Source organism: Dermacentor albipictus, chromosome 8, assembly GCF_038994185.2.
Source record: "Dermacentor albipictus isolate Rhodes 1998 colony chromosome 8, USDA_Dalb.pri_finalv2, whole genome shotgun sequence".
NCBI classification, from domain to species: domain Eukaryota; kingdom Metazoa; phylum Arthropoda; class Arachnida; order Ixodida; family Ixodidae; genus Dermacentor; species Dermacentor albipictus.
In genome coordinates this window covers 36,503,575-36,575,663 of record NC_091828.1, presented here as the reverse complement: position 1 = coordinate 36,575,663, position 72,089 = coordinate 36,503,575, and the positions used below count along the sequence as shown (strand labels likewise).

At 45.8% G+C, this 72,089-nt stretch overlaps 1 protein-coding gene across 1 annotated transcript; it reads left to right on the top strand.

Annotated features, from left to right (window-relative positions):
• The first annotated feature begins 36,909 nt into the window (after positions 1-36,909).
• LOC135918110 (uncharacterized) lies at positions 36,910-37,875 on the top strand. The gene has a single exon (XM_065451769.1). It carries the CDS (start codon positions 36,910-36,912, stop codon positions 37,873-37,875), a length of 966 nt encoding a protein of 321 aa, XP_065307841.1.
• Positions 37,876-72,089: the final 34,214 nt, after the last annotated feature.

Genomic DNA, 72,089 nt, shown 5'->3' with positions numbered 1-72,089 from the left:
CTGATCCCTCGATAACGTATCCCCATAAAGGAACTTATTAGTGGGATATTATTAAGGACGCAGTGCCGCAGAAAATCAGGCGTCCGGTGTCGGCACTGGCGTTGACCTCCTGTGAGTGAAGATTGCCGTATAGGTATTCTTTACGCACTAAAGTTCTTCTTCTACCATTAAAGATGCTCATATCCTGTCTTAGATCTTTACAAAGTTATTCTTCGGTATTTTCATAATGACAGCCCACGAACAATGGGCATGAGAGAAAACACAGACAGAGCACGTCTTTTATGCTGAATGCCGTTTAATTATAGCAGAAGACTGGCCTATGCAAGATGCCGTGTTTTTACCGGAAAGCTCGCCTTGGTGCATAGCATTTGCCGTCACCGTTTCCCAGTAAACGACGCGCTTATATAAGCTGCAGTTACCGGGAAGCGTGAGGAGCAGTCAGTGATCTTTGAATGCTATCGCACCCCACCATCAAAGGTGAAGCTTCATCATCATCATCATCATCAGTAGCAGCAGCAGCACCAGCTTGGTTACGCCCAATGCAGGGCAAAGGCCTCTCCCATACTTCTCCAACAACCCCGATCATGTACTAATTGTGGCCATGTCATCCCTACAAACTTCTTAATCTCATCCGCCCACCTAACTTTCTGCCGCCCCTTGCTACGCTTCCCTTCCCTTGGAATCCACTCCATAACCCTTAATGACCATCGGTTATCTTCCCTCCTCATTACATGTACTGTCCATGCCCATTTCTTTTTCCTGATTTCAACTAAGATGTCATTAACTCGCGTTCGTTCCCTTACCCAATCTGCTCTTTTCTTATCCCTTAACGTTACACCCATCATTCTTCTTTTCATAGCTCATTGCGTCGTCCTCACTTTGACTAGAACCCTTTCCGTAAGCCTCCAGGTTCCTGCCCCGTACGTGAGTACTGGTAAGACACGGCTGTTATACACTTTTCTTTTAAGGGTTAATGGCAACCTGCTGTTCATGATCTGAGAATGTCTGCCAAACGCACCCCAGCCCATTCTTATTCTTCTTATTACTTCCGTCTCATGATCAGGACCCGCCGTCACTGCGTGCCCTAAGTAGAAGTATTCCCTTACCACTTCCAGTGCCTCGCTACCTGTTGTAAATTGCTGTTCTCTTCCGAGACTGTTAAACATTACTTTAGTTTTCAGGAGATTAATTTTTAGACCCACTCTTCTGCTTTGCCTGCCCAGGTCAGTGAGCATGCATTGCAATTGGTCCCCTGAGTTACTAAGCAAGGCAATATCATCAGCGAATCACAAGTTACTAAGGTATTCTCCATTAGCTTTTATCGCCAAATCTTCCCAATCCAGGTCTCTGAATACCTCCTGTAAACGCGCTGTGAATAGCATTGGAGAGATCGTATCTCCCTGTCTGAACCCTTTCTTTATTGGAAATGTGTTGCTTTCTTTATGGAGAACTACGGTGGATGTGGAGCCGCTATAGATATCTTTCAGTATTTTTTACATACGGCTCGTCTACACCCTGATTCCATAATGCCTCCATGACTGCTGAGGTTTCGACAGAATCAAACGCTTTTTCGTAATCAATAAAAGCTATATATTAGCGCCGAGAACGAACTACAGGGGCGCTGCGAGCGCCGCTTGCGTGACGTCAGGGCAAGGACTCGCGACAGTTCGGGACAGTTCGGGCGCTGTCCGGGTGCTTTCTGTGGTGTTTTCGTTTGTTCGCCCTCGTTCTCTCTGCTTGTATGCTTATGGAGGTCGCCTCAAATATATTTTTACGACGTCTTACTTTGCGAACATTCATTCAAAAAGCTAAATCCTTAGACAACAATGCATCTCTCAAAGGCAACAGTGCCAGCCGAAGGAGTGTAGACCAGCCCATTGCGGGTTTTTCATGCACGGATGGACAATCACGAAAACATAGCATATAAGAATCCAGTTATGATACCATACCTGCCGCGGTACAACAAATATGTCACAAACGCTGGCTATGTATGACTTCTACAACAGCTACGTTGATTTTATTCTGCTGAAACAGGTTTGCTCACGACGGGTAGTTCGTGATATAATATCGAATTTTTTCATTTCTTCACAGAAACGCTCGGCAGTAACACGGGCACTTAACTAATACTGCAGTTTAGATTCTACAAGCACCACTTCGTTCATTAAGTGCTTGTCAACATTAGGCGGTTCTTCACGTGTTTATTTTAAGCAGCGGAAATTTGAAGTAAAGTTAATGAGTCTTATAGCTATTTACAGACTGCAAATAGGAATGTAGCAATATATATTCCCTCAACTAACTTGAGAAATGTACTGGTGCTTATTGCTTGAGGAATATACATGAGGAATCTTTTTGGTGAACTGACACAGGTTGCTCAGTCCAAACTTTGGGGGGAAATATGCCTGTTGGACCGCATGGCCGCAGCTAGAAAGAAGTCGAAGCTTCAATCATTAGTAGTATGGGACATATTGAACACATCAAAATTCACCGGTGGAGGCTCAGAAATAAAATGAAAGTATATGCAAAGCTTGTAGTGCCTTCTCTATGAATGTTCGCGATTGGATTGGAGAAAACTTTATTTAGCCTGCAGTTGGGCAAGATTCTCTTTTATGTACCGACGAAGCGAATAGTTATCCGTTTGTATAATTAAACGCTGGATCGAGACATGGTGAGAGAGAAGGTGCTTGAATTTTCCTTTTCTAGGTAATCTAAACTGCGCTGTATAGTAGCTCGAGAATACTTTAGCCATTCTAGTTGGTGCTCTAAAAAATGCTTTATGGTTTGAATTCGAAGTTGTAGTAAACTGATGGGTTTCGCGAACATAGCGTGCCTCGAAATACCGACAGTTTGCTACCGTTACGTTATCAGGGATGTGCCATATTGTCGATAATGGCTACTGAGGGCTACTATGAAATATTTCATCACTTGCAATTGATTGGCTCTCGATCTTAACAACGATACTTTTCTCTCAGGTGATTGCTACTATGGTGTTTGTGAATTAACTATGTAAATAGTCTACATGACGCGCCATCGTGTGAGCAGCCATGAGCAATTCGTTTTTTGGAGGCCTGTTTCAGAGGGGATGAATGTAGCACCAAACTTTCTCATTAGAAATGCGTGCCTAACTATCTTTTACGCATTAATGAGTGGCCATATTTGAATAGAACAACACACCAAAGTAATAGGAATCATGATGACAGCTTCGCTGGGCAGTGTCTTTCGAGCACGGATAACATGCTGACGCCAATTACCAAGATTTTTCTTCCATGCAAAATTCAATGTCTCTCATAACTAAATGCTAAGAGAATGTTAAGTGTTTACCGAGGCATCATACACAACTTCGCGTGTTGAATTTGGAGATATTCTTTTTACGCAAAGTCTATGGGCAGGCACGGCTCATATATCCATTGCAATATCAGTAGACTCCTTCAACGCTACGTAGCTTGCGATATCCAGGCCACAAATTTTATTGACTCATGCGCTTTAGCAGAAGGAACTGTGGTTCAGTCATGGCAGCAGAAAGAAGCCGACATATCGTTCAATAAGCACGGCTCGAGCCACTCATACCCCAAGCATACATGAAGGAAACGAGCGCGCGCGGCAGCCGAGCGAGGCGAGCGAGTGGTGTCCTGGCCGTGACGTCACTCGCGAGAGGGTGCCACTCCTAATTTTTGCCGCTGATAGGGGTTGGTTATATTCTGCACATTTCTCTATCACCTGATTGATAGTGTGAATATGATCTAAGGTTTAGCAGCCTTTACGGAATCCTGCCTGGTCCTTTGCTTGAGAGAAGTCTAAGGTGTTCCTGATTCTATTTGCGAATACCTTAGTAAATAGTTTGTAGGCAACTAACAGTAAGCTAATCGGTCTATAATTTTTCAAGTCTTTGGCATCCTCTTTCTTATGGATTAGGATTATGTTAGCGTTCTTCCAAGATTCCGGTACGCTCGAGGTCATGAGGCATGGCGTATACAGGGTGACCAGTTTCTCTAGAACAATTTGCCCACCATCCTTCAACAAATCTGCTGTTATGCGATCCTCCCAGCAGCCTTCCCCCTTTGCATACCTCCCAAGACTCCCTTACTTCTTCCGGCGTTATCTGTGGAATTTCCAATTCCTCTAGACAATTCTCTCTTCCATTATCATCGTTGGTGCCACTGGTACTGTATAAATCCCTATAGAACTCCTCAGCCACTTGAACTATCTCATCCATATTAGTAATGACATTGCCGGCTTTGTCTCGTGACGCATACATCTGATTCTTGCCAATTCGTAGTTTCTTCTTCACTGCTTTTGTGCTTCCTCCGTTCCTGAGAGCATGTTCAATTCTATCCATATTATACTTCCTTATGTCAGCTGTCTTACGCTTGTTGATTTACTTCGAAAGTTCTGCCAGTTCTATGCTAGCTGTAGGGTTAGCGGCTTTCATACATTGGCATTTATTGATTAGATCTTTCGTGTTCTGCGATAGCTTATTGGTATCCTGCCTTACGGAGTTACCACTGACGTCTCTTGCACACTGCTTAATGATGCCCACAAGATTGCAGTTCTTTGCTTCAACATTAAGGCCCTCTTCCTGAGTTAAAGCGGAATACCTGTTCTCTAGCTTGATGTGGAATTCCTCTATTTTCCCTCTTGCCGCTAACTCATTGATCGGCTTCTTATGCACCAGTTTATTCCGTTCCCTCCTCAGGTCTAGGCTAATTCGAGTTCTTACCATCCCATGGTCAACGCAGCACACCTTGCTGAGCCCGTCCACATCTTGTATGGTGCCAGGGTGCCAGAACCGGTAACGCACTTCTTCACCAGATCAGGATTGGCCACCCTGGTGCAGTACTTCGCCATAGCCTTCTATATGAATACAACAATCAAACCCGGGCCCTCAGTCCCCAGCAGCTGCGAAGCAACTGACCACGGCGGCGGTCAGACCTGTGACGCTGCAGAGGGTGCTAAGAATCACTGGATCCGGACAGGCCGCCATTGGAATGTGAACCTGGCAACGTTTAACGCTAGAACGTTATCTAGTGAGGCGAGTGTAGCAGTGCTATTGGAGGAATTAGAGGGCAGTAAATGGGATATAATTGGGCTCAGCGAAGTTAGGAGGCCAAAAGAAGCATATACAGTGCTAAAAGGCGGGCACGTCCTGTGCTACCGGGGCTTAGCAGAGAGAAGGGAACTAGGCGTCGGATTCCTGATTAATAAGAATATAGCTGGTAACATACAGGAATTCTATAGCGTTAACGAGAGGGTGGCAGGTCTTGTTGTGAAACTTAATAAGAGGTACAAAATGAAGATTGTACAGGTCTACGCCCCTACATCCAGTCATGATGACCAGGAAGTCGAAAGCTTCTATGAAGACGTGGAATCGGCGATGGGTAGAGTGAAAACTAAATACACTATACTAATGGGTGACTTTAATGCCAAGGTAGGCAAAAAGCAGGCTGGAGACAAGGCACTGGGGGAATATGGCATAGGCACTAGGAATGTCATGGGGGAGTTATTGGTAGAGTTTGCGGAACAGAATAATATGAGGATAATGAATACCTTCTTCCGCAAACGGGATAGCCGAAAGTGGACGTGGAGGGGCCCGAACGGCGAGACTAGAAATGAAATAGACTTCATACTCTGGGCTAACCCTGGCATCATAAAAGATGTGGACGTGCTCGGCAAGGTGCGCTGCAGTGACCACAGGATGGTACGAACTCGAATTAGCCTAGTCCTGAGAAGGGAACGGAAGAAACTGGTACATAAGAAGCCGATCAATGAGTTAGCAGTAAGAGGGAAAATAGAGCAATTCCAGATCAAGCTACAGAACAGGTATTCGGCTTTAACTCAGGAAGAGGACCTTAGTGTTGAAGTAATGAACGACAATCTTGTGGACATCATTAAGGAGTGTGCAATGGAAGTCGGTGGTAACTCCGTTAGGCAGGATACCAGTAAACTATCGCAGGAGACGAAAGATCTGATCAAGAAACGCCAATGTATGAAAGCCTCTAACCCTACAGCTAGAATATAACTGGCAGAACTTTCGAAGTTAATCAACAAGCGTAAGACAGCTGACATAAGGAAGTATAATATGGATAGAATTTAACATGCCCTCAGGAACGGAGGAAGCCTAAAAACAGCGAAGAAGAAACTTGGAATTGGCAAGAATCAGATGTATGCGTTAAGAGACAAAGCCGGCAATATCATTACTAATATGGATGAGATAGTACAAGTGGCTGAGGAGTTCTATAGAGATTTGTACAGTACCAGTGCCACCCACGACAATAATGAAAGAGAAAATAGTCTAGAGGAATGCGAAATCCCACAGGTAACGCAGGAAGAAGTAAAGAAAGCCTTGGGAGATATGCAAAGGGGGAAGGCAGCTGGGGAGGATCAAGTAACAGCGGATTTGTTGAAGGATGGTGGGCAGATTGATCTAGAGAAACTGGCCACCCTGTATACGCAATGCCTCATAACGTCGAGCGTACCGGAATCTTGGAAAAATGCTAACATAATCCTAATCCATAAGAAAGGGAACGCCAAAGACTTGAAAAATTATAGACCAATCAGCTTACTGTCCGTTGCCTACAAACTATTTACTAAGATAATCGCAAATAGAATCAGGAACAACTTAGACTTCTGTCAAGCAAAGGACCAGGCAGGATTCCGTAAAGGCTACTCAACAATAGATCACATTCACACTATCAATCAGGTGATAGAGAAATGTGCGGAATATAACCAACCCTTATATATAGCTTTCATTGATTACGAGAAACCATTTGATTCTGTCGAAACCTCAGCAGTCATGGAGGCATTACGGAATCAGGGTGTAGACGAGCCATATGTAAAAATACTGAAAAATATCTATAGCGGCTCCACAGCCATCATAGTCCTCCATAAAGACAGCAACAAAATCCCAATAAAGAAAGGCGTCAGGCAGGGAGATACGATCTCTCCAATGCTATTCACAGCGTGTTTACAGGAGGTATTCAGAGACCTGAATTGGGAAGAAATGGGGATAAAAGGTAATGGAGAATACCTTAGTAACTTGCGATTCGCTGATGATATTGCCTTGCTTAGTAACTCAGGGGACCAACTGCAATGCATGCTCACTGACCTGGAGAGGCAAAGCAGAAGAGTGGGTCTCAAAATTAATCTGCAGAAAACTAAAGTAATGTTTAACAGTCTCGGAAGAGAACAGCAGTTTACAATAGGCAGCGAGGCACTGGAAGTCGTAAGGGAATACATCTACTTAGGGCAGGTAGTGACTGCAGATCCTGATCATGAGACGGAAGTAATCAGAAGAATAAGAATGGGCTGGGGTGCGTTTGGCAGGCATTCTCAGATCATGAACAGAAGGTTGCCATTATCCGTCAAGAGAAAAGTGTATGATAGCTGTGTCTTACCAGTACTCACCTACGGGGCAGAAACCTGGAGGCTTACGAAAAGGGTTTTACACAAATTGAGGACGACGCAACGAGCTATGGAAAGAAGAATGATAGGTGTAACGTGATGGGATAAGAAAAGAGCAGATTGGGTGAGGGAACAAACGCGAGTTAATGACATCTTAGTTGAAATCAAGAAAAAGAAATGGGCATGGGCAGGACATGTAATGAGGAGGGAAGATAACCGATGGTCATTAAGGGTTACGGACTGCATTCCAATGGAAGGGAAGCGTAGCAGGGGACGGCAGAAAGTTAGGTGGGCGGATGAGATTAAGAAGTTTGCAGGGATGGCATGGCCACAATTAGTACATGACCGGGGTTCTTGGAGAAATATGGGAGAGGCCTTTGCCCTGCAGTGGGCGTAACCAGGCTGATGATGAAGATGATGATGACGCCATCATCGCTGATGACTGTAAAGGGCGAGTTTAGGACGCTTTCTGTGCCACTCTGCCTTGGCTTAGGTCTCAACACGGCCAAGGTTATTAATTAGACATTTATCATGAGGCAACCCCACCCATTCATCAGCGCCTATCCAGCAGTTAACGCAACGTAGACACCGACAGTTGCGGGGTCCACAAAACGCCCCTACTCCTGCACCCAACCACCCGTACTAATGATTAAAAGGGCCAACGTTGAATGCTACCGTGGCGATGGCTTCGACCTCAGATTCACATATTACTGTGCGCTGGTTAAGTATACCGGGGTCTAATTAGCAAAATCGGAGGCGGAGTTCGGCGGAACGGTGCGATAACATGGGTGGTATATTGCGACCTACTCGACGATTGTGAATGGCCGCTGTACAGCCATCAGATTTTCTAGTCTAATTGCCTGGGGAAGACGACAGCATTAAAAGCGGAGATCTTTCGTTCGGTGAGAGGAAATGCTGACGTGTCCTGATCTGAAATCAGACGTTTATTATTCTGCTTGGAGTGGGCTTTCGTATTTAGAGCCAGTGTGACTAATGACTAATAAACCCATTTCCCTTTATTCTTACTGTTGTACGTACTCGTCAATGGGCTTGGTGAATTCCTGGCCCAAACGCCTCCTCGAGCCTCAACAGGCGTCTTACAAGAAGCTTCGCTTACAGTTTTTCTGAAAGCGCGCCCGATAGGTCGTATTTCTTATAATCATTGAAAGTTGTCCTATAAGCCCTTCCGGGCTGGTTAAAGATCCAAGATTAAATTGAGTAAATGCGATTTATTTCGATTGCACATATGTTTAGGAAGATTTTTGGAGATTCTAAATATTTATAATACGCGCCATAGCAAATTCACAACTTGTATCTTAAGATAGGTAAATTTTGTTCACTGCCCCACCATATTAAACTATCATCGTAGTCAATGATATCATAACTCGCCAGAACGTCAAAATGAATTGGAGTAACCAGGATTGCTACTGGCACTGAGCTTCCAACTCACGGGCGAGACAGACTGTTCCTTGCCACTAATTGCAAAAAAAAGAGAAATCTAAGCGAGTAAGTCTTATCGAAGGCATAAAGGGATAAAACGAGGAGTGAAATACGGCAGTGTCATTGCTGCAAGCGAAAAATGAGCTGTCCTTGCCTTATGACTTATAGGATTTGCGTTATTCTTCTGGGGATTATGATCAACTCCCAGCGCACGCTTGCAGTGTTTTTACCGGGCGTTATTTATTGCATGTGATATGTGCTTCTTTGTTGCATTTGTTAAAGCAGTCTCCCTTGATTCCTTTTCTGGCTCCATTTGTTTTGCTGATTCAGCTTCATTGAACATTCCGTATTCCGCACATGAGGCACTGGCTGTTTCATGCTTTGATGTGTGGGCGCTTGCATGAAGCACGTGCATTATGTATTCCTGCGAAGACTCTCGTGAATTGACGCTTATGTCCGGGCGCCAACTCTGCATGCTGCGAACAAAGTAATTTTCAAGTTCCTCCGTCAAGCGACCTAACCGGATCTCTGCTCCAATGAAGTGCTTGTTTGGGTGTTGCTGGTCTTTTTTTCATCACCCTCTCTTTAACTGTGACTGATTGGCTTCCTTATCTTCCAATCGTCCGTACCCCTTCCACTGTTCAGAATAGCAAACTGGATATCTATCTTCCGGATAACGTCCCCGCTTTCCAATTCAAACACACACACACACACACACACACACACACACACACACACACACACACACACACACACACACACACACACACACACACACACACACACACACACACACACACACACACACACACATATATATATATATATATAGAACGGTATAAATTGTGTAGATAACTGTTCACGATACTGCAATAACATGTGAAGAGGAATTGCGATGCTCAATATGTAAAACCTGATTTGTGGGCAAACACAAAACTTTGGCAATATGCAAGAACCAGGGCGTTTCCAATTCAAACTTCTCTTCAGTCCGTTTTATTTCTCAACACAGTGTGCCGTTTTATAACTGTTTGTGTATCATGTTAAATGTTAAAAGCAATAACGGCTGGCTAGCTGAAAAAAGGATTAGGTTTTATAGGCGCTAATGGTGATGAAAAAATTATTAGGTGGCCTTTTGAGCTGCCAAAGCCCTTCTATGAGTAGGTTTTTAGGCATATAAATCACTGCAGTGTGTAAGCCAAGAGACATATCTGCCTAAACCATAGTACACGTATTGCCAGACCATATATGTTTACAATCATAACCGGTGGACCCTTAGGGTTGCAGAATGGGTGCCAAAAGATGGGAACTGCGGTCGAGGACGACAGAACACTAGGTGGGGTGATGAAATTAAGAAATTCGCAGGCGTTAGATGGAAGCGGTTGGCGCAGTACAGGGGTAATTTGAGATCGCAGGGAGAGGCCTTCGTCCAGCAGTGGAAATAAAATAAGCTGATCGTGATGATGATGATTGAAAGCTTGTTTCTATGGGCATTATTCCTAAACCTACATTAATATAGGTAATGTACTCAGGCTACCTACTCCTGTGGACAGTGTCGCATGTGCGCGAGAACTGACAGAACATTTCGCCGAAACAGGCAACAAATTTTGTTGGTGTACTGCAAGGCCTTAGTTTGACTCAATTTATGTCAACTTGGGCTTTGTGACAACAACTGAGGGTTTTCAATTTTCCGTCGTAAAGGATGAAGAAAGAACAAGCAGAAGAAGGTGAGCCAGGACTTTTAAATAATTATTACTTATTCAACAGCACCTTCCTGATTTTATTTTAGCCGGTAATTCAACACTATTCAATGCTATTCCCATAGATATTAGGAAATTTATGCTCTATATTATTTTGGAATAATCCACCAATTTCATGGCCAATCCCCCAGCGTGGGTAGAAGCCACACGTGCCACAGGCTACAACAACAACAACAACAACAACAACAACAACAACAACAACGACTCCTTGTGCGCTTGGCAGCATCAAGGAATTTCCACAAGAGGAAAATGAAGAAGAGGCGGGTACCGAACGATAAGGCGAGGGCCTCGTGATCTGGAAGACGCAGGACCAGCTGTGCACTTATCCAGGAGGTCCTGCCGGGGTACTTGAGGTGACCCTGAGGACGCGCCTGCCTGTACCAATGGTGTAGACACCGAGTGGCGCCTAGTGGGAGCCTGTTCGGAGCAGGCCTGGCTGTTGGGTGTTCGTAACCACCTGTCGGAGTAGCGTAAGGCTGTGTCCGGGACGAGGCCTACTCGAGGCCAAGAGGCGGCCTTTGCTTTGAGGCTGCTCTCTTGCTCGCGGTGGCACGAGGAGTTGTGGCGGTGAAAACCACCCACCTGACACCGGTTCGAGTGCGCTGGCCGCGGTAATGCAGCCGGGGCCCGTCGCCTGCCTCATGCCTGCCTCATCTGATGACCAGGGCCGTCATGGTGCCTTGGCCCGTCTCCAACTGGAATCGTTGGGACAGTTTTACCCCCGATCGTCCCTATCCATCGCAACTGAATATGTCAGACGTTTTCATGGCTTTCTTGAATGCTGCGCGTAGGACTTAATCCAGACATCTGTTTCTTTTAATGGCATTCGTTTTGTATTCTGTGTTTACTGCTTGTTTTCTTTTAGTTCTACCATCTTCGATAAATATTGGTTTAGGTATGTGCGCGCGTCTCTGACGTGCATTACCGCTTGACTGCACACACACATACGTGACGAACAACCGTTTCGCTTAGAAAACGGTCCAACACATAACGAGCCCACCCTGTGCCGTTGCCCATTCATTACGAACTCTGCTTTCATGCAACCATATTACTGAATGTTCGAGTTCCAATGCGCGAACGTTCTTAGGCTACTTCACACATTTTTCAGGCGCTGTCTATGCATTTATGTCTTCAACCTTTATTGCGCCTACCTGGAACAAAGGATAGATTATGGTCAAATGGGCATAGTCGAATGGGAATGGGCACAATCGGCATCCAGGTTGATGGAACAGCGTTAAAAACCAACCGTGGGGACCACTTGGGTCACTGAGTTTGTGGCGATCTATACATATGTGCCGTTCTTCAGCGAATTTCTCTCACGCCGACATGTCCAACTGTAGGTGCAGCACTGGGTATGCCCTACTTTAAACGAACCTCTTTGATGCCAGCTTGGGTCACTCGGTATGTGCCAGTACGAGTGTGCAACTCTTTGATAAATGTCTTTGAGGCCAAATTGGTAAAGTAGGTACACACCGCTGGGAATGTGCCGCTCTACGATGACAGAAAGAGAGCATCACACATCTCGCGATTGGTATTGATGGTAATAGGTTTGGAATTTAATCGAGCTGGCCACACGACGTATTGCTACCGCCGACACGAGTTGCATGTATGAAGCGTATACTGCAGCAGGTCTCCTTTTTCACGCTTCTATATGAATATACAGAGCCATCAAGCACTGCCACCGCGAAGCTTGCGCATGGTCTCCGAAATGCATGGTTGGCCGGTGCGCACTAACGCTAAGAAACACGTGCTGAGGCAACCGGGCTTCCCTCTGTGGCTTTTTCCTGGACACGCTGCGCCATCTAGTTGTGCTGTCGAGAGGTGCACGCTTGGTCTTTAAAAAAAGCATGGGGTTTTACGTGCCAAAACCACTTTCTGATTATGAGGCACGCCGTAGTGGAGGACTCCGGAAATTTTGACCAGCTGGGGTTCTTTAACGTGCACCTAAATCTAGGTACACCGGTGTTTTCGCATTTCGCCCCCATCGAAATATGGCCGCCGTGGCCGGGATTCGATCCCGCGACCTCGTGCTCAGCAGCCCAACACCGCTTGGTCTCCGAGACGAAAAGTGTGGCGCGCTAGTGCCGGCTACCTCTAAGTGTTGTTCCCTCGTTTGTCGCATATGAAGTAGCACATATTCACTGATCAAAGTTTATGAGGGCTTCATCGAAAAGCTGCCCATATTCAGTGCAATCATGATGCACAACACCAATGCGTTGGCGTGAAATAAGTTTGTTTAAAAACAATACGAAACATGTGCATTTGTGGCGCGGCCTGCTAAAATTTCGCGTTGCGGTCCTAAAGGAACCGTTGGGACGTGAATGGCATTCCGCTCAGCATCCGCAAAATTGAATAACTTTTTTCCGACATTCTAATACGGTACGTTTCCCATGACACATACCTAGGGCGCCATAACGTAAAACTATTCCAAAATGTTTTTATGCCAATCTCCTGACGTCAAATTTGCGTAACCACCGACGCAAGCATCAGGCGGTCACAAGCAGGATTCTCTGAGCAGACCAATTAGAAGCTCTCCACATTCATTGGAGGTCACTTTTGCTTGCTTGAAAAACGAATAACGTTGCCTACAGGGAGCGGCTTATCTTATCTTATTGGCTGACAAGAGGCGAGGAGTACGCTCAAGTGCAGAGGGATTCGATGGGCCCGAGCCACTGCACTGAAAATCGATAACCGGATGAAGAGTGTGGTGCCGGCGTCTGCGATTGGTCTGCTTTGCCTTACGTGCCTTGCGGTGGCTGGTCAAAAATCGCAACGGCAGGCAAAGGAAGGTTAAGAATGCAGCTAAAACGAATCCTCATCAAAGAAGAATTGGCAGAACGAGGTCTTAAATGTGCCGAAAGTGTTCGAAAACGTTACATGGACACGCAAGAAGTTTTATTATAGGCAAATAAACCCATGCTGTCCAGCAGGTGCGAGAACCCAGTGCCTGAGCAATAATGGCAGCCATGTTTTATTCCTTTCAGAATGAGGCAGCCTGCTGCTATTCATAAGAAAATTGATTTTTTTTCTGCATAATAATGCATCTTCAACGCGTACACGTCAGTTTGACACGGTGTGCTTTTTCAGATTTGTGACGTCGCCTGACAGGCAGGTGAAGTGGGTGCATCCCAAAAACGTTTGACCAATAGCCGAAGGCTAATGGCAAAAAGCATCGAATTGGAAATTATTTTTTTTTTTGGTCAGATCATAGATATCAGCGTGTACATGTCATATCAGATGGGGAGCTTTCGCGGTTTCCGTTACTTCGCGTGACAGAGAGGTGAAGGGGGGGGGGGGTGGTCCAAAAAAGTTTTTGACAAATCGCGGAGGACTGACTGCGGAATTGGAATAGAAAAATTTGAAATAGTTCTACGTTATTGCGCCCCTAGTTATCCAAATCGGCCTCAAACACATTCTTTTAAGAGCGGCACAGACAGAATGGCTCTGATCTAGTGTTCGAAGTCGGCGTCAAAGAGTTTCATTGAACAGTACACACCCCATACATAACTCGTTTTGACGGTGGAAAAATGTTGAGTGGCTATACTCATTAAAACCTAAGCGCGTTACTGACGAAGGAAGAACAGCATAAGGTATCGTTCAAAACATTTACTTTAGTGAGTGGCTTATTTTTTAACAAAAATCTGAGAATAGAGCTTTGGCGACTGCTCTTATGTTTCTTTGCGTGTATTTGGGAATAGCGAAATCACAAAGTTACAAAGGCAACTGATACGGCTTCGTTCGTTTAACTTACAGATTTCCTCAGAATGTTTTTAACACATATACGCAATATATAGCAAAAAGGCTATAGAGTGTCATGGTGGTATTGCTGAAATGCTCTATAAGGAAGTCTGATTCAGTGTTACCACAGACACAGAACATCACCAGCATAGCTGCAACGAGAAGAAGCAAGGATCAATCAAACTCTGAAATTTGCAGCCTTTTCAAGTTGTAGTGAGGGGGCAAAACACGACACTGTGAAAACGTGTATTAGGAATTTTACTTTTATTGGCCGGAATAGGAGCAAGAAAGGGAAGCAATACCTAGATCAAAATGATTGTGGCAAGCACAGTCACCAGTCGTCGAATATAACATAACTGGCTAAGTCCATCCGCTATTTTATGTGAGTCACAGAACATGCCATAGTAATAACTCTGACACCACTGCTTTAAACAAAAGCTGTCACCAATTATCTCCACTCAGCTCTTTATAGCATTCAGGCCCTGATATATGGAAAACAAATAAATGTATAAATTCTTTGTGCTTGCTCACCTTCAAGAATTCAGAATGGTTTCGGCGTGGCGTGCTCAATATTAATAGATAAGACTTGCACTATGAAATTGGCGACAGCATTCAAGAAATTTTTTATACAGTAGGCGCTTTTGGTGCTAAGCGATAAATTCGTAGCAGCGAGAATCCTGCGAAAAATGGTCATGGTCAGAAAGTAAAATAATTTATTCTTGACACTTCTGAGGATGCTGTAGTGGTTGAAATATGAACAATAAAATGAAAAACCAAATAGTACCCAACAAAGAAAGCCTACAAGCAATGCAAGAAAAAAATCACCAATTTTTATTTGGTTAGTAGTGTTATTGGAAAAAGCTAAAGTGCAACAAACGACCAGTCACTGCCCTTTCGGGCGAAACATACATCCTCCAAAATATGACTGCATTGTTTTATCAATTGAACTGCAGCGTGGCTTGTCTCCTTGAACACTTCTCTGAGCAAACGTAAAGTCTACCCCCGGAAGTGTTATCCAGCACCTCTTACAGTCGCCCGGGCGGTGAGTCGCGCTGGCTAACAATACCAAGGCTAGGTTTAAAACAGTTACACATATACCTACCGCACTAATGCGATGAAACACCACAGTCCGCTCTGTGGTGGACCATAGGCCCTGTCGCCGGCAGCCGAAGCCATAATGCTGCTCCAAAAACGCTGTCTCCGTTACGCGATGCCGCAATGCGACAACTTGCGATGAGATGCTTCCGCGGGCGGCGCTGTATATGCTTTTGTCCGTGCGATGCGACTGTCGCGTTACATTTCGTGATAACTGTAGGCAAGAAAACGCACTTGAATCCAATCACCTTTACATTGCTGATTTGGTTAATTATTGCAGGTATCATTTGGAGCTTCTGTGTAGGGCTTCAAACGGCGAACACAGGTAACACACAGCAAATCTCCCTTCTGCCCTCGTTGTTTGATCGTGTGTAATGCGTGCGCACGCAACAGTTGTTTTTCGGTTCCTTCTCTTTATCCTTCTTTTTTTCGGCCCTCTTTCCCCTCCCACAGTTTAAAGTAGCAATCCCAGTGCAACCTGGCTAACCTCGCCGTCCTTTCTTTGTTTACTCTCTTTCTCCCACTTTTTCTGTTGGCTTCATATTGGTCTTACTGACAAAAATGAAGTTACTTGGGTACCCTGCATCTTCTAGCCCAGCACTTTTTCGGCATTCGTAGAAGGACGTAGGTTTACCACTGTTTCCAAGGAAGCAAAACATTTCGCTTCTCTAGTAGACCGAGATACGTTTATTGGAATGTGAATTATATGCAGACTCCAGGGGAATTCTAGCAGGACCATGATGTTCCCTGTAAATTTCAAGTATGGTAAGATAGCGGCCGCGCACCGTCGCGCCTTAGCGGTAATCTGCGGTGGGTACGAAGGCTTCGCTCGCCGAGAATTTCGCATTGAAGAGGGACGCAGCCCGGAGGCAAATGCGCTGGCCGATGCTGCCACACCTCATAGCGCCAGTGCTGTCATAGGGAGTGTTTGTGATCATTGAGTGAAGCGTGCTCATGTATTCCCGTGGACGAGTGATACCATGCTTTGTAACGTAATCGGTGAACAAATGTCCACTAGAATTTATATGACCACTGAAACTACGTTACTTGTATCGTGTTGTATAATACTTTATTACAACAATCAATGCTTCACTTTTTCTCCACAACTGCGACTTTCTAGAGCACTGCTCTCAGGCGCCCGTCCCTGCGCTGAGCGTCGGCGCAATAGGCTGGACGAGCGAGGCAACCGAAGCATGCAAAAAGAGAGCGAACGCGCAGTGCAGCAGATGATGAAAGAAGGCGATAGCGAAGAGATCACGAGCAGGAAAGCGGAGGACGAGAGTATGGCCAAAGCGTGAGTAGGAAATCGGAGTGCGGCTCGAGAAGTGCTCTACCACCGAATGATAAAAAAAAAACAGCGAACTTGGAGAATGAAGGCGATGAGTAGAGTGTGCCGTCAACCGCACGTCGTTGGCGCCACTACTGCGGCATGCGGCCAGCGCGTCCACCGATCTCACATATGGAAACAAAGCACTGGCGTGGGCTTCGGACCCGCTGCGCATGCGCTCCTTCGCCTGCGGCACCGCCGCCGCTACAGAATGCACCTCTGCGCGAGCCACGCGTTCCCGAGTTCACGCTTTCTTTCTGAACAATGAGCGACGCGACTGCTGCAATTGCGGCGTCGGCCTCTGCTGCTAAAGGAGCTGCCCAAGCACAGGCCACGAAATATCCGCCGCGTAGAGGATCGTGCTGTTCAGGCTCAGCTTATTTGCCTGAATATATCGCGAATTGAAATCAACTGAACAGTTGCGCTCAAATTTCGTATTAAGTAGTATCCTAATAGTCGGTGAATTTTTCTAGTGAACGATTTGAAGCATTTAAATGTTCCAGTACACCTGTCACTATACCAAATACTTTTCAAGTCGTGGCGTCTATGAGTGTCCGCTTTGCGAGCGAAAACACAGCGCGTTTTGGAGCTGCATTTCGCCTGTAATCTTGAGCGACCACAGAGAGGAAGTCCTATTAGTTGAAAGATTTTAGGCGTTTGGACCTGTGAACTGTAGTAATGCGGCAAATGCTATACTGTGTTTAAAAACTTCTATTACATAAACAATAAAAGTGAAGCAATCACGAATGTTTAGGTGCCCTACATCGTGCCTAAGCAAGCTTGGCAGTGAAATCTACAAACTTAGTGCAGATGTACAATAAGCCTATTTATTTTGCAATTCCCTTCTACACCTTTCTGGAACTTTAGGACACAATATTTTGGTTAACTATCTATAAGAAATGATCTATCCTAAATAATCTTCTTACAATATACACATCAAACCCCATTTAGCCAACATAACCAAAAAACAGGCGCACGTAGAGAAAACTGCCTACTCTATGTTCTGTAAATACCATTCAGACTATCTAAGTTTATAGATACCATTTGCTGGCTGGTATGGACATTATCTAATAAATGTGTCTTGATGTCGTCGTCATTTCTGAATATGCACCAGGCACCAACAAAATATCCAAATGGGGGGCACTTCTTCTGTAATTCTGCAGCGGCTTTAGCATCAACGTTGCTCTGGGGAAAGAATAATGGAAACTCTGTGCGCCCCAATTGGAAACTTCCGACGCGGAGCTGGTCCTGGCAGTATTGTTATCTTTCGCTCTAGCGCCTTTCAGTGAGGATTATTAGTGCGTTTAAATAAATAAGCTGAGCCTGGCAGCATGAGGACTTATCTCAGTATAAAATACTGAGATAAGTCCTCATGGCGTTAACACGTGAAATTGTATTCATGCCGAAATAAAGCATACGCAATAAAAATAAGCGCTTCAACAAGGGATATCGAGCAAAAATATAAACGAGTTTGTTACATATTTATGAAAACAAAAAGATGACTGGCTGTAACCAGGAACAAGCTCGACATTAACCCGTGTACAATGTGCTTGTTCAGTAAGGAGTCTCAGTGTAGCATCTCCATATGAATCGGCTTTGCGCTTTGTTTTTACATTTTAAAGTCTGTGCGTAAGATTATTTTGGGGGAAAAAGAGAGCCTCGAGTATAATTTACCGGCATGAAGCGAGCAGTTGCTCTCGTATATTGGTACTTCATCCTAAGTTAGTGAGTGCCGCAAAATCGCATCTAGTGGGGACTAAATAATTCAAGTTGCTTTCAAGTGTTCAACTCCAGTTTGTTTATATACGCACAGTGATGTGGCGCCTCTCTCATAAAGAAGTACATTTTGTAACGAAAAATGTTTATTTTACAGCGAGGCGGAACAAAGAGAATCACCACCAAACTAAACCAAGAGATGTGTAAACCAATGAAAACACAAAAGATGCACCTGCGCAAGTTGCAGTAGCGGCCGGTTCACGTCTTTCTGGTAGCGGACTAGTTTTCTTCGTTGCACAGAGGCCTCTAAAAAGCGACTGTGTGAAAAAATACTATAGCAATCGCATTGGGCGAAATAACTTCAACAAACTCACTGAAGGGGCGCCAGCATCGTGGTCTTAACTGTGACACTCATACTTATATTGAAGCGGAGTCTTTTTTACTCATTTCAATGCTTTGCGAGTACGCTCCCCCGGTTTGGGAGTAAATGTTTCACTGAGTATCTCCAAAAATATAAAACCAAAACGAGAGGCATGAAGCAACGAAACGAGCGACATTGAAAAGACGATGTCGGCAAAAGAAGCAATTAGCAAATGAAGACAATTAGAGCATGTCAGTATTTTGGATTGTGGCAATTGCATTACGTTTGAAGAAACATTCCAGAACATTGGCGACACCAGTGTTACCTTTGCGCAAATGTAAATTTCATTTGTGTTCTTCTGTATAAAAATTTCCATCATTTGCACTAGCTTTACACAGTACTTTTTTACATATACCTATAATAAAAAAGAAAAGATAGGTTTCCTAGACACTGATTAATCATAACCCTGCAATATAGTGAATATTTTTCCGCTATGAACCAATGCCATATTATATAGGGCGTGAAAATTAACAGGTTGAAAATTCAAGTGCAGCCACGGCATGGGATGCGAATGCTGCATTGCAATTGTGCCGCTTATATCTGTGAAATTAGTCTCACGCATCTGAACTGCGTATAGATGCGCTGTTTGCTTGTACCGGCAGCTAGCGAGCGCCGCGCACCCGCGTCGCTTCTGTACAAACGCCTCTGCCGTTTAATCGCCTTGTTTACGGACCATTTACTGCTAAGGCACTACGCTTCACAACCAGCCAATCCAGCAAAACACTACACATGTTCATGGTTACATTGCGCTCAGTTTTACAGAGACGATATAAGTGACGGACGGGACGTGGACGGCTATGCTACGTCCACGTCCACGGGATTTGTGCTACGTCCGTCCACGTCCCGTTTTTCACTTATGTCGTCTGTGTAAAACTTAGCACAATATAACCATGAACGTTCACCAACTAGCCCCCTTCATTGCTTTGCTAAACTACACATGTCAGCGTAATGCACGTAACAGCAATGCCACTGGCAAAGAGGTTACTGTCATTTGCACTTGCCACGAAAGAATCCGACTGGGAGTTTTGTTTCACCATGTACTGCGAAGCTGTACTGCCTTTAGGGCCCATACTTACGGAACTGTTACGTAGCTTCTTGAGCATTTTGCCGTCGCAACGCCGATCGCACAGGTATGATGGCTATCTCTGTGCAAAATAATTGTTGAGCTGTCAAGAAGTTAGCAATAACAAAACCTGTAAGACGGCTTTCGGGAATACGGGCAAGGCTAATTGACACATAAGTATAGTATTAGAATCGTCGGACGATCTCGCCGCTGCCACCATTTGTTATAGTTTTCGGACGATCTACGAGCTGTAGACCGATCTCACCGCTGTCATTCAGATGTAAGATCTGGCAGTCGTAGCTGTAGGAAGGAGCTTGACTCTTCGTCGGGACTTAGGAGAGCAGGATTCATTTACATGTTATTTACAGTTGAACATGAGATACATCGACAGTCTGGCGCAACTCCCAAATGGAGCCCGCAAGACGAGCATACAGCAAACGAGCACACAGCTCACTAGTAAATTTCGAGCACGACAACGACCACGACAACGAGCACACTCTAGCAGCCGACAATCGCTGCTTATATGCACTCCGCTCGACGTCATAGTTCGACGTCATCGTTCGACGTCACCGTAGAGCAGCTGCCTCTCCGCGGGATGGTTTACACACACACACACGCACACACAAGTTTCAGTGCCCCCTCCGAAGGCAGATGACCTTTGCAGCGCAGCCGACGTCAGAGGGGCTTCGTAGAGCTCGGAGCCGTCCCGGGTGGCGTGCCCGGGTACCACATTGTCTGGTGTCTCGAAAAGCGCATGGGAAGGTTCCGCCAATTACTTCCCCTCGAGAACTCCCCTGAGCCGATCCCTCGCCACGTGGCTGTCGGTTATTGGCAGTTCTCTGAAGTGCGCCACCATCCCGGTTGGATCGCAACACGTGCAGCGGGCTGAAATAGCTGCAGGCCGAACCTAAAAATAGTCCTAAATTATGCTAAATTTGGGCATGAAACCGCAATCAACGCATGGGCTACGATGGGTGCCATGTTCGCGGAATCGAGATATATGTCCACCACTGGGTATTTTTCGTGGTAAACCTCAATAAATGTACGCGAGCCTTATTGCATACTTTTGAAATGCGATCGTTGTAGCGGGGAGTCAAAACCGCGACCTCGGGCTCAGCAACAGAACTGAGCTACCACGGCACCTCGGAATGAACGTTGGACGTATCTCCGATGTGAACATTTTTGTGTTTTTGCTTGCTTCAAGCACAATTAATTTATGCAGCTCCATAACTTTAAATAAGCAGCCTCACTTTTCCTTTTTTGTTTAGAAGTATACGCGGCTTCAATGCGGGCCTCGGTGACCGCACTCTGAACGCGCGTAGGCCAAAATCACTCGTGCGTCTAATATGCGGTTCAAAAATAGAAAGTAGTAAAAATAATACTGATCTCTTTATTGCACCATCTCTGGACAACCAAGCGTCAGTTTTACATGTGAGATCCCCCCGATCTATCAATATTTTGCTTGCAAATTTCAGATACAGGTAAGCCGACGTCATGGGCAATCAAGATATATGGATGTTGGAAAGAATACTAATACTGACAATAAAATGGAGGGCCGCTGTTACCGCCTATTCTTCTGCCTTTGTCTTTTTTCGTATAGATGAACCGCATTGTCCTCTTCCTAAAATATAAAGTCAACGTAGGAATATTTGTATTCTCAGCTATGTAGGCATGAACAGCAATGTTTACTAAAATTCAAATATATCTAAACGAGAGATACTTTCTTCAAGTGTATACGAAATTAATAACGAGATGCAAGGCTCAATAAAATTTCACAAATATTGAATGTGTGATCTCGCCTTGGTATGCAACGGTTAGTTTCTGTGCAAGTTTCATTTGATTTTCGCTCTTTTTAGTGATACATCCTAGCAAACGAGCGAAGAAGGGGAACAGAGGGACTCGATTTTGTCAATCACGACTACATAAAGCCAACGGAGAAATAAACCAAGCAAAGTATCGCGGAAATTTGCTTTAGTTGAAATTGAAATCTTGCGAATAATGCAGAAAAAGGAAGCGAAAGTGGATGATAGGTAACGCTGGAAGGAGCCGAACCCACTACCTCCGCAATACGCGTGCGTCGCACTACTACTTATGCTAAGGTGACGGCTATGGATCCGTCCACTAATTTGTGTATTTATGGTTTAGGAGATGTAGTCCTAGCAGTGTTAGCTAGCGCCACTCATAGTCATGGTGGGTGAATGTGGAACATCCTTTTTGCCCGATGACGTCACGCAACACGCGATCTCAAATAAATAGGCATGTGGCTAATAAACCGTCGCATGCTACCTGATTACATCAAGGCTGCCAGATGCCAAACCCTCGCTATGAATAAACGACGGTAGAAGGAGAACAGAGGGGCTCTATTTTGTTAATCATGACCACGTAAAGCCAGCAGGCAATGAAGCCAAGGAAAGCATAGGGGAAATCAGCTGCAGTTGATATTGCAATGTAGCAAATAATGAAGAAAAGGGAAATACAAGTGGATGAACTGTTCGCCGGTGGGAGCCGAACCCACAAACTCCGGGTTAGTCGTGTTTTGCACATCCAATTTTGCTACTGAGACGGCTATCAATCCGTCCACTAACTTCGGCATTTATCGTTTACTAGATATAGACCTAAGATTGTAAGCCTGCGACACTCAGAGCTATATTGGGCTGATGTGGAACTTCCTTTTGCGACTTGCGAATTCCCACAGAAAACAGAATCTTCACACTGGAGTCCCCGCAGCAGTAGCCACAAGGGCCGGTCTCCAGCAATTGAACTGCTTGCGACGGCAGTATTCTCTAGTAAGGTACGCATCTGGAAACTTACTGCTGTGGAACGATGGAGTAGTGGTCGTTCATTTACAGTGCTGAAAAGCCCTACTTACAAGCGCAAATTACTTTTATTCCTGCGAAACCGCATCACGTGGTCTGTGGTAGCGTAACTCTCCCGGTTTTTAACGGTTTATCACTATGGTGATTCATGCTTCGTCCATGGGCGATATCAGCCCATATGTGACCACAACAGACACATTTCCGGTTGCGAAAAAACTGGCGTTGTATTGGTGCTCTAATTCCAGAGAACCAAATGTGACCCGTTTCTTCATCACCCAAGTGAAGCCGCCAGTGTGGCACCTTACAAGTTAAAAGGATGTCCGCATACTTTAGAAAGAATACAAGTAAAATTAACCTAAATTGGCGGGTGTTCCTGCCAGAACCCACTAGCGTACCAATTAATTTTTGACCAAAGGAAAACATATTATTTCTCCGACGTTGCGGCCGGGCTTGCGGCCTTTATCGTCCCTGATGCAGGCCCGACCGCGGCCGAAACTCATTACCACTGTTGGTTATTATGCGAAGCATACTAGCCGCACAACCACGTTCTTCCTTGCTGCGCCGCGCACGGCCGCGTAGCTACCATTGAGGGTATGAGCCATTGTTCATTGCTGCGCGTCTCATATGTGGATCTGTTCTCTTTTAAGTTTGCTATGTTTGTTATTAGGTTGCTTCTATTATGCGAACCATACTAGCCGCACAACCACACTCTTCCATGCTGCGCCGCGCGCGGCCGCATAGCTACCATATGACGTCATAACAGCTGCGAAAGCGGAGGCTCAACTCGTGCGCTCGCATGCGGCCGCGTAGCTACATAGCTGGGTCTCAGCTCGTGCGCTCGCCTTCATGAGTTGTTTCTTCGTCTAGCCGAACCAAATATAGCCAAGCAACAGCAGTTCACCAGGCTAAACAGTGGTTCAACAACTAAAATAAAGGCTAGTATGCTTCGCATCCTGGGCTTAACCTTAGCTAAGCCACAGCAATTTTATCACTGCATGAAAACAGGGCCTGAAAGATGCGTCAGTGAGAGTTATCTTTGTCATGGACAGATCTGCTTGTTGCACACACATAATTATTCGTTAGATTTTAGTATTTCCTAAGTGTTTTGAAGCGTGTGGGCGGAGAGACATAAAAAAATTCGTTAGAATTCTCGATATAACTACCAAGTAGATTTCAAGTGTTTGTAACACCAGAATATAAGATAATGTGTAGTCAATCGATCACCTAGCAAAGTGTATCTCATGTCCAACTGTCCCACAAATTTCTTCACGAAGCAAGCACCTTCACAGTTCGAACTCTTCTGCGCAGGATTCTTGGCGGCCACTGTTGGCAAAAGTTCGCACGCTTCTCAGTCAAACTGTAAGCATGTATTGGTCGGGGAGCATTTGCGTGAGACCAGGAAGACCAATTTATTGGCATGATTCGCACGGCATTCTCACAGTTGCGAACCCAGTTGGCACGATAGGGCTGTAAGAATATTTGAGAATGACACCATAACGCAGACTATTTAACTCAAATATTCTATTTACTGGCTGCTGCTCTGAGCGGCAAAGTTAGTGCAAAAGTTTTAAGACTACAGAAGGAGAAGGCCGACATTTGCAGGAGCCACCATTTGGCAAAAGTAAATGTAAGCCGCACTACAATTCCAACTGAATAAACAGTCCCTGAAACCCACAGATGTGCGGTGCCGTCGTAAGACGTCGTTCCATAGCGGCGCTATTTACCTTTCCAACGTTCAACCGGCAAATCTAATTATGTTGTCATGGCAACAACCTGGCCGAGTCCTGGAATATGCCTGTTTCCTCTGTGAAACTTTCTACGCTATTCGTTCTGTCAATACGTGCCGAAGAAAACGAGAACTGTTTACGCGAGATATTATTTGGGCTCTTTCAGCTCAGGGTGGTTGGATCACCAATTACTCAAGACGGTATTGCTGAGTGCATGCGAATGTTTAAGAAAACGAGAAATCTGCCTACGCAGAAACAGACGCACGTGGAAGCCTTTCCAAAAATTGTGCTAGAGCGAGGTAGTCACATCTTTCCGTTCGAAGGGCTCATACCGGACTAGAACACCTTAAAGAAAAAAGTAATCGATTACAATTACGTGAACCATAAATGTTATTAATTGCAGTTACCAATTACTACCCCATAAAAATAACTCAGTAATTACCGAAAAGTAATGAATTACTTTTATGTTACGTTACTTCCTACATTCAATAACATAAAACAGGAATACGCCAAATATACCGGGTATTTCAGCGAACACTTTCAAAATATTTTAAGAATCGCTTGTGGTGGATAGCAGATTTCTAGCCCAAGGATTGATATTCTCGAAGATTCGGACATCACTTGCAGAAAAAAAAAATGAAATGTATAACGGACTAAATAAAAAAATTCACTAATTTAGTTCTAGCAAATTATCGTATGGTGCAACCGTGAGCAAAAGTATACGGACTACAAGGTCACCGAACAAGCTAGATGTTTTCGTAAATGGCGCACATAAACGGAAACTGACCATTGCACTAGACAATTCGTAAGACCAAGTTTGGATTGCAGTCTCTGAAGTTGCATTTAAAGACAGCGGAGAAAACTAGATTTATTGCGCAATCCCTGGTCCGTATACTTTTGCTCGCGGGTGTGCATAACATATTGCAATTTACGCATTCTAGCGAGTGAGACTGCAAGGCATATCCACCTGAAAAGAATTCTGTGAATGACACCCTTTTCAAGATATTCATTCCCGAACTTTGCGGAGAAATGCATTGGCGTTCCAGTTACTTTTGTGCCTAAATGCGTTAAAGAACATTTTGGTGAGAAAGTGGAACGACAGTGAATTTTTATCGCAAGTTTGACGGTGCATAGTTTGTAAATAGTTTCATCCATTCAATTATTTTCGCGAGGATATGCCTTGCAGCGTTGCCCGCTAGAATATGTAAAATAGAATATGGGCCATAGGATAACTGGTAAAAAAAATAATTAGTGAATTTTTGTGAATTAGTCGACTACACGTTTCAATTTTCTTTGCGAATAATGTCCGCCTGTTCGAGTAGACAAGCCCATGGACTAGAATTCTGCAATCTTCCGCAGGCAACGTATCAAAATGCTTGAAAGTGTTCGCCGAAACACTGTATAAAAGGAGCTGGCCTGGCTCATTCAGTGAATGGTTGCATGTTTATTTCATTTTTATATTACAATTTGTATCGCTCATCTTCCCTGTTTCTTTTCTGGGGACATCAGCAGAGACACTGAGAAATCACTCGATGTGCACGTTGGAAGTAATTATGGTCTTCTAGCGTACGCACAAAAGATCATGGGTGCACAATTCCGCAATGCTCGTGTCTGCGTCCTCTCTGGAGCATCGCGTCTGTTTGTTGTTGAAATTCGGAGACGCTCCTGGTAAGGAAAAATCTGCAGGTTATTTGCTGGCAACATCTTCCAAAGTGACCCTAGGTGTGGAGTCACCGCAACGCAGGTCCAGTACGTCCCCAACGTCTGGAGCACCTCATGCCGGCACTCTTCACTTGTTCGCCATTTAGATATAAACTGAATATCGGTATGGGACACAAGCAGAAGTTCATGTTCCTCAAAAGGGTAACGTGATTAAAGATATAGCAATTTCTCATTTAACCTTCAAAATACTGTTTCTGTGCGAATCGCAAAACATGTGTACGTGAGCCACTTATCGTGCAGGCAGAATAAATTTGTACGTGTAAGGGGCAAAGCCTTGGCTATTTGATACAAATTACAGACTACTCTAAGTGATTAATTGGGCAGCTTTTGTTATCGTCAATAGATACGGTCAAAAAGCACATCCAAGATAGGTGCACAAAACTCGGGTTTGCGTGTTGAAACAGGCACAACCCCAAGGCTGCCGCGTTAGACGACCAGAGGCATCATGGTGTGGGTCCCTCCAAATTCAAGTGCTAAAAAGTGCGTCTGCCGTAACAGCTTGTCCGCGAATACTGTCACCTGTTACATGTAATGGGATATGGAAAAATTCAATTGAATTACAGCGACCGTTACCTAGAAAAACAAGTAATCGGCAAATTTCAAAATTACCGGGAAATGTAAACGATTACAATTAATTAATTGCACGTAATTTGTTACGTACAAGATTGGTTCACACACAGTCACAAAAATGAATATAGCCTTCTGCACGCGAAAGTTATTCACAAATTGCCTGGATATTAACGCTCGTACATTTCATTAAAGAGATATTAACTTAGGGTAGCTTTCAAAAATTGTATGCGTTTTTGCATCAAGATGACGGTTTTATACCGTTTTTGTAATTCACAGCTTACCCGGCGAGCAGATTGTTTGTATCAGTCAATGGAGGTAAACACTCATCGCATGTTTCCTTTTTACTTTAGTTATTTACTTAACTTTTTACCTGCATTGCAACAAGACAATGTGAGAGGGGGGGTTAGGTAGCATAAACAATACGTAGTTCAAATACGAAACACTCTTATATAAAGCTTAAAAATATATATTTGCAAATTATGCAAAAACGCAGTGTATGCAAGAAGTATACCAAAATTACTTTCAAAAACGTGAATCAACATAGAAAAAAGCAAGGTTACTAATGTAGACATAATTTATCGTGGTGAAGAGAAGTGCATAATCAAGCATGGATACAACGTCATCTGGAAGCTGGTTGCATTCCCGTAATGTTTTTGAAAAGATTGAATTACCAAAAGCGTGTGTTTCATGCAGATACTCTAAAAGCTTTCGTGAATGGCCTCGAAGTTTCGAGATCTAATATTGATTCTAAGAGGTATTCGCTTAAGAATAATTGTAGCCTCATAATAGACACGGTGTATAAATTGAGGCCGTGGTTTCTCCCTTTTCATTGATGATAGATTTCATACAGACGTCCTCTTCGTTTTAAGTGACGGCCTCCCCTTATTTTCCATGTTCATTCGCTGAGATCTCAGTGATTCGTAATGATTGATCATCAGCGTTGGAAGAGCTCATGGTGGAGATGGTGGTGCCAAAGGTTGGCCAGAGTCACCGATTATTAGCCCATTGGCTGCGCAGTCACTTGCCTAGATCAGGGTTGCACACCAAACTTAGCGAGATTCTAAACGTTCTTCTACTTCAGCCGAACGTGCCACGCATTAACTGTGATTGTTGAATTTTTTGCTTACTGAAGGGCCGCTAAATATTCGGCGTCATCGAACTCATGCTATCTTCAACGCGTCTTCTTATGTCACTTTGCTCAGTGAAGGCTAAAGGTGGTTTTCTTTCAAAGTGAACAACGAGAAAGCACACAGATGGATGTAGGTCCTTCCGTATGTGCTTCAAGACACTGTTAGCTATCGTTAAGCTCTGCAACCTTAGCTTATTCCTCGTTGAAACGTTTCCACGTGCTGATAGGCCTGGAAACTGTGTACGTTGTTGGTGAGGCTGACAGGCCACTCCGAGGCAATATAGGAAGCCAGCCTGCTAATAGTCGTTTATCCGCACGAGTACGATGTTGTGTACCATAGAAATTTTGCGGATACTCTCAGCTCAGTAGATCCTAAGAAACCCGTCTTTCATTGTCTGAAGGCAACTCCTGCCATCCTACTGAGCAGAATTCTTGGACATTGGCGGACGTGGACGTCAGCGCAAACCGCTTGTAAAAGAACTGCTGCGTTTCCTAAAATAGGCCGGATTGCCCCACAAATTGTGACTGTGAAACTGTGCGCTATTGATGTTTTATGTCTCAATGGAACATTCACACTGTGTATGACTATGGGGAAAGTTCACAGAGTGTGTTATAGCACCCACACACACATTTCGTATATTTATTTCTTCCCTTTCTTTCTCCTATATTTCGTGCCAAGTTTCCCTTTCCTCAATGCACTGTAGCAAATCGTCGACGCCCTCTTCATAACTTTCCTGTCTTTCTTTTGCTTTATGCAACTTGCTTGTTAGTTGTACACAGGCATGACAGGCACTCTTCAGTAAAATTTTCCAAAGTGTAGAAAAGACTTAGATAGTTGAGTTCATAGCTTTGGCAGTAGCTTTGGCAGATAGAAAAAGTGCCTCGAGTCATGCCAAAATAACTTCGCTCACAGCAGCCCAAGCATATTCTGGGCGACATAACCTAAAGCCATTCTAAAATGTTTTTATTCCTTCTCTGCAGTCAGTCCTCGACGACTGGTCAAACATTTTTTCAGTCTACCTCGACTGTGCCTGCCTGTCATGCGACGTCGCGAAAACTGCGAAAACTTCATTTGTGATATAGACCCAATTAAAAGAAATAAAGAACGATATGCCTAATTACACATCCTTTTCGTCATTAGCCCTCCGGCAATCGTGAGAAATTTTTGAACAGCCTGGACTTTACCTTTTTGTCATGCGACTTCACAAAATCACGAAAACTCACGACGTTAACGTGACGTGTACGCATAAAAGATGTATTAATATTCCAAAGAAAACTGAACATTTCCAAGAGGAACCCCATGATGCATGCCTTGCCGGTAACCTAAATCCGTCGTCAGGAAATTGGACTAAAACTGATTGGAGTAGTTTCACACTATAGGGCTCTCGCATTTGTATCAATATTAATGCCGATGGTGGCGATTATAATGGTAAAGATACTGGCTAGAGGCAGCCCTTTTAATCTGTGTGGCGATAAATATAATCAATTATAAATCCCCGAGACGAGAGTCAGGTGCGGCGAACACAAGTGGCAATATTTTCTAATAGTCCATATTATATTCAGATGTCTTTATTCTTAATCGTTGGCTCAGGCGTGGCTAGGACACAGCTGCGCCGACATTGTTCTTGGAAGTCATCGCTTACTGTGACTAGGGAAAATAAGGGAAAATGAAATGCAACTTAGCTCCGTAGTGAACGATGTTAGCTGAAGGTGGTGACAGGAAAGAAAGTAAAGAACGTCAAAAAGAAACAAAGCAAATATGCTGCTCGGCCAAGCCGAAAACCCACTACATTGCGCCTCAGTCGAGCTATCACCTGCAGTAAGCAAGAGTATATACATTGGGACATAGCATCTTTTAGTCTTTGTTTCTTTGTATAGCATACCTCATGAAAAGCTCAGGCTAACGTCGAAGCAAGCAACTTCTTCCCACGTAGTCCACTTACCATTAGTGGCTCGTCTATGCAGCTGAAAGGCTCGAGAAAAATGGTAAACAATGATTGCATGCCGCTTGATATGAAGTTATCATATACGTTTATTATCTTGTGCTATTATCATTGCACGCTTGCGCAAACTCCCTGTTAATGAAAAGTGTAGAAAGGCGCACATTTGCAAAAATTTTTGTTCGGAGGACATTCAGTCGCAAAAATAAACCGAACATACATGTGCCACGCTAACGATGTGCTAAGATGCGGGTTCTTTCAAAAAATGTGAAAGCGATGTATACATCTATAACGAGAGAAACAAGAATCTGAGACAACTCAGCACTTGTTATGAGTTGTGAAGGCGAAAGTATTCATGTCCTGTTGAATGCTCTTGAGCGGTCCTTCGAGGTATGAACTCCTCGCGGCAAAGCGAGTGCGCAGCGACGCTTGGCCAACGCATCCTGGATAGCACAAGGCCGATGCATTTCGATCCGTGACACCATGCTATCTTGCCCGAATGCAATAGAACATAATGGGGACACTCCCAAGTAAGCCACGGTTATTTTCACGTCGTCGCTTTCGTGACGCCAGGCTTGGCAATGGAAATTTTGGTCTAAGTAGCATGATGTCAGAAGGCAGAGCGCGCAGGCCTGCTCTCTAGAAGGCGCTGGTTTGGCCCAGTGGGTAAAAAACTGTTCTTCTGAGTGGGAGGTCGTATGTTCGAAACGCGCTAGCGCCAAAGGTTTTCCTTTTCAAATTATTCGTATAGCGATTGCCGAAACGAAGTATGAACGCAGGCGAGAGCGTGCGAGGAGAAGGAACGTGCCGATAACGTAGGTTTCCGAGACCTCGGATGACATGGCGTTGTGGTGATGCCCTCTCTCTTCAGGCAGCACTGGCCTAAGCCACCTAGAAAAAAAAAATGCACTGATGCACCAGCACGGTAGCAAGTGTTCCCCACAACCCCTCTGCTCTGTCGAGGTGTGCACGTGATGTGGCGTCGCATCCAATGAGAATGAAGGTGCCGTTTCGCTGCTACAGACGGCTGAACTTTCGCTCAATTTCTTTTATGCTTGCGCATAAAAAGAAAGAAAGAGTAATTTCATTTTGAGCAAGCAAAAATTGGGGAGAAGCCAATTTCAGTCAGAAAAAACATGTTTTGATGGACGCATGTTTTGTGTATAAAATATACTGAACATGCCTAGAAGGTAAGAAAGAAGATAGGTGAGTTTTAGCTGGTTGAGTATTCTGTAGCTCCTGGATATTTTACAACAAAACACTTTATGAAGATAAGGAACCTTGAACTTTGTGTTTTAATCATTACTTGCAGATACCTACGCAAAATATCGGCAGTGGTTTAGCTCGGCTATGCCAGGATATACGTAGCGAAAGCTAAGGCATAGTATGGTTAACCTTGGTTAATCTTGATTGCAAGTCCAGGTTAGTCTGATTGTCTAGCTATGTTGCGGCGTTTAGCCAGTCGTTCGGCGTGCTGTTCATCTGTTTCCTGGGAAATTCGTTTCCTCTTCTCGTTCCGATGTCGATTCTAGGCGTCCTCCTGCTTATTAGATCTGTCGCCGTCCATACTGGCGCCTGAACTGTGGTTGCGGCGCACGCGAGCTCTCTTTTTCAATCTTCCGACATGTTATCAGGCATGCGACGCACCTGGCGAAGTGAGCGGAGGCGAACGCAACGACGAGGAACGTGGGTGACGAGGAACGCGGTATAACGTCATGTACCTCCTTGGAGCACGGCCATAGCAAAATCGCAAGTTCGCGGCCAGTAAAGCTTTCGCTTTAAAATATGTGCAGCGCCCCGTTTTGCAGCCAATAGCTTTCTCTGGTAATATCCCCCTTGGTAATATCAAACGTTTTCCCTGTCTGACTTTTTCCAATGCCGGCATGTGATCTCGCGCAAACATGTTGCAGGGCGCGTTCGTTTGTGCTCTTTATGACGCACGTGTTTTCGTCAAAGCTTTGGTTTTCGTGAGAGAGCGTTGTGGCGTTCGAAGATTTAGATGGTGTGGTCGGCGTTCGCAGTCTGTCGCGTTCACTCGTTGCTACGGCTGTCGTTACCGAGACGCATTCTTCGTCCACGTCCACTGCGCATCTGATGTGGAAACGCGGCATTTTTCTCGCCACCTCACGACATGCAGCTTACTATTAATGCGAAGTAGCGTTGCGTATTTCTAACAGGACAAAAACGAATATTTCGGCAGAGACACTCAAGAATGCTAAGGTGTGGGAATGCTAAAGCATTGGAGTTCCTTTCTTAAAATATTTTGGATTAACGTTTTCAACGACGCATTTACGTTTCTTCTACTGTTTCGGTGTGTGTGGTTGCGTATATATTGGCCACAGGCCGGCTAATGATATGAGCTCATGACGTAACCTCGAGAGTCCATCTCAAGGCAAGAGCCACCGATAAAATCTGAAAAGCAAGTGATGCGCGGATGGCAGCGCGCTTATTTTACACACTCAAGCAATGGCGCCAACTCCTCCCCAATGGCTGTGCCAGCACGTGCTCAATGACGCACGCACTCGGCCACACCTTTAGTCAGTCATATGGCTGCCCCTGGGCGCGTGGAATGGCAACCGTGCTAGGCAAACCCTTAGGTAGCCAGAACTGTGGAGCCACCGTGGCATTGGAGAAACGCGCTCGTCTAGCTCCATGGAGACTCGTGCTTTATTCTCACCCAGGAGAAATGTACCAAATGTTCGTTTCTATACCATTCATTTGTTTTCTTTACAGCAGCCACCCTACAAATGTTACCGTCGATCCAACAGTTCTTTTGATTTGTTCTTACTCTTTGTGCGGTCGACCATTTTTGGTACCGTCTTTTGGTGAGGCCGATGCATTTTCGAGTAATAGGGCATATAATGCTTTCGCAATAAATTAAATAGAGCGAAGCCAGCACATACGTTCAGATAATCGTGAGTAGACTTCTGCAAAAATACCAAGTCCCATACTTCACTTCGCCAAGTCAATGGTTTTCCGGTTGAATGCGTCAAAAACTCGCAGGTAACTATATTGATAGCAATGACCCATGTAGCGTAAAAAAATATGGGTGGCACTTCTTGAATTTCCTTATGAGCAAAAACAATGTGAATACATATTACCAAGCGATATCCAAGTTTATTACTAGCCAGATATTATAACAATCTAAGGAAACAATTAGGTTAGCTAAAGCTACGAGGGAATCTTGACGCAGAACTAAGAGCGCTAAAGGGACGTAATTACTATATGGTTCAAACACTCGCTGAATTGTAGGTTACCATAAAATGAAAGAGCGTTATCGTTTGTTGTAAACGTTCTGTTCAGCGGTACCATCTAAAGTGTATGCGAAATATTCAAGGAACTGTTTTCAAGGAAGAGACATGAGAAGCGTTTTTCCAGCATATAAAAGTACACCACTAGAGTGGTACTACTGAAATGACGCTTCTTTTTAGAGCACGGCAGATAATTATGTCTTTAACGGGAGCGAACAGTTTCATATCGTCGGCAAGTTCTAATACTTAAGCATTTGTAATGGAAGAATTTAGATAGCCGCATGAATTAAACAGCTTGAGTACAGCATGGTTCACTATATATGGTTCTGATAAAATTTGTACAAAGAGGATCAGTGACAGCATACAAGTTTTATTTGGGTACTAGCATCTTATGAATCACTGAACCAAAGGCTTCCAAAAAATTGCTCTAAACGCACTCTGTGTGGTATTCGACGTCAACAACCCCTGTAAAATCATTTATAAGATACACGAGATTGGCCTCTATGTATCGTCCACACAAAACGAGATGTTGTTGAAAGGAAATTTTACGGTTGAAATGAAAAAAACAAAAGATTGCCCAAAACAACTTCAAAATATTCGTGAACGAGGAAAGCAGATATATAGGTTTGTAGTTCTCTACATTTTCATTGTAACCAAACTTATGCACAGAGACAGCAAACGAAATTGGTGGCAGTTGAGACACAACTTTCGCTCTTAAGATAAGTTCTACATGTTCGCAAGGAGGCTTCAAAAACAAACACGCGCACGCTTTACGATGAAAGCGGGGATGCCATCAAATGCGAAAAATCTTTGTTTCAACGACCGCAAGTAGCTAATACACATCATCAGGTCACTGTATTCAGGCCTGAGTTTTCCCAATAAAGGTATGAACGCACATGTCCTTTACACCTGGTCGAATATTGACTGCACAGAAGAAACAAAGTAACAGCAGAACTTATCTCACGATAAGTGCCAATGGTAATGTGATAAGCATTCAAGTAGTATGGCAACACACGGCATTCCTGATGTCACTTTATTCAACATCTGTAGTGGTTATTGTGGGGTTTCATTTGCGTCGGCTATATGAGCCATATGCTGGTATCGCGCCGCTTGGCTATGACATTCAGTTGAAAAGGTAACCCATGGGCATGGTGGCACAATGACGGCATGATGATAATCAGATGATGATTCTTAAATGATACCCTCCGTGGTTGCTCAGTGGCTATGGTGCTCGGCTGCTGAGCACGACGTCGCGGGATCGAATCCCGGCCACGGCGGCCGCATTTCAATGGGGGCGCAATGCGAAAACACCCGTGTAGTTAGATTTAGGTGCATGTTAAAGAACCCCAGATGGCCGAAATTTCCGGAGTCCTCCACTACGGCGTGCCTCATTAACAGAAAGTGGTTATGGTACGTAAAACACTATAATCTCATTTTTAATTCTTAAATGGTGATGACGACATAACGATGACACCATGACGTCAACATAAGCGTAATGAGGCGATGGCGTAACAAATATGGTATGACGCCAACGGAGGACAAAAGCTTGAATGACGACGACGGGTGACCCAAGTTGTCTACAAGCTTGCGCCGCTAGCTGTGTCCTGGCTGCTATCTTGCTGAGCAAACAACATGGTCCACTGAGTATGTGCCTCAACAAGCTTTGAAGTCTGATGATGGCATAATAATGATGAAAGGTTGAAGAGCTAATGAAGTATGGTCGACAAAAAAACAGTAAGATAGATAGATAGATATGCTACAAACGACCGAAGTATGCAAATAATGCTGATCGCATTAAACATTATGATTGAGCACCTCAGCTGCGTTGGTAAATTTAACTTCACAAATTTCGAAAACTTATCACGCTGTAGTGTCTCCTCTGCCGCCATGCAGTCTTGGTCCTGCTGCCCTCGCCGTCACGCAGTCATCATCCCGAGTTATCGTTGCCACAGTGTCTTGCTGTCAACAAAAGCATGTCCACAAGCAGATTTGCACCGGTATTATTAAACAGCAATTTCGACAGCCTACTTCGGAAGCCCTGCCGTTGTGTCCTTTTGATTGTGTGGTCCACTGGAGCTACTTACTTTTTTGACATGCCCTTGTGGTCAGTCTTCCAAAGATTTTTGTGTTTTCTGTTGACAAATTGTTCCAAATGTTTCCAAGTTCTTACTCGGAAACACAGAGCACACTATATTAGTCTTTCATTCGGAAACAGTTTAATAAATCCGAAGAGAAGCTTTCTTTACATATAAGGCGCCATGGTAAGCGCGAGCAAAAATTTTATGCCTGCGTCGTTCACAGTATCTTCACTTGTCGTTTGTAGTTTACCAAGCATCTGTTATCGCTAAAGGCAGGCACTCTTTTATGCCATGAGTGCACACTACTCACCTTGGTAATTCCCTCTCCTCTCCCATGAAGAGGAGGGGAAAGCTATCTCACGGATCATTTCAGGTTGTCTAATTTGATGTCTTCTACATAGGACAACAGCGTACCATGGCTCAAATGTCCGTCAATCGGAATGTTATAATGGCGCAATTTCTTATTGAGCCTTCAATAGCAAGGCATGCCATTGAAACTAAAAAGTGGGCATGTGTGTCGTATTTGCATGTCTATCTCTGCGTGTTTCTCACTATGTAAAACGATGCGACTGAAGTGCATGCAATACTTTCCTGCAGATGCTATATCTTAGGAAACGGGTCTTGAAGTTCCGAGAAAATCTGGAAAATGAGTAACAGACGTGAATAAATGCTGCTATCCTATTAACGTTGAGAAGATAAGTTTATGCCTGAAAAAGTGACAACTTCAGTCACCTCTTGGTGGTATCGTCAGAATGAAGTGTCCGCTATCGTGTAAGCCACTATGAGTACTATATCTCAGCGCTTGGACGAGCGAGCAAAAATGAGGAAAGCGAGGAGGCGCGACCAAGCACCTTGAACTGCTGACCGCGCAGCCTGCGTTGCAGCGATCCCAGAGACATCACCTCCGGTGTCCCGCAGGGATGAGTGCTGAGCCCTTTCCTCTTCAACCTGGCACTGGCAGGACTCGCAGCAGCACTACCGGCTGACAGCCGCTACCCAGTCTGCTGCGCTATCTACGCAGATGATGTGGCGCTATGGGTACGAGGACCCAGGAGAAGCATCACTGCCATCCGGGGCTCTTAACAGAGGGCATTAGAAGCGGTCATCCCCTTCCTCGGTGGCATTGGCCTCTCCGTGTCGCCGGCGAAGACAGAGACATGACTTGTACACCCGCTAGTCTCCGCTCGCTTCTACGTGATACAGCTGCGCATTGCAAACACCACCGTCCCATAGAAGCGGCAGGTCACGTATTTAGGCCCAACCATTGATCATCGGCTCTCCTGGATTCCTGCTGTCAAGGCTGTCACCTCCAAAGTCCGAAGAGTCCAGCGGGCAGTGAGCAAGATGCAGCAGAGTGTTCGGGGCTGCACCGTCAAGTGGGCGCTGCGGATGAACCAAGCGGCGGCCACATCCATCCTGCTATATGACCTGCCGCTGGTTCTACTATCTCCAGCCAAGAAGCAACAACTCGAGAGACTGCACAGGAGTGCAGTAAGGAGCATCCTCGGTCTCCCCAAGCACTTTCGAATTGCTGCCACACTGGCTGAGGCTGGCGAATGGCCACTGTCGCTTCACCTGCTCCAACGTGCCCTTGGGCACATTGACCGTCTGCACCATGCTCCAGATGGTTGGGCTCTGCTCTGCCGACTGCGGAGCCAGCCACTATGTCGCATGGGGGCCTCTGTCAGCTCTACGAGGAGCTGATTGTAGAGCGACAAGTGCCCATGGTTACACCTCCGCCACACGAGAAGCCTTCAGAGGTGCATCTATCCCTGAATGGAGCATCAAAGCGCCGGACGCAAGCAGCAGCACTACAACAGGCAGCTACTGGCAAACTCCTAGAAGAGCTGGACGGCAGGCTGCTCGTGTACACGGATGGCTCCGTGCTCTCCAATGGATCCGCAGCGGCAGCATGTACCATCCCATCTGAGGGCAGGAGCAGGCAGTGCCGACTTCCTTTTCGCGCGAGCTCCACAGCAGCTGAGCTGGCGGGATTCAACCTGGCTGCAGACCTGGCGGAGGACCCCCCGACAAAACCAGTGGCGGTGCTAAGTGACTCGCGACCGGCTCTCCAGGCACTCTCCGATCACCATCGATGCGGAGTCACTGAGACCCTCCTGAGAGCAAAAATCTCGGCCCTCTGTGCAGTGGGGGTAGCCATCTCCTTCCACTGGCTGCCTTCCCACGTAGGGATCGCTGGAAACGAGGAGGCGGATGTCCTTGCGAAGGCCGCCCACCACCCGACCGTTCCACTTACCAGAGCAGTCGCAGCATCGTACTTCTCCAGGCAGAGACTCAAACAGCTCCTCACATCCAGCCATCCGGATAGCAGGGTAGCTACCAACCACGCCCCGAAACTCCTCCCTGAGAACGGCCTCTCGCAACGGGACCGTTCCACACTCCTTCGTCTGCGCACGGGCTCCGTGTGGACGGCAGCTAGGCTCCATGCCAAGGGACGCATCGCCTCGCCGGCTTGCAGAAGGTGCGATGACGCTGAGACCCTCGAGCACCTACTCTGTACCTGTCTTGCATTAGCCCAGGAGTGCGCTCCTGTCACTGCCACCTACCGACAGTATGGACTCCCGGCTACCTCAGAGACACACCTGCTCTTCCCGGCCCGCTACCACCTCCCAGCACTGGCAAGCCTGCTTGAATATGTGTACTCAAACAGGCTCCTAGATCGCCAATAGACTTCGGCCTCGCACGGCCTCTGCCCGAGCGCCGGCCATCGCCCCTGGATAATGCTGACGTCTGCTGCCTGAAACCTACTCTCCCTTTCCCCCTCTATCCTCTCATCTTTCTTTCCCCGCTCCCATCCGTATTACGCTGCGCCGTGCTCCAATATGGGCTGCAGAACTGAGCGTATTTTCCCTCTCCCAAATCACGAAGAAGACGAAGTTGGGAAGGAAGATGAAGAGTGATTCTTTCATAGAACACTTCTACGTTTGTCTCCGCTTTTTCGCTTTGTTTCCCTGCATTTCTGGGAGCTGCCGCTCCCTCCTTGCAGCAATGGATGAAGAAATCTCCGAGGACTTTCCTGATGTGCAGCCGTCAAGTCGGCTAGCGTCCAGGAAACGTGGAAGTGCGTCAAGCGATACACACAGCAAGGCCACTGAGATATGTCCGGACAGCTACGACTCGTCGGACGATGACTCCCAGGCCATGATGAGTAGATCAGCGAAAAGAAGACTACTGCAGGCATCTTCGTCGCCAAGTGCTTCTACCGTGAAGAGTGCACCGCTGCGCTGGCCGCACACTGTTCTCTTCACGCCCGTGGGCCCGGCGACCAATTTGCGGCTCCTCAACAAGCAGGTCCTCTCTTCCTTACTTGAGAGAATCGCACCAAATGAGATTAAAGACGTGCGAATGAACTCGCGGAAGAATGTCCTGGCAGTTGGTGTTATACATCGCAGCGCCCTACAACACCTACGTAATATAACTGATATCGACAATGTAAAGGTGCGATCAATGATCCCCACAGGCGGCGATGGTACTGCGGGTGTCATTTATGACGTCGACGTTGCCATTTATAATGACGACTTGCCAACGCTGATAAAGCCAACGACAGAAGGCAATTTCATTACAAGGATTTCCAGATTGGGAAACGCACGTTGTGTGAAGATATTGTTTGAAGGAGACAGCCTTCCTTCCCACGTCAAAGTAGGACATGTCCGCCATCCAGTACGACCATTCGTACCGAAACCCCTCCAGAGTTTCAAGTGTTGCAAGTTTGGCCACGTGAAAGGTGTCTGTGTGAACAACGTCATGTGCCCGCGGTGCTCTGAGTCCCATTCAGAAGACGCCTGCAACGCACATGTTCTAAAGTGCCCTAACTGCAGTGGTCCTCACAAGGCCTCATCAAAGGATTGCCCGCGGATGCGGAAGGAATTCACGATTCTAAAACGAATGGTGCGGGGCAATTCAACGCATCGAGAGGCTGCTACCGCTGTTCGTCGGCGTCGGCACCGACACCGAAAACATTCACGAAATTCCGAAACTGCAGATAGGTACACGCCAGCTGCCGTTAGAAGGACTGCCGCATCACCACACTCACTGCGCCACCAAGAGAGATAAAAGGAAAGCAAACGAAGCGGGGACGCTCGCCCGTCCTGAAGAAAGGCCTGAGCTATCGAGCGCACAACTCCCTGCTAAGTTAGCTCAAAACGCACCGACTTCGATGGCTTCTGCACCTGTTGAAGTGACGCTGGCTGATGATCTCCAGGTAATCAACATTCTGCGGTCGCTCATGAATGCCATTCGCGTTATACTTACCAAAATGACGTCTTCGTATGCGCAAAGTCCACTTTGAGTCCAGTACTTGCAGCTCTTGGTTAAAATCGTGGCTCTCCAGAAGCCGTCGTTTCGTGACGAAGTCCGAAACGCATCGATATTTCAGTGGAACCCCAGAGGACTGAAGTCACGCATGTCGGACTTTCGACAGTTTGTGTTCACGAAATAAGTTCCCAGTCGTCGTCATCTGCGAGCCCCTATCAGATATCATCAGAGTGTCCCGGTATGAGGTCCCGGTATGAGCACGGAGAATGCAGCAAGATCATCGCATTCATGCGACGTGATCTTACGTATGCCATCACCCAGTGTCGCCTGACCAAGAAAGCCAATGCTTGTGTCTGACAGTGAAGAAAGGCAAGCTCACTTTCACATTAATTGGAGCCTACATATCGCCCTCAAGTCGGTTGCACTGCGAGAGATTACGGCGAATCACGACGGCGATTCCGCAGCCTTTGGTGATTACTGGAGATTTTAATGCCCACCACCATCTCTGGGGAAGTTCTAAGATAAACCCGAGAGGCAGAAAATTAGTGTCATTTGCCTCCGAACAAGAACTGTGGTTATTAAATGATGGAAGCCCCACCTTTCTCCGTGGAACTGCTTACTGTAGCTGCCTGGATCTGACCTTTGTTTCACGCTCCTTCACTAGAAAGGTCAGGTGGTTTCCGGATATTTAAACGTGGGGAAGTGACCACCTACCCACTTATCTTAGAGTTGCAGGGTTGACGGACTCCAGGTTAGCCGGCGTCACACACAGTATCGACTGGCAAATGTTTAAGTCAATTGTCGAAGACGGCTGTCGTGATGACTTGTCCTCTAGCCTAGAGGACGTCAAAAAAGGTGCCCTTGAGGTTGCTAAGCATTCGCTTCTGAGAACGTATACAAGCACCGAATACGACATCGAGCTAGAGAAGCTTTGTGCAATTCGTCTTCGTGCAGAGCGAAGATACAGGCGCACAAAGTCTGTACATGACTTGAGGTTGGCCAGAACAACTCAAAAGAAGATTCAGCGTCGCATGGACAAGCTCGCATTGCAAAGATGGAAATCATTTTGCTAATGTTTGGATCCACGAAAACCTTTGTCTTACATATGGAGAACTGCTCGTGGTCTCCGCAGAACCCCTCAGCAGCGCCACCCTTTTAAGTCTTTGGACCTTCACTAACAATGCAGCGTGATTGACGTAGCGGAAGCTTTCTGCAGGAGGATTGCTGGCGAAATTAGTTCCGCTGGAACATCGACACTCCATCACGCACCAATTTCACGCGACCCCCGCATGGATAGTCCTTTCTTCATGGACGAGCTCGAAGCTGCACTGGCCTTGTGCAAGCGTTCATCTTCACCAGGACCAGATGGTATAACCTACCATGCCCTATGTATTCTTGGCGAAGAGGCTCGAAAAGTGCTCCTGCTCTTGTTCAACAGCTCCTGGCAGACAGGTACGGTTCCCCATGAATTGAAGACCAGTCGCCTAATTCCACTGCTCAAGCCTGGCAAGTCGCCTGTAGACATTGCATCATACCGACTAATAGCGCTTGCCAGTTGCATCCGAAAACTAATGGAGAGGATGGTTCTAGCAGGGCTAGAATGGTACCTCGAACATTACCAGGTATATACAGATGCAGTGGCCGGCTTCAGGCGTGGCCGTTCTTCCATAGACAACGTTATCGACTTGGTGGCGTACGTCGAACACCAGAAATCCTTCAAAAGATTATCTGCTGCCCTGTTTGTGGATGTTAAAGGAGCGTACGATAACGTAACGCACGAAGCGATTTTCAACGCGTTAGAGGCAATAGGACTTGGCGGCAAAGTCTATTTCTGGATAACTAGCTATCTACATAAGAGATCCTTTTTCGTACTTATCGAGGATCGCCCGACCTCGCAGCATTACAGTAACCGTGGGGTGCCTCAGGGCAGAGTACTCAGCCCAACGCTCTTCAGTCTAACACTCATTGGACTCACCGGCATCCTGCCAGGCACCGTTAGGCTCTCCATCTATGCCGACGACATTTGCATTTGGACGTCGGCTGTGACGCGACTGCAGCTTCGCGCGAGGCTTCAAAAGTCAGCAATTTTAACATCATCCTACCTTAGAGAACAAGGATTTCGTATATCATACGAAAAGTGCGCAGCGGTGGCATTTACCAGGAAATCAATGTCTCCATACGTGATATCCGTCGACAGACAGGTGATCTCGTACAGCACGAGTCACAGATTTTTGGGGGTGGTCCTTGATAAAAATCTCTCCTGGACCCCTCATGTAAATTATGGAAAAAAACGCCTGACAGGAATTTACCATATGTTTAAGTTCCTTGCAGGAAAGACCTCGGGAGTACCAATGCACTCTATGCGGCAACTGTACAGGGTCCTCTTTATTGGATTCTTACGGTACAGCCTACCGGTCATTTCCAAAACCTGCACAACTAACCTGAATATAATTCAAAGCATCCAAGCCCAAGCCCTCAAGATATGTCTCGGTCTGCCGCGGAGTACGTCAACGACTGTGGTTATTGCAGTCGCTCAATATTTCACTATTAAAACGCACATTATCATTGAAACAATGCGTGTGCACATACGACACTTCGCCCGGACCCCTACCCACCACCTAGCAAGTCTCCCAGTAGATAGGCCCCACACGACATTCAGTGCGACCGTCTTCGCGCACCATGCCTCTTTCAGGTCAGGTTACACACCTGCGGCAAGGCCTTCCATTCCTACATGGTGTATGTGCCGTACTCAAGTGAACCTTACAATCCCAGGACTTCAGAAAAAGTCGGACTTGCCATCATCAGCGCTCAAGCAACTAACTTTACTTCTCTTGTACGAGAAATACAGCGACTACACACACGTCTACACTGATGGATCAAATACATCACCCAGTTCCGGCGGTGCTCTAGTTATACCAGCAATGAGAATAACCAAGCGGTTCAAGACTTCCCATGTCACTACGTCTACAGCTGCAGAGCTCGCGGCTCTCCGCGACGCGCTTCAAGTGATAAATGCTGAAAGTCCTAGAAAATGGGCAGTCTTTTGCGATTCAAGGCATGCCTTGCAATGCGTGCAGTCGTTTCTCCGACATGGAACTCACGGTCAGCTCACGTGCGAAATAGCGAAACTTGTCCATCACTTAATAGAAAAAGGCCATGATATCTCTTTTCAGTGGATACCAGGTCATTGCGGTATCATTCGAAATGATAAAGCCGATAAGGCAGCTCGCACGTCAAACCAAGAAGACCGCTGCGTCCCCATTCCTCTCTCAAGGACCGACGCCGCGAGGTACTTGGCATTATAGCACGCACGATCTCCTTGGCAGAGTCGAGCACCGCACATACAAGGCGCACAAGACTGCACAGACTAAGCCCATCACTTCAACTCAAACCTCCAGTGGGTCTACACCGACGTGAAGCGTCTCTTCTATGTCGGTTATGGCTTGGAGTTGCCTTCACGAATGCCTACTCAGCACTAATTGGAATTGCTGATACTCCTGCATGTGATGTTTGCGGATGCGAGGAAAACATTAACCACTTATTGTGCCATTGTCCTCAATTTCAAGCACAAAGACAGTCTTTGTCCAACACATTGAGGAAACTAGATGATCGTCCTCTGAGTGAACAGATCATATTAGAGCACTGTCCCGACCGATCATCGGCTCAGAAGGCAGTGAAGGCACTTTTGTGTTTTCTCAGAACTTCTGGTTTGCTCGAGCGACTTTAACTGAAGTGCTGTCCGTACACGTATCTACACCTTCTCTCTCCCTTCTTTCTCTTCCCCTTCTCCCATCCCCCAGTGTAAGGTAGCCAACCAGACTATTGACTGGTTAACATCCCTGCCGTCCTGAGTTCTACTCTCACTCTCTCTCGCTCTATTCTGTGTTGGCTTTATAGGTTCGTGATTAAAAAAAATTGCTCCTCGGTTTCCCTTCTTATCTCGTTAAGTCGATGGAATGATTGAGGACCCGGCTGAAACGTTCCATTTTTCTACCAGATCTCGCCAACAATCCTTTCATGAAATGCGATGATGTTTCCGCCACGGGATTTTTCGTATACCGACATCACGCAGCGGTGAAAAGAGCACGCTTTCAAGCCGACATGTGCTGTCTCAACCTTAATGTTTCCAAAACCTTCTGCACTATGATGATGGTATTTTCCCAACTATTTTGACAGAGGTTAACCAGTGCATTTTAAATGCTTTGGGCTTACTGCCTCCATTTACGTTGTTTATTTTCGTTTGCACACACATGGAATTCAACTCCGCAAAGCATAGCGAAACAAGCGCTTTTCATTTGCAATCTTCTTCACAGTAGAGAGCATTGCAATGACAAGATATGAAGAAGGCAAGAAGAAAATGCGTAGCCTTATGTAAGGGCCCTCCGGAATGACAGGAGAGTAAATTGGTGTGTTTTCAGGAGTGGAGCACAATCATAATTTCTAGCGCAACTCACGAAAGTATTGCGAAACAAGCTTTGAAATGTGCCTCGGAATAGGTTGTTAGCAGTGACGTATCAAATGAGGGATTTACCATATACACATAGGCGTCTGTATTCAGCTACGCTCTCAAGCAAATTTAAACCTTTGGGTCGTGTCTTGCCACACGGCAATGATCGTCATCTGTCTTATCCGCATTTCCAGTCTTTAACGCTGCGAGCCCGATATTTCCAAGTCACCAATGGCATGTACGTTATCAGCATGACAGAGCATTTTCGATAGGAAAGTAGCGAGCGCAGCGTTTTCAAGAAAGGACACGCAAGTAAGGCACATGACGATTATTGTTGTGTAGCAAACGTACACCCCTAAGGGTGTGCCATTTGTTTAGCAGTGTAGCAGAATATCGGTAATGCTACCTATGAGACTGCTCACAAAATTATGTTTCTAAGAGGCGGATTTCGCTATTGTCAATGTTTCTCGGGAGCATTCATCTGAATGATGTTTCCCCCATCTCATCACATCCTGCCCCCAATTCGAGATGTCCGGCCCTTATCCTTCGCAAGAACATGTTTTGCTCTCAGGAGTAGCGTGTTCGTAGAGGCAATTACTCCTGTCATGCACAACAGCGCAATATCAGATAATCGTGCCAAATAAGAGCGAAGCATCCGCCCTGGAAATTGAGCTGGCCAGTGGCACGGGCACAGCAGAATTTCTGTGCCCTGGCAATGAGTGTTTTTGTTAGCCACGGTATCGATCGACCTGGGGACGTCCTAGGCTCTTTCCTCGACCTTTCATTGCATATCATGTTCGATGAACGCATCAGTACGTGAGCGACGCGACCCGTGGAACGTGTATCGAGTGTTCTAATTGATGCTGCGTGTAAGCAGAGCCAATTATATATAGTCCGGCATACATTGTACCTAAACTACGTGTAATACTGGCAGCTCATCAAGTGCAACTACCATTTCCGAGATGAAGTACACATGAATTCCTAAACTTATTAAGCCTAGGAAGCTCGCATTGCCTAAATGGTCAAAGAAGCAACAAGCGCATTCTGCTCTGATGACTTACCAGCAGTTACTAAAGGCAACATTCCAATCAAACTTCCGTCATAAATCATAGTTGTAGTTTTCTAAAGGTAGTCACACGATGTGGAGCATGATAAACAAGACATTGAGCACGTTAGTTTCTGAAGCAGAAAAAAATTATTAACCTTATTGGTGCTCCATTATAGCGATCAGTAGGAAAGTTGGACAAAGCCACAGATAAGACGAAGACAGGTGCTTGACTTCGTCTTGTCTGCGCTTTTGGCGATATGTCACTCACTCATGTAAATACCCCGCTGTTGCTAGCATAGCGATTTAAGTTCACAGCGAAAATTTTTCCTGTATACTTTGCTGCCGAATTATTTGTGTAACATTAGAGCATTAATCCGAAGTTGACTCAGTTTGCGGGTGGGTAAAATAATGGTAACGGTATCGTGCTTTCTTGGAGCAAGTGCCGTGAATCTGAATGCATTTATCATATACGCGACTAGCTTTGATGTGAAGTGAAGGGTGTGGTGTTACGACACCCAACCGGTGCCACCAGTGTTACGACATCCAACCGGTGCCAGCAGTGTTACGAACTTTCACCGCTGCACCCCGATTACGGCTTTGTGGTCCCGTAGCGCTCGTCACCCGTTTCGTGACAGAGCGTTGGTAGCGAAGACTCCGAGCCTGGCGTCGATGAGAATAACAAAAGGGACTTTATACATTATATACAGGTTATCATACAGGACATGAACGGGTCGGCACTGGGGCCGAGTGCTCACAACAAACGCGACTGTTCTCGCACGACGACGTCCGGCGAAAACGCGTGACACATCTCACCCCAGTCGGGAGCGACACTCTCTCCCGGTGGGACGGAGGATCCTGTTTTTCAGGCAGCGCGACGCTGCTTTTATAATCCCCGAGGAACCATTGTCACTGAAACGGCCCAATACAAAGTCAGCACACGACGGTCGTCCGAGGGGTCCAACCAGCGACCGCGCTGGCCACCCGGTTCAAAGTTCGCGCGCGCGGAGACCTCCAGGCAAAGGGAGGTGCGGCGCCGGGCTGTCTGGCACACGCCGACACGTCCAAACATGCGGCTAGCCGAAACTTCTCCCGCAGGACCCCGCTGCCTGACGGCTCAGCATCTTGACTTGTGAAGGGAGAATTAGGGCGCTCGCAGGATAGATTCTGCATCTTGCAGATTCGGAATCCGGGCTTGTGGTAATGGCACAACAGCATCCCCGCCCTCAGATAAGGCGCCGGGAAGACGAGCTGCCTCCACGTGGCTCGGATGCCAGGCGCGCACGTTCGTCAGGCTCGTCCAAGTTCACGTCCAGTGTCGGGACGCCAGGTAACTTCACGTGCCCAGGTCCGACTCGCCAGGACAGGAGCTCTGCTCACCACGTCGTCGCCAAGGCACCTTGACCAGCTCCGCTCGGGTCGTTCCTAAGACCTTGCTTCTCGCCACTGGTCCCGCTTGGTCGTTCTGCAGCTTGCAAAACCGACCGGCAAAAGGCAACACCCAACACGAACAAGTGCCCTCTGTCTCCCGTCAAACACCAGACAAGGCCATAATTCAAATCAACCTAACTAAATAGCTATCCCCCTTTTCTCCCGCTGCAACAGGAGGCAGGTGTACGATCTAGTACACAAGGCTCAAACAACCAGTTTTCAAATCAACAACACACCAAAATAGAAACAATTAATAATCAGCAATAATAATGACAAATAGAATGGTCCCCTTGAAATCGCTTTGGACCGAAAACATACTACTGAGGAAGCAAATGAGGTCATTCATTTTTCCCGGCGATATTTTCGCGGAATCCGAAGCTGCTTATATTTGCGACCCTGCTTATCCGTGTAGCGGCGGTACAATAAGCCAGATTCCTTGCCAAATGAAACCCCTTTTTTTTCACTCCCCGTTTGATGCTCTTCCTCAGATCGGCTAGTGAACAATCTTCCTGTTGCTCGCGAATCAGACTTTCTCTTTCAACTGCAGCCTGCTCCTGCCGGCTGGCGGAAACCGGAGCGAGTGTGGAGCCCGCGTCGCCTAATTGCGGCGTCGAGTCTATATCGCGGCTAGCACTGCACGCGTCACTCCCACTCACTTCCAGGACCCGCTCGTCTAGGCCAGCCTCCGAGCGCTGCCTCTCCCGTGACTGCTCGCCACTCAAGTTACCGTGATCGGTCCGGGTGCCGCACCGCCTTTCGCTCACCGACGCTAAGTCAAGTTCCCTCGACAGCGGGCGCGCTTTGGATCGCGTGGGGGCCATGTACGCCACGTCGGCAAAGAATGATTTGCCCTGATCCCTCAGCAGCTGCTCCGAGTTATTTGAGAAGAGGTAGGAAAATTGCTCCGGGAGGGCGGCTGACACAGCGGCTTCGGTGTTAAGTTTCCCAAACTCTCCTTCAATGATAACCGTTGCGATCGGTAAACAGACACTCTCCTTCTCGGCCACTTGCCGTATCCTAACGCACTCTCCCGTAAAATCACTCGAGGAGACGAAAGACGGGTGAACAACGTCCATAGTTGCTGCAGAGTCCCGCAGTGCTCGGCACTTCTTGCCGTTTACCTTAATTTCCTGCACATAGGGCTCCAATAGACGTATGTTCTTGTGAGTTTCCTGTATCGTTGCAAAAGCAATTCTCTCTGGGCAGCTTGCAGCGATGTGCCCTTGCTTTTTGCAATTGTAGCAGGTTAACGGTTTCCGTATTTCGAAAGAACGCGTCGTATCGTTTCGCTGTTTCGGACCATCGTCATCATTTTGAGATGCATTCTGTCCTTCCCTTACAGTTTCTTTGGGAAGGGACTCGTCGTCCCGAAACTCGCGACGCGTGATTTGCTTCCGTTCGTCGGGCTTCCCGGAAAACCAATCTCTCCTATCAGCTTTTTCTACGCGCGCTGCCCTGCTGTGCAAGCTGCGGCGGGTGTAATACTCTTCCGCTAACTCTGCTGCCTTGTTTAGCTTAACCTCCTTTAGCCTATCTTGCAGCCAGAGCCGGACATCCTCATCAATGCAACGGTAGAACTGCTCCAACGCGATGCATTCGACAATTTTGTCGCGGTCGTCGTAAACCTCTTCGCCCTTCAGCCATTCCACCAAGTCGGCTTTTAGACGAAACGCGAAGTCAACATTCGACTCCTTGCCCTTTTTTGCATACCGGAACCTCTGCCGGAAAGCTTCGGGCGACAATTTGTACTTCCGCAGTATCGCTTCCTTCACATCACTGTAGCTCTCAAACGCCTCTTTCGATAAGCAAGTTATTACGTCTGATGCCTCCCCAGGAAGCAAGGCTAACAGATTCTGTGCCCAAAGGGATCGCTCAATGCTATTCCGTTCACACACGTGCTCAAATTTCACGAGGTATTTGGCCATATCCTCTCCGACGACAAAGGGTGGAAGTTGATCGCGTATTCTTGGAACATTAGAAGTGAGACTAGGCGCCGGCGAGTTATTTCGGATCTCCAACTCTTTCATTTTAAGCTCGTGCTCACGAATCTCTCTCCTTTCCTCCTTTTCCTCCTCGCGACGTTGCTGTTCTCTCCTTTCCTCCTTTTCCTCTTCGCGACGTTCCTGTTCTCTCCTTTCCTCCTCGCGACGTTGCTGTTCTCTCCTTTCCTCCTTTTCCTCTTCGCGACGTTCCTGTTCTCTCCTTTCCTGCTCGCAACGTTCCTTCTCCCTTTCCTCCCTTTCCCGACGTTCATTGATACCCGCCAAGGCCTCAGCGGCTTCCTCAGCCGTTACGTCCCCAGTCCTCATGACCTCAAGGATCGCATTCTTTCTTTTGGTCGAGCCCAACTCAATGCCCAACTCCTCACAAATTTCGAGAAGCTCCTTCACCTTGTACTTCTCCATCGTTCACACTGTCCTCCTGCTGTTTACCCTTTTTGAATATACCTGCCGTACGCTACTATAATGCTACTAGTAAGACATATGCAAGTATTTCACACACTGCCCTGTCTACCCCCTCAGCATCCCCTGGTTTTCAAAACACTCTTACTAGGCTTGAAGCACTCAAGGTTATCACAATGCAACACCAAATCCTTCCCTAAGCTACTATAACCTGTGTCAGAGAAAGTCTGGTGTTTGAGGTAAACTTCAGGCACTCACCGCGCCGAGGTAGCTGATGCCGGTCAATCCCGTAGCTGCCATCCAGTGTTACGACACCCAACCGGTGCCACCAGTGTTACGACATCCAACCGGTGCCAGCAGTGTTACGAACTTTCACCGCTGCACCCCGATTACGGCTTTGTGGTCCCGTAGCGCTCGTCACCCGTTTCGTGACAGAGCGTTGGTAGCGAAGACTCCGAGCCTGGCGTCGATGAGAATAACAAAAGGGACTTTATACATTATATACAGGTTATCATACAGGACATGAACGGGTCGGCACTGGGGCCGAGTGCTCACAACAAACGCGACTGTTCTCGCACGACGACGTCCGGCGAAAACGCGTGACACATCTCACCCCAGTCGGGAGCGACACTCTCTCCCGGTGGGACGGAGGATCCTGTTTTTCAGGCAGCGCGACGCTGCTTTTATAATCCCCGAGGAACCATTGTCACTGAAACGGCCCAATACAAAGTCAGCACACGACGGTCGTCCGAGGGGTCCAACCAGCGACCGCGCTGGCCACCCGGTTCAAAGTTCGCGCGCGCGGAGACCTCCCGGCAAAGGGAGGTGCGGCGCCGGGCTGTCTGGCACACGCCGACACGTCCAAACATGCGGCTAGCCGAAACTTCTCCCGCAGGACCCCGCTGCCTGACGGCTCAGCATCTTGACTTGTGAAGGGAGAATTAGGGCGCTCGCAGGATAGATTCTGCATCTTGCAGATTCGGAATCCGGGCTTGTGGTAATGGCACAACAGTGGGCATCTTTAGCGATAGTAATTGTAGAGATGGCTACAATTTATTTGAGAAGCTCCTATTTCAGTTCGGGTTGTGTTAATATTGCTGCGTCGGCACACTGAGGAGGTTGGTGTGGCACAAACTGATCAGTCACAAACGAACCTCTTGAGTTAGGCAGCATTCTGAGCATTTACAAATTTCGCTGCATAGTCCACACAGTTCCTCGCAGAAATGGCAAAATGTTTCATCGAAAATGTCTAGCGCCGTGCTCAAACACAATACAGCTTTGAAGCTTAACACTGTCAGGTGGCCTGAAACTCATAGTAATATACATTTCCAGTACAAAAAAACAGCAACCACTACTACAATATGAGGAAAAACAATGTGCTTAATTACCGAAGTGCCATATTCAGAAATACTTCTTCCCTCAAGCCTCACATACACCTCTGAACACTTCAAATTGTGCCATTTCAGAATATCTCACAATTAGGGTATAATAATTTGACAAGGCAGATAATTCGTGCTACAAACAGAGAGTCAATACACGCAACCTTAGGCATCAAAATTTTCTTTCTTCATCAAGACTGGTAAGCTTTATTACATTGGGTTTTCTGTTTAATTTCTATGAATCAGTTTACCTTCACGCTTTCTTATCTTTGTCAGTACATTCTTATTTCTTTGTCGAACTAGGTGTTGTTTTAACACGTCACTTTCTTATTTACGTGAAAGAAAGAGAGAAGTCCCGCGCCTGCATGGCTCCGCAGCACAGTCACAGCATTCGCTGGAGGCGTGGGTCCATAGGAGCTCCATTTTCGGCAGAACGGACTAGAGGGTCCTCGCGACGAGGTCTGTTCGCGTCGTTTACATTAAAACGGACTAAACTATCCGCCGGCTGTCGACAGCGAGCTGCAGTTTGTAGTGCTCTCTGCAGAGCAGTCTGCTCAGCCAGACGTGGCCTGGTCGTGACCACGCGTAGCTCTAGGATTCATTTCTCTAGCAGCCGTTCGCTTCATAATGTGTACTGAAGAGTAAAAACAGGTATCGAGACTACGTACATGTCACACAGCTTGACACGTGCCACGATACGAGGCAACTTCTACATGTAGGGACACCTGAATATTACAATGCAACTGCATATTATCACGTATCGACCTTACGCGGCGCGCTTCTCACATCGCTTTGCAAGTGGCAGAATATGATGCTGTTACTCATGACGATCACTTATTGGCGTCTCCTTTGAAACGGGGCGGTGACAAATAGTCACTTAGCCTGCTTGATTTATTAATGTGTGCTGTACGTCTTTCATTTTCTAGGATTTTTTTAAACATATCCGTACGTTACAATTTATTCCCCAAAACTTCTCTATCTGCGTTATACCGCTAGCTCGGCAACTGGTACTTGGCGTGCCACCTGGTTCCATATTGCGTAACTGCAATGCCATGCGTGCACGTATCGACGCTGCACGGCGCACATCTTACATTGCATGATTTCTCGCGTACTATGACGCGTGTACAGGGGATGTGAACCCAGTTAATTAGTTATTTAAAAAAAAAGCACAATGACTCGGCATAGACGGTCGTACATTGTATGAACTGGCCGCCGTTGTAACGAGCAAATATGGCCTGCTTCACCATAACGATTGTATGCACGGTATATGTGTTCATCCTGTGGGTTAGAAGATCGCGCATGACCAAGGCGGGCATTACCAAGTTTTGACCTGCAGCTCCTACAGTAGCCAGCAGGCAGTGCGAAAGCATGTCGCTGCTGCTGCTGCTGATTATGATTTATGGCAAACCCCTTTTAAATATGCCCATGCAAAGGGTCACCTAGCCTGCTTGACTTATTCAGGTATGCCATACATGTTTTTCATTCTAGCAATTTTGTATACAATCTCACTATTCTTATTTTTCTTTCTCAAAACATCTCTGTCTAGATTGTAACGCTACCTACACAACTGTTACATGACGTGCCACCTGTTGCAATGTTATGCGAGTGCAGCGTAAAATCTGAACGTATCGACGCTACGCGGCACGCATCTCACACCGCTTGGCTCCTCGCGGACTAGAACGCGTGTAGCGTACATTTCCGGAGCAGATAGCAACTAATACCGTCGCGCATGGGCTGAAGGGCTGACTCCCGCGCTGAGTGTACAGGTTCAATCACGGTCGGAACTGGGAATTTTCGTTCTCATTCCCTTCGATCGGCGGCGCGAGGGGCACCGGCAGCGGCTGCAGCGGCGGATAACACCGCCAACCAAAAGGAATATTGCAGCGAGCTTATAACAGCTTACAGTATAAAATTGTGAAGTTTTGTAATTATTCTTTCTAGTTTTGTAAAGTATGTCATTTTGTATTCACATTTGTGTATTTTAGCTAATACATGTATTTTGCGTCCTTTTCTCTTCTAGAAACAGCCCTGTAGCATCGTGTCATGTTTCAAGTCACGTAGCTGCAGAGGGCGGGGTACACTGCAAGCTACATGTTATTGCTGCCGCTTCGAGCATACTACTTTCTACCACTACTTTCTGCATTTAAAGACTAAAATTGGGTTAAAAAGTTATCATGCTGGTCAACTAAAACAGCTCCTGTCTCATGTTTCGTTATAACAAAAGAATGCAGCCTTATGAAATACGAACAAAGTTTTGAACCTGCATCTAATATAAGCAGTGAACTACTAGACCTATACAGCCAGAAAGTACGCTTTATTAGGGTGCTAGTTTTACGTCTGCACATAAACCGAGCGAAATGCCCATATACGCTAACGTTGTGCCATCCATTTCCGTCTGCAAACAAGACAAAGGTAATGTTACATTACAAAGTGAAAGCCTAGAATTCGCGACGATAAGGGCTGGATGGAATGACCATGCAGGAAATGTCAGAGGGGAACAGACGGGAATGGTGTTGTCGAGTTAATGTGTGGCAGTCCGTTTTCTTACTCATTTGCCCACAGAGCTGACATAATTCTTGGACATAGTGATGTCTATCATGTCAGAGCCAAACTTTGCTGCAGTTAATGATAATTTGCAACGCCGCTTACAATATGAAGTTGGATGCCAATTTTTACGGAATGTATTTGTAGAAGGGCCTTTCGGCAGATATATATTGTGGCCGGCAATCAAAAAAGTGAGCCCCATGATCTAGCTACTCTAAATGAAAAATAAAACACAATACCTGGGCGTAGACGTCCGTAGACATTAGGAACTGGCCGCCGTCGCAAAGAGCAAACCCCGTTTGCTTCCCCGTGATGATGTCATGTGCAATATATATTTTCAACCTGTGGGTTAGAAGATCATAAATGACCAAAGCAGGCATTACGAAGAGATGACCCCCAGCTGAACGCTCTCCATGAAAAGAAAATTGTAGAAGCGTTGTTGTGGCAATCTTCCAGCACTGACATTCGGGGCATAAGCTTGGAGGTTAACCGTGAAACCTGCAGAGAGGAAATAAAGGTTCGCGCAACGAACGATGAAACAAAAAAAGTACTGTCCTAACGTTCAGGGACAGGTAGACAGGGTAATGAATTAGAAACGAAGTGGAGTAGACAATATGCGTGTGATGCGCAGGGCGCGTGACAACGGGCCGTTTGTTGGAGTTACATTATTGTTACTAGGAGAAATGCATTCGAGAACGGCAAGGAATGACGTGGTGTAATAAAGTTAGGAAATTCCTAAAGGTACGGTGGGGTCTGGCAGCAGAAGGTTGTGGCATCTTGGATGTCGCTAGGGAAGCCATTTTCCTGCAGTGGGCGTAGTTATTCTTAATATTATTATTATTATTTTATTATCTCTGCAAGATGGCACCGAGTAAGCACGCCTGTATTTTGTGCTCCAGGGCTTTTTTCGGCCAGCAGCATTTGTTTCTCTATATTCTATGCGGAAGACATGCGCACGTGAAGCCTGGCCAGACAAGGGCGTCGAGCTGCTGGAGCCCGGTGAGCAGGCAGTCACGTGTAACTTGTGCCTAAAAGCCGACATTTCTGCGGGTAAGCGTAACGGCGTCAAAACACTGGCCTCCCCATCGGAGGCCGTGTCTGCCGACGAGACAGGTTCCGATGCGATCGTTGGCCTGAGCACCCTCCGCGGCCTTCTCCTTCAGGCTCTTAGGGAATATCCTACCTCAGCGACGCAGCGGAGCAGCTGCGGAATGGTAACGCGTGGTTGCGTAGTGAAAGCGAGCAGGCATCGGTACAGCAAGCAGAACCTATGGGCGCTCTTCGAGCCGAGGTGCGCGTCCTACGAGAGCGCAAGCCGTCACCTAAAGAGCGTCATCTAAAGAGCGCAAGCCGTCACCACCCACTTCTGCTGCTGTGCCACCGGGACACCCTTCCAAGGCAACGACGCATGCTGTACCGATGGTTTCGTTGAAGACCGCCCACCATCTGCCACGCTTAAGTTTGGCACTGGATCTGCCTGCTTCGTCGGAGGCTACCGCTTATGACGAGTTGCTACGCCTGCTTCACGTGCTTCAGTGGACCTCTCAACTGCCAGTCAGCCAACGTTGAAATGAAAGTCAACACTGAGTGCTCGCTGTTCTGGCACTGCTGAGATTGTGCCCATTTCGCGCTCTGTTCGCCTTACGATTGTCTTAGTGAGAAACCTTGTATCTCACACCCGTCCCTTACAGCTCGCCTCCCATCTATAAGCAGTTGGTGCAAAGCCCTTGTCCTGCACTCGACTAAAAACCAGATACCATTCCTACGAGTCATTTCATATTTCTGTTAATGGGCACTAATATCAGCGTCTAAGTCTAAGTATATCAGCGCCTTCACTATGGCCGCACTTTTGCACATATAAGCCCTCCAAAGGAGGAATTAACAATACAATGAGACTGGAAGATATTCAGCGAGATGAAAAGAAGGATATCAGATTTAAAGTTTTCTATCAGAATGTTCATGAGTTATGCACAAAGGTGAGCCAGTTGTTTTCTTTAACGTAATTTCAACTTGTTTCCCCGTCATTGACTAAACAGCGACCTGGTTGTGCCCTGTGCCCACTTATCAAGTTCGTCGTTGAGACCGCGATCCTTCTTCGATGAAATCAAAGGATAGCGGGGTCCTGATTGCGATAAATCATTTATTCAGATCCTATGGGCGCCTCAATTTATAATGTGCAACGAAATGTGTCTTGGCGGAGAGTTTTGGAGCTGGTAGGATTAGGCTATATGTAGGGAATTTCTATGTTGCACCTAATGTTAGTACTGATATTTATATGGCTATTCTATCCGCTATTGAAAACGCTATATCAATCCATGCTAACCACGATGTGCTCACAATAACTTATTTGAATACGCTTGGTATTTCTTGGCAAACTGGTGAAATTTCAATGAGTTCATTTTATTTATTTTGCAAGTGCTACTCGTTATATCATTTTATGTCTTTTACGTGTCTGTGCCAATTTAACAGTATCCTGAACTTTTCTGGCAATCTACTAGACTTATGCATTTGTCACACAGCAGCAGTCAATGTGCCCTGTGTCGATTTGCCACTTGGAAAGCCAGATAAATATCATCTTCTGCTTCGTATTTCATTACTTGTCACGATACCTAGTAGGAGGAGATTAAAGGATAGAGCAACACCTCGCTCTTTTAATTTCCGAACTACAAATCACATAGGTCTTTACCACTATCCTAATAATGCGGACTGGTCCTCAGTCGTAGAACTAATATATGTTAATGACAAAGTCGCGGCATTCACGAATATTCTTCACGATGGAATGAAGAGCTTTATATCACTAAAAGGTGGTAAACGCTCTGAATTTCTCCATTAGGTGTCTGTTGAGCTGAAAACAGCTTTAAAGCTTAAAGAACGTGCTCACAGGATGGCACAGCGTACAAATCAGGAACACTGACATATAAATATTAAAGTCAACCGGACACTGTCTAAGCGTCTTTTCAAGCATGCTCATTCTGTCTATATAGCACATGTGGAAGCTAGTAGTTCTAAAGATTTAAAATATTTCTAGAGACTGCTTCGTGAACAGCCATAGAACAATACGAAATGATATATCCCTCTACTTAGCGGCTATAGTCAATCTGTTTCAATTTCGCTGGTGGCTTCGCTCTAGACTTCGGGTCTGTGTAGGGTCTGGGGTACAGTGACGGAGTTAGTGAGCTTTCCCGTCACCTTTCCCTCGACACAATTGCACCGGTTTAAGAGGAAATCGTTTTTAAGACCATAAATCGCTTAAAACCGTCTTTTTCCTGTCGCCCTGATGACATTCCACCTGATTTTTTAAAGGCGTATGGGACCTTGCTTTTTCTAATGCTTACTTGTGTTTTTGATACAGTTTTCAAGACGAACACATTCTCATAGGCTTGGAAAATAGCGCCCGTCGTTCCTGTCTTTAGGTTAGGGTAAAAACTGCTGCGTGTAGCTACAGGTCTATGTATGTCCCATGCGCAGCATCTAAATTATACGAGTGAGCTCTGCACAAAATTTCATCCTGTATTCAAAATACTATCATTCCTCAGCAGCATGATTTCATATCGGGACGCTCCAGAACTACCAACCTCCTTAGCATCATGATGCATGTCTCTCAAGCAGTGTACGAGAAAGGACAGCTGGATGTCATTTATGTTGACCTTAGTAAAGCGTTTCATCTTGTATGCCACAAAATACTCCAACAAAAGCTGAAACAACTTGATCTGCCCCACTCTCTCAGAGTGATGATAAGAACGTACCTACGCGACCGGTATTACTACGTTAGCGTAAATGATCAGTGGTCGGAACTTTTCACGGTTAATAGACGAGTTCCTATAGGTTCGGTCGTGGGTTCTCATCTTTTCCCGCTGTTTATTAACTACGTTTCTGCAGTCATTCACAACTGTTCAGTTTTTTATAAGTTCATGGGGAGAAACATTTGAAAGCCTTAAAAAGTGTTAATGATTGTGCCCCTTTTCACGAGAAAATTGCCAATTTCGAGTCATGGTGTGCTTGAAACAACCTAGTCATAAACGCATCAAAAATAAAAATTTTAAGGTTCACGCTGACACCTAACAGGATGCTATTTCCCTACAGCCTTAAAGAAGTTCTACTACCAAGAGCTAAGGGAGCAAAGGACATTGCAGTGGGCATCCATAGCTCTCTGGATTTCTCGACCCACGCTGAACTGACGAGGTAGCGTGCACTTCGAACACTCGGGACAGAATAACGTGTGATGAGTGACTTCAAACAACCAGAGCCATTTGTAACTTCAAAATAGAGCGTATGCCTTCCACTTCTTGTGCACGCCTCCGTAGTTTGGGGTGGCACTTGTAGGTGAAATGGTAAGCTTCGCAGAAGTCTGCAAAAACAGCTCACATCTGCATTTGAACATCGATTCTGTTAAAATCCTTCCATCTCCATAGAGCTAACACAGTCACTCCTGTAGGCTTGTAGACGCAATACGTCGGGTGTTCTTTTTCTTCACAAATTATTACACGGAAGAATCTGCTGCTAGCACTTGCTTTCTATTGTGCGCTTTTATATTCCGCAGAAAGGCACAAGGAAACGGCGCGCATTTCAGCCTTCATATTTTTGTGACTATCCATTTAGAGTGAAGGCGACATATACCGCCCATTCAGAGTGCCTGGATATCTTCATGCCTATTTTTTTCCCTAAAGGAGTTGCAGAGTAATTTCATTAACTGAACAAATCTTTCATATCTGTTGTGTTCCGTCTTTATGTAATCCTTTTTTTCTGTTTCTCCACTTTTGCTTTGTATTCCCTTCGCGTACACATTTTATGCTCTGTTAGAACCTGTATTGGCAAAATTATTATTCTTTTTTATGTGTGCGTGTATGTGTGTGTGTGTGTGTGTGTGCGTGTGCGTGCGCGTGTGCGTGCGTGCGTGCGTGTGTGTGTGTGTGTGTGTGTGTGTGTGTGTGTGTGTGTGTGTGTGCGTGTGTGTGTGTGTGTGTTTGTGTGTGTGTGTGTGTGTGTGGTGGTTTGCTCCAGACACCTGTCGGTTACACTTCGCTCCTCAAAGAGGCAAGGCGTTTGTTGAGTAAGCTCCTGAACAGCGCTCTGCAATGTGGGGAACGTGGTATCACTCATGGATCCGGGACCTCACAGAGGTGTGGTGTAATGCCTACCATATTTCTCTCGCATTTACCGCTAAATCACAAGCAACTTTCTTTTTCCTTCGCCATGTGTCTCCCTGTATTCTGCCTGTCTCCATGTGTCTCTCTGTCTTGCTCTATTCCATTCTCTGTCCTTTTCTTTCTTTTGTCGGTGGTCTGCCTGATCTCTCCTAGGACGAAGTACGAAAAGAAAGAAACCCAGCTAGGCTGGTAGCTCGCAGCTCTTTTTGAATTCGTGATGCGTCGACTTGAAATACACATTTTTTGTCTAAGCCTGAATGACAGTGATATAGGTGAGTTGAGTTACGGTAGATCGTAGGTTTGGATTAACGACGATCTTCACGATTCCCTTTCGTCTTATTCGTGTTTGCGAACCGGAGTAAAGGTCAGGAGTGTAACACACGTGTGTGTGTGAGCTTGCATTGTTCTTCCCGTTCATTGCCGAGTGCGCCAGCACCAAGACACTCGAGGGTTTTCCTGGGCACTTTATTAAACACCTTTCATTGATTGATTGTTTGAATAATATTATTATTAGCACATCTCGCGAGACTGGTTGGCATCATCAAATCTCCTAGGGTTGTTGCTTAGGCTAGTTGGTAAGTGATGATAAAAAGGAAGTACAGCGCAAAGTACAAGGACTGCGAGAGACGACAAATACTGCGCTGATTTCCAACAATATTGCACGAAGTCAGCGCAGCGTATGTCGGCTCTCGCAGTCCTTGTCCTTTGCGCTGTACGTCGTTTTTATCATGAGAACTGCATTTGACTCGAATTGCCACAGTTTTCTCTCTTCGTCTACTTTTCCTTGTTAGCAGTGCTTGTTACTTGTTTTTTGTCCTCTTACAAGTTAAAAAAAGTTGAAAGAGATGCAGCGAGAACAATAGCATAAATACTCTTTACCCAATCTTTTAGGAATGGACAAAATTTTTATAAGCTAATTAGAAATATTATGGCTGAAGAATAAGTATGGTGACATTAACAATAACAATTATTTCTATGGTTTTTTGCCAAAACTACGATCTGATTAAAAGGCATGCCATAGCGGAGAATTCCGGATCAATGTTAACCACCAGCTCGTACAACGTACACCGAATCGATGGCACACAGTCGTCTTTGCGTTCCGTTTCCTTCGAAATGAGGCCGCTGCGGCCGGGATTTGATCCCGCGAACCTGTGCTTAAGGGCGTAACGCCAAAGCCACTAAGCTACCACGGCGGGCTACGGTTATGTAGAACGCGGCTAACTACAAGCGTTTGATACGGCGTTACACATCACTGTTCTTGCTAAAAATATATTTTTCAAGAAATTTATGAGATGCGAATTAGCAATAAACCCAACATTTGAGCAAGTTTCGGAATGTACGGAGGTATGTATGGACTCAGTGTAAGGGCCTGCAGGCACCTTCAAGCTGCAACTTGCAGCTTTCCGCATGAGCTGACGCCCAACTGTGATGCCGGAATCGAGACATTTTGATGAAAAAATTATTTCATTCATTCATTGACTGCAATAACTTGCTCGCCGCTGGGCTGCTCCTAAAGCTCACAGCTCTCAAAATGTTCTGTAAGTATTCGTGGGAAACTGGCATGGCTACAGACTTCTCTATGTAATGATTTCCTGTACATTACAGTGTCCAAACATAGAGCGTTACGATGTAGACTTTTTTTTCTTCTTTCGGGCACAGTAGCCGTAAACGTACTTGATCCGGCACGCGCATTGAGGATTAGCTCAATTCCGTGGAACGGCTGCCGTATTTCCTGCATGACAGTGGTACGTAAACAGCGTAAGTAGACACCACTTATTGGCTTATCATCCAAATGGCGCTATCAGAATCGGGGCACTCGTAGTACTAGCGCTGAATTGAGATTCCTGATGTCATCGCTGCGTGGGCACCGAGAGAGAAACGGTCGCCTCACTGATCCGGAAAGGATAAGACTAATGAAAAGTAGACTTTTAGCTAATTAATAAAGGCGATCGCTAGACTCCCTGCTTAATCCTCTGAAATGTGCTTTATCGTCCGATTTTCGACTCACCTGTGACAGATAGTGCTGTTCGGCCTATTTAGGCGGCTTTCTAGAAAAGGTGTAAATTAAAAACTCAAGAAGTATCAATGTTCAGATAGCCAAATGAAAGGATCATACTCACTGTATCTATATACTATAAGAGTATATGATATGCTGTGAATTTACTTTTATTTTAGTTTATATTCCAATTGAAGAACTGAAGCCGTGAAGTAGTGAAATAGTAAATGATAGAAATTTTAACGCCACACGAGCACCTTCCAGTTATCATTGGTGAAAACGGGCTATTTAATGCTCAGCACGCGCTGATGCAATAGGCGGCTCGAGTTACTAAGGTAGCAGCGCAGGAAGGATAAATGACTCAGTTAACAGGACGTTCCGTTCTATGGTTCTTGCGCCCTTGGTCTTTCCAGTGCTGCTGCCTTAGCCGTGAAATTAAATTAAGGTTTCATTTAATAAGTTTCCCATAGCGTGCTTCCAGCATTGCGGAGCAATCTTAACGGGAACAAGAACTCACTTCTAGCAGATATAGGGAAAGGATATGCAAAATTTGGTGCTGGAGCTTCAGAATCTATGACACGCAAACAACGTTGCACAATGTGTGCTCTTCGACTTCCTAATTGCAAAATGTGCGCTATTCAGATTAAGCAGAGAATTACTGGCAAATAATTAGCTACATATATATTGGAGCTTCTTGACTGAGTAATATGCAGCTCTTCAGGCTCTCTTTTAGACTGCGCGCATCACGCTATATGCTTCATATGATTTTCGTAAAATTCTGCCTAACTAATAAAGAAAAAAATGCACCTACTAGTTTTAAACTTGGTAAAAGTGTTCATGCAAAGGCAAACGCTGGAAACTGGAATACTGGTGCAGGATATATGACACCAATTTTATATGGGGTCAATTACCTAGGGAAAAAGATAACAGCCTTTCTTGTATTGCCAAACTGACAGAAAGTGTTTTAACTTCACGACAGTTTTCGTTGCCATTCTTAAAGATATTTTCTGAACCAAATTTCAGGGAGGTCACACCGCTTATTGAGCTAAAATTGCAGCACAACTTATAACCGGCACAATAAGACAGTTAAACAGCATGATAGCCGTTGCGCTGCTTCTGTTGGTAGATGTTTCTAGAGCTACACGCACCACGAAAAGCTAGAAGACCAATCAAGTGACAGACAACACGATCACTCGCTTGAGGCGCTGTGTTTAAGCAAGCCTGACGTTGTTGGAAGGTCTCCTACGTTTATTAAGTTTGCGCTGCGCTTCCGCATCCCGACGCCATAGTTCAGTATGATTGCTTCTCATTGCGCCGCGGAAAACTCTTGTAAGTAATTGGGGAACGAGATATATACGCCACTTGAACGGATCAGCAAGATGTAGGGAATATAACAGTTGGCTCACAAACGAAAATACATTTTTAAATGAACTTTTATTTGGTTGCCTACGGAGGTGAATTGCATAGAAGTTAAATACCGCAGTGTAACTGCGACAAGGAGTTGTGCACGGAATCAGCTTTTTGGAATCAGTACGGAATCAGCGTTTATCGAGCGGTATTCATGCAATGCAAGCAGTACTCGACGTCGCACAGCTTTGCGTGACACGTATTTGTTTTCTAATGTAAAAAATGCCAATATCATTACCCTCTGCAGCCTTCCACATCTATGAATGAGGCGAAATATCCACTTCACCTGTTCTGTTTACACAAAACAGTCGTTCCCGCTGCAGAACGTCATGTAAAGTAAACGTATTCCATTGCAGGGCACGCGGCGATGGCGGGAAGGTAGTGGTTCTCGTGAAAACGGCGCGAAGGGACTTCGCCACACAGACCCTGTAGTGCGTGGTAACGAAAATGGAGTTGCGGAGATGCCACTTCTACAGCTCACGCTGTGACTGTGCTTGACTGAGCAAGTCAGTGACATCCTTTTTATGCGAAGCATACCAGCCGCACAACCACGCTCTTCCTTGCTGCGCCGCGCGCGGCCGCGTAGCTACCATATGACGTCATAACAGCTGCAAAAGCGGAGGCTCAACTCGTGCGCTCGCTTGCGGCCGCGTAGCTACATAGCCGGGTCTCAGCTCGTGCGCTCGCCTGCATGAGTTGTTTCTTCGTCTAGCCGAACCAAATATAGCCAAGCAACAGCAGTTCACCAGGCTAAACAGTGGTTCAACAACTAAAATAAAGGCTAGTATGCTTCGCATCCTGGGCTTAACCTTAGCTAAGCCACAGCAATTTTTTTTTCATTTGTAGTGTTCTAAATATTCCTTTGACACCTGTGATTTTCGGACCACTGGTGTTGTCCATTGTTCGCTATCGAATGACACCTTTTCAGTGAAAATCCCACCAGCCATTTGAAATTTATCGCCGATTTTTCGCAACATGTGAGATACCGCGCCCCTGCCGCGCCAGACTGGCAGCGTGCGTTGGCGTTTGCAGCTTCGGCAGCCATGAGCCAGGTCGGCGTCGTTGACAGCGTGGACATCACTCCAGAAAAAAATTATTGATTGGCGCGGAAGAATTGTTCACTCTGCTACCAAGAAGACTTCGCCCACCTCACCAAGCACCCATAAAACCCAACCACAAGTAAGCCACATTCTATCTCATCCTCTCCACTCTCGGCCTCTGAATACAAGAGCATTCATTGTGTACGTGGTGGCGTCAACTGAGCCAACGTACATCAGGTGTCTCTCCGCAACATTGTGATGAAGTCGACCAGCCTGACTGCGGCTGCAACATCACTCGATCGACTCCCGGCCAAAGAAATTAAAGATACAATCACCATCAGCAACACTTGCATGGACAGGAACGATGGCTACTTGAAGATCGCCTTCCTCACTATCATGGGCAAGGGCTCTGAAATTTCCACCCGTACGCGGCAGACCCCAAATAGTGAATTGTTCAGGGGCATCATGACGCAGTCAGTCTCCCTTGTAGAATACGACGTGTTGGCTAACCTTCGAGAGTCGAATTCAGCAATCTACATCCTAGGTGCTGGAAGACTTTGCTCCATGGACTCCATTCTCGTCACTTTTGCGAGATCGAGAGTCCCCTTACACACTGATTACCTCCGCTAACTGTCATATTGGCGGAAAATGGAGGCTTTCACTGAGTGTCGGCTGCTTGGCCACCGCCAAGGCGCCTGCTCCAATACGACACCAAAAGTCTCATCTCAGTTGGACCCTCCAGATCCTCCCTAGGATCACAGCTGCCGCCACACCTGCATTGTCTGCAACAGAGCAAAAGTGAACGGCTCCTGAGAGTGTAGACTTCGCGACAAACCACTGACACCACGAACGGAATTCTGAGCAGCCAAGTCGTATCTGTATCACTTTTTCCCGCAGAGCTTTAATTTTTGGAAGCGACCGCTAACTGCTTTGATTGTCTGTTAGTATCCCTTGCCTTTTTTTGTTTTTCTGTGTTTGTTTCCGTTGATTGGCCGCACGTACTTTCATCCATGCGCAACGTTATTTTTTCCCCAATTGTATTGCTCCCTTCCTTTCACTTTTGCCTTTCCCCTTATATAATGTATCCGTCTACCACCAGCGAAATTTTCTTGACAGTCAGCGCTTGTGTCTCGTTCTTGTTGCTTTGTCGGTGCATGTGTTAGCGCTGTTACAATATTCAAATCAAGTATGCAACAACTCGGCCGGAAAGAAGTTTTAACAAATTGAAGCGTCCTGCCACTTCCACCACACAATCCCCAAGCCAACCGCCAGGAAAACACGAGGCCCAAATAAGCACTGGCCACGAGAACTCTATAACAGCGGCTCAGCCCCCCTCATCGAGAGAAGCTTGGCTTCTACTACCTTCATGCAACTAGAAGAGACGCCTTATCAATCCAACAAAGATGAGCTGGGTAGGGGTAGTGTCCCATAATAGTAGCTACTCACAACATGCTCATAGCAATCAGATTAGACACTGCTCAAAAGGAGTGCTCAAAACTGTAATGAAGTTGCTCAAGGCACTGCTCCACACCTCTACTGAAACGAAAGCAACTTCTGCCGCTACTCGCAACCCACCGACGGAACAACTCGCACCCCCGCCCATACATCCCCCGATAAAACAAATAAGCAATGTTGCACTCCCTGGTATGATACAAGCAGTATCTTCAAGCTCATGCTCTTTACAAATACCACCCCCGCCGGCAAAAATGAGGAATGCCTAAGTAAGGGACACCGACGACCCCATTGAAAACGCCCTAGAAAACAAACTTGCTGCCCTTGAAGATCGGCTGAAAAGCAAGCTGGAAACCCGCCTTGCTACCATAGAAAGCAAACTTGATGACATTGTGAGGTATCTGCCTAGCTTCTTCAAAATCGGAGATATAATTGACACTTCTGAAAGAAAGCCCGCGACTCCACAAGCCCGCGGTCACCCACAACGACAATAACAATAAAGCCAGCACGTAGCCTGAATATCTGGCAGTGGAACTGCTGGTGGTTAAACTTCAAACGCGCCAGTCTAACCCCTGATTGTCATCAGGGGTTTACCCAGAATTTCGATTTTGGGGCAAAGGGGGGAAGGGTTATTCGTCAGATCTGTTTTGAACGAAAGTTGAGGGGTGGGAGATTCAAGGGGCTAACGCTCTTTTCACGACGCTGCTTGATTTAATTAAGGCAGAATGCTTGTTTGCATCAAGTGGTGACGGGAAAGCTGCTAATTAGATGAAGAACATTAATTAGCCTTTTAAGCAAGCATATGAAAAGACGTTTTTTGTCGCAAGGTAAAACACACACAAAAGAAAGACACATAATGACAACCCGGGCCGTCCGTGCTGCCTTTAAGTGTCTTTATATTGTGTGTATTTTAACTTCCGACAAAAACCAGGTTTTTTAGCAAGCACCAACTAGGCCAAAATCAGTTATGTAGCAAGCATATCAAACTACATATTATAATGGTGTTCATCCTTACTTGTTCATGTTGAGCTGATGCTGTTGTGCAAAGAATATTACGATGAAGGGGGAGACAAGTGGGCACAGACAGATGGGCACGAATTAACGCAGTACAGAAAGCCAAAATGTGTGGCTCTGTTGGGGGAATTATAAATTTATTACCCTATTTAAAGACCCATAGCACTAGCTCAACACGTTTAAAAATTGCGAGAAAATTGCTAGAATATCTCGGCCCTTAGAGTTTTGCAAAGAACTTCGGTGGTTAACTATCGTTTGACTCCTGTCAGTTCAGCTAGAGACCGACGCCGACACACTACAGAAATGACTCACGTCTCTCGCCTGAAACTATACATTCGCCGTACCTACCCATTCTAGCTCACTTTCTTGGTGGCCGCTTTCGTGAAGTCGGAGGAGGTTACGTGAACGCTATTTCTGCATATCGTCCTCATCATTTGTACTTTTACTTTCTTTTTCTCGTTTTTTCTTTCCCCTCCCTCTTTTGTTCTGTATTTTCTCTATTTATTGCGTGTTTGAATTTCGCTACCTAAATATACGGAGTGTCCCGCGTAACTTTTGCCAAACATTAAACATATGCGAATGCCACCTGGCTGGACAGAAACAAGGTAATGTTGTTTGATATAGGTTGGAGATACTCAGATAATATTTTAAATGATAATCACAATTATCACCGGCTCACAAACATCATGTAGAAATTATCAAAAGGGCCGCATTTCCAAACAAGCCCTCAGCATCCTCGAAAAACGAGACAATTTTCCAGAAGTGCACATTGTTTGGGCTCCGGGACACGAGTCCCTGGTGGGTAATGTAGCGGCTAATGCCGCTGCCCGAGATCACATTCTCCGGGCTATCCCACCAGGTTCACGAGCACCGGTAGACCAACAAGATAGCGCCCCGAAAAGATACGCCGATATCCTGAGCCACTACAGACTGGCTAGAAGGATCTATCCACCCCCGCATCCCCAGCTGACAAGAGAAGGGGCGCTGATCTTGCGAAGGCTACAGACCGGCACATTCCCGCACGGCACCCTGCTACACGCCATGTATCCCACGAGCTATATTCACAAATGCGCCTTCCGCTCCACGCCCAATACCCTCTACCACATGGTATGGGAATGTCAAAAAAACCCATCGACACCGCCCATCACCGGACCAACCGTCGAGCAGTGGGAGGCACAGCTGACAAGCTCGACCCCTGAAGACCAGCATCGCCTGGTCAGCAGGGCCAAGCTATCAGGTCAGGCCCACGGCATCCTGGACTAGGGACGCCGCCCACCTCGGACGATTTTATCGTCGGCTCATTTCAACTAATAAAGTTTCTTCCTCCTCCATACCTTATTACATAATCAGTCCTAATGGGTTATTCAACTTCTCAAATTTTATAATGAGGTGAAAAATGTCAATGAGAAAATTGTACAGTAACATGAAAAACTTCCGATAAGCCTTTTCACTGCTCAATACGTGCTACATAAAAGTGTTTTTCCGAGCGTGAAAGTACCCCGCGAATACAGGCAATGTACTTCGAGCAGCCAGTCGCGCGGCAATTTTGCGCGCATTGCGGGCTTCTTTCACGCTCGCAAAAACAACTTTATGCAGCTTGTATTGAGCAACATAAAGTGGTATCGGACGTTCTTCATGTCACTCTACAATTTTCTCATTGATACTTTTCATTAAATTATAATAATTTAGAAGTTGAATAATAATTAATTCTAATTATCGAATCAGGCGGAATGAAAGAAATAGCTTGACTACCTCCAAGCTACAGCAAACAACATTGCCTTTGATCTGTCCAGCTACGTGGCATGTGCATATTTTTATTGTTTCGCTAAAGTTACGTGGGAAACCCTGTATAAAAAACTATTGCGAAATGTTACTGTATCCCTTGAAAAAAGTCGGTTCACCGACCAATACTGTTGGCTAAATAAACCAAGAGAGAGAGAGAGAGAAAAACATTTATGTCTAATGAAGTGGGGTGAAATCCTCGTAGGGTGAAGCCTTTAGTTCTAGGTGCCATTGGATTGCGCTACTCCGCATACCCACCTGATAGGCCGTCACTGAAGATAACAACGAAGTTCTGCCTCTCGGCTTTCTACATACCTTTGGCCCATTAAAAAATTTAATTACATTAAATATATGTATATATGTATGTGTATATATATATATATATACGGGTAGACGGGAGGTGTTAACCGGTGATCCCGATCGTTACTAATATTATCATAAGCCAACAAGCGATGACACCACAAACAACATAGGGGAAGTCAGCTGCAGTTACTACATGAAATAAAGAAAAGATAACGCTGTATGCACACTCTGTGTTTTGCTTGGTATCAATGTTTGTAAGCTTGTTATGATATGATTATTAAAATGTGGCCCCTCGGTTAACCCCCTTTCTTCACGTTTATTACATAACAATGGTCAGGAAACCGGCAACTTGATTCCCTTGGTTAGCATATGTGGGTTTCTTGACCAGTTGTCCCCCAAAATGATCACGTACGCGTGACGCCTGCGACATAAAGAATGTTCCACATCAGCAGCCAAAGTTTGTGAGTGGTGGAGCTGCCTAGCACTCCCAGGGTTAGACCTAGTAGTAAAACATAAATACCCAAGAAAGCGGACGGGAAAACGGCGTCGTGGTAGGTCAACTGGTATAGCATCGTGCACGTAATGCGAAGATGTGGGATTGTTCCCCACTGGCAGCAAGTTGTTTTTTCATCCGCTTTAATTGCAATTAACTTATCATTTCTTCAATTTAGTTAGTAACGACAATTTCCCGTACCTTTTTCTTGATGTCATTGTTTCTTGGCTTCTTATCATATATATATAAACAACAAATAATGCTGCTGACGGTGGTCTGTTCCGTACTTTGCAATATGGTGAATGCGGTTTAGATATTGAAAGTGACAAGTAAAAAAAAAAAGGCGCGACGATATCCTAACACGTTTCTGTCGTATTTACCGCAAATCACCACTGATCTCTTTTTTCTCTTGTTTTCTTCTGAGTGTTCCTAGATTCGTTGTTATATTACAGTAAAAAGTATATATATCAGCATTACATGCAAGGTAACGACACTGAATTGTAGTATCGCAGAGTGCGTATAAAACGAATGTCTAATACGTAGGCGATTTTATACTAGAATATTAGCCTGAAAGACGGACGTAGTGAAGCTGGAAGTGTTGCTAGTGTATACTCGAGGGTGACCCCCAGGACTGTATAAACTGTTGTTGTTTATATACAGGCCAAGTGATTAAGGGCAGCTGTCGTTCTTCCTCGGCGTCTTTAATGGCGAAGGCGTACGTCGCCGCAAAGTCATCAAAGAACGACGACAGTAAAAAGATAGCGTTCCTGCCACAGGCCGGAGCGCTCGTGCCGAGACTGAGCAAGACGCCTTTTGGCGATACCGCTCTCGCTGGCTCGCATCTCTTATTTTCGGGTATAGGGATATTCCGGAGATCTGCTCACTTTTGTAACAGTCCGGTTCCGGGGACATCTCTCTTATACTACTGTTTTATGTAGGGTGCTGTCGGGACTTCTCGGCTCGAAGAACTTTTGTATGAGATGGTTGATCTGATTTTCTAATACATAAAGAATACGCCTTCCACGACAAACTAGTTACTTTTCATTGTGGTCACTGTCCTTATTGGCCATTCCTATAGGAACCATAGTTATAGTTACCAACTAAGTTACCAAACTAAAGTTACCACTATAGAACCATAGTTACCAAACTATAGTGTAATAAGAGGGAAATATTGAAAGAAGGATAATGCTTTTTCTTTCCGGTTCCATGAAAGGACTCCGTACCACATGTTTGGCAGTAACTTGTGAGAGTGGCTCAATAGAAATGCTTTAAGAATTGTTGGTGATAATTACATAAGCCGAAGGTATTTTATTCTTATTATTCACTCAGTGTCTTCTGCATGCATAAATTGAAGAACTCAATGTCGTGGATATTCAACCAACAGGCACCACAACCAGGTCAATCCTTGCATATTAACACATTAACAAAGTTCTGTAACGCGAGACGGACGTCTGTGATGCTTGCCGAACAGTTTTGTTTGCGGTATAGTTATGTTTTGATTGCACAGTGCCCTCAAGTGTAACGGAACGCCAAACGCTGAGAAGCCACGGTAGCTGTGGCATTTCCCAGCAGCATTTCAAATGGCTTACGTCTTAAGGACCTTGAGTTTGCCGATTCAGTTTACCTCCATTGGAAATAGTGTGACTTTTTAACCTTTTTTTCCTTCTTTTTTTCTGTCAAGGCATTCAATCAAGCATTTCAAGGCTCTCAAGCAGAACTTGCCGGACGTCGCAGAAAATTAAAGAAAAATCGGGCACCAGCTCTCCCGGAAACTCTTGGAGGCATCACTTTGAGACCACTTATTCAATTCTGGATAGGACGTGGGGTATCCCAGCCAAAAAGAAATAAGCGTAAAATGTGCAAGCCGTTTAACTGCTAACCTCAAGAAGCGTGACTTCCCAAGTTCACTGTCGACGTTTGCATTCATATTTAGTTAGGAGGCAAGGGCCGTCTTTCAGTGTGGACGCGTGAGAAAATGTTTTATTTAGGCCACAGTCTTTCGCCTGTGCCAAGACCCCGTCTGTGTTTCACTTTCCTTTTACGGCAACTGATTTTTGTGTACCTTTGCCACGAAACGGATGTGCTGGATTTGACTTTGATGCCTACTGCAGATGGTCGCTCTTTCCGGAACTAGCCGAAAGACGAGTCGTTCGAAGTTCCATTGTGGCCGCTTCGCATTTTCACGTTACAACCACAAGCTCGCAAACCTTTTTCTCTCAAATTTCCTAACACACGAAGCGGACGTCTTGTGGTGCGAAGTCGTTGAGTGCCGTGGTTTTTCGCAATGCATATGAATTTTTCACTTAAAGCGTTCTGTGTCAACCTCATGGTTCCTTTTTCTACGTTCGTAAACTACTTTGCTCGAAGTGCGCCGGAAATGTGGAAAAGCGACATGGTCAGACCGCAGGTCAGGTTGTCACAGATACAATGACGCGCTCAGGAAGTCCCCGGGCCAACCTACTTAAATACGGTCCAAGATCTTGAGTAAAATCTACAATTATAGTGCACTATATAATAATGTAAAAGTATGTTTTACGTTGGTGACTGCTACAAAACGGAAGGTGGAGGCTCCACTAGTGGCCAGATGCGAAACATTGTGAGCAAGTTCGTTAACGGAACCTAGCTTTTTGTACTAAAACGAATGATTTGAGATCCATATATGACTTTGTCATAAATACAAAGTTTTACATCCTTCTGCCAATTTTATGCTCATTTCATTGTGGCACGAATGTGTTTTATGCTAATTGAGTTCAAACCCACAGTTGCAGAATAATTTCAAGGTTCTGCATGTTTTGTACAATTTTCACTCACACCATCTTATGAAAAATTTCAGGAGCAGTAAAGCAAAGTAAAGGTTTGACACTACCAGCCTGCACCAAATTAAATATTTACACTAAGACACATTTGCCGCGAATGGAAAAGTTGACGAACCTTTAAAGCGAAGTTTCCATTCCGAATCCTTCCGGACTTTCCTGACCACGCTCGTTGGCTGGGAGCTGCTGCTGTAGTCTTGAGAAATATCTCCCATGCAGGACAGCACAACCTAATCATCATCATCATCATCAGCCTGGTTACGCCCACTGCAGGGCAAAGGCCTCTCCCATACTTCTCCAACAACCCCGGTCATGTAATAATTCTGGCCATGTCGTCCCTGCAAACTTCTTAATCTTATCCGTCCACCTAACGATCTGCCGCGCCCTGCTACGCTTCCCTTCCCTTGGAATCCAGTTGCTAACCCTTAATGACCATCCGTTATCTTCCCTCCTCATTACATGTCCGGCCCATGCCCATTTCTTTTTCTTGATTTCAACTAAGATAACATGAACTCGCGTTTGTTCCCTCACCTAATCTGCTCTTTTCTTATCCCTTAACGTTACACCTATCATTCTTCTTTTCATAGCTCATTGCGTCGTCCTCACTTTGACTAGAACCCTTTCCGTAAGCCTCCAGGTTTCTGCCCCGTAGGTGAGTACTGGTAAGACACAGCTATTATACACTTTTCTCTTGAGGGATAATGGCAACCTGCTGTTCATGATCTGAGGATGCCTGCCAAACACTCCCCAGCCCATTCTTATTCTCCTGGTTATTTCCGTCTCATGATCCGGATCCACCGTCACTATCTGCCCTAAGTAGATGTATTCCCTTACCATTTCCAGTGCCTCGCTACCTATTGTAAGCTGCTGTTCGCTTCCGAGACTGTTAAACATTACTTTAGTTTTCTGCAGATTAATTTTTAGACCCACTCTTCTGCTTTGCCTCTCCAGATCAGTGAGCATGCATTGCAATTGGTCCCCTGAGTTGCTAAGCAAGGCAATATCACCAACGAATCGCAAGTTACTAAGGTATTCTACATTAACTCTTATCCCCAATTCTTCCCAATCCAGGTCTCTGAATACCGCCTGTAAACAAGCTGTGAATAGCATTAGAGAAATCATATCGCCCTGCCTGACGCCTTTCTTTATTGGGATTTTGTTGCTTCCTTTATGGGGGACTACGGTGGCTGTGGAGCCGCTATAGATATTTTTCAGTATTTTTACACAAGGCTTGTCTACACCCTGGTTCCGTAATGCATCCATGACTGCGGAGGTTTCGACCGAATAAAACGCTTTCTCGTAATCAATGAAAGCTATATGTAAGGGTTGGTTATATTCCGCACAGTTCTCTATCATCTGATTGATAGTGTGAATATGGTCAATTGTAGAGTAGCCTTTACGGAATCCTGCGTGGTCCTTTGCTTGACAGAAGTCTAAGGTGTTCCTGATTCTATGTGCGATTACCTTAGTAAATAGTTTGTAGGCAACTGATAGTAAGCTGATCGGTCTATAATTTTACAAGTCTTTGGCATTCCCTTTCTTATAGATTAGGATTATGTTAGCCTTCTTCGAAGATTCCGGTACGTTCGAGGTCATGAGGCGTTGCGTATACAGGGTGGCCAGTTTCTCTAGAACAATCTGTCCACCATCCTTCAATAAATCTGCTGTTAACTGATCGTCCCCAGCGGCCTCCCCCCTTTGCATATCTCCCAAGGCTTTCTTGACTTCTTCCGGCGTTACCTGTGGGATTTCGAATTCCTCTAGACTATTTTCGCTCCCATTATCATCGTGGGTGCCACTGGTAGTCTATCAATCTCTATAGAACTCCTCAGCCACTTGAACTATCTCATCCATATTAGTAATGATATTGCCGGCTTTGTCTCTTAACGCATACATCTGATTCTTGCCAATTCCTAGTTTCTTCTTCACTGCTT

Excerpts from the sequence above, each read along its gene's own strand:
- LOC135918110 (XM_065451769.1), top strand. The coding sequence starts at position 36,910 with ATGGTTACACCTCCGCCACACGAGAAGCCTTCAGAGGTGCATCTATCC.